This window comes from Brassica napus, chromosome C7, assembly GCF_020379485.1.
Source record: "Brassica napus cultivar Da-Ae chromosome C7, Da-Ae, whole genome shotgun sequence".
NCBI classification, from domain to species: Eukaryota; Viridiplantae; Streptophyta; class Magnoliopsida; order Brassicales; family Brassicaceae; genus Brassica; species Brassica napus.
The window spans coordinates 45,522,999-45,595,087 of NC_063450.1; the positions used below are offsets into that span (position 1 = coordinate 45,522,999).

At 32.9% G+C, this 72,089-nt stretch overlaps 8 protein-coding genes and 2 pseudogenes across 9 annotated transcripts in view; 4 read left to right on the top strand and 6 right to left on the bottom strand.

Moving 5' to 3' along the window:
- The first annotated feature begins 11,108 nt into the window (after positions 1-11,108).
- LOC106425661 lies at positions 11,109-15,999 on the top strand (annotated as a pseudogene).
- Positions 16,000-16,122: 123 nt separating this feature from the next.
- Positions 16,123-18,273, bottom strand: LOC106425658 (serine/threonine-protein kinase SRK2D). Its single transcript, XM_013866373.3, has 8 exons — positions 17,993-18,273; positions 17,561-17,737; positions 17,400-17,453; positions 17,217-17,309; positions 17,042-17,134; positions 16,867-16,971; positions 16,691-16,789; positions 16,123-16,615 (listed from the first exon to the last, which is right to left on the bottom strand). The coding sequence occupies exons 1-8, from the start codon at positions 18,164-18,166 to the stop codon at positions 16,325-16,327; spliced, it is 1,086 nt and encodes a 361-aa protein (XP_013721827.1). The 5' UTR covers positions 18,167-18,273; the 3' UTR covers positions 16,123-16,324.
- Positions 18,274-18,311: 38 nt separating this feature from the next.
- LOC106425660 lies at positions 18,312-20,022 on the top strand (annotated as a pseudogene).
- Positions 20,023-22,028: 2,006 nt separating this feature from the next.
- Positions 22,029-23,622, bottom strand: LOC106425627 (extensin-like). Its single transcript, XM_013866348.3, has one exon. It carries the CDS (start codon positions 23,280-23,282, stop codon positions 22,233-22,235), a length of 1,050 nt encoding a protein of 349 aa, XP_013721802.1. The 5' UTR covers positions 23,283-23,622; the 3' UTR covers positions 22,029-22,232.
- Positions 23,623-23,762: 140 nt separating this feature from the next.
- On the bottom strand, positions 23,763-25,608 carry LOC106425647 (nodulation protein H). The gene is made up of 5 exons (XM_013866366.3): positions 25,436-25,608; positions 25,008-25,225; positions 24,455-24,908; positions 24,226-24,381; positions 23,763-24,153 (listed from the first exon to the last, which is right to left on the bottom strand). The coding sequence occupies exons 1-5, from the start codon at positions 25,463-25,465 to the stop codon at positions 23,986-23,988; spliced, it is 1,026 nt and encodes a 341-aa protein (XP_013721820.1). The 5' UTR covers positions 25,466-25,608; the 3' UTR covers positions 23,763-23,985.
- Positions 25,609-25,681: 73 nt separating this feature from the next.
- On the top strand, positions 25,682-27,956 carry LOC106404469 (protein POLLENLESS 3-like). The gene is made up of 2 exons (XM_048763839.1): positions 25,682-26,494; positions 26,932-27,956. The coding sequence occupies exons 1-2, from the start codon at positions 26,466-26,468 to the stop codon at positions 27,272-27,274; spliced, it is 372 nt and encodes a 123-aa protein (XP_048619796.1). The 5' UTR covers positions 25,682-26,465; the 3' UTR covers positions 27,275-27,956.
- An 82-nt stretch (positions 27,957-28,038) lies between these two features.
- Positions 28,039-29,168, bottom strand: LOC125590338 (tubulin beta-3 chain-like). Its single transcript, XM_048763840.1, has one exon. It carries the CDS (start codon positions 29,129-29,131, stop codon positions 28,730-28,732), a length of 402 nt encoding a protein of 133 aa, XP_048619797.1. The 5' UTR covers positions 29,132-29,168; the 3' UTR covers positions 28,039-28,729.
- A 27,587-nt stretch (positions 29,169-56,755) lies between these two features.
- LOC106425640 (cyclin-dependent kinase inhibitor 2) lies at positions 56,756-58,141 on the top strand. Of its 2 annotated transcripts, none has more exons than XM_013866359.3 (4): positions 56,756-57,296; positions 57,379-57,446; positions 57,585-57,758; positions 57,833-58,141. In XM_013866359.3, the coding sequence occupies exons 1-4, from the start codon at positions 56,955-56,957 to the stop codon at positions 57,855-57,857; spliced, it is 609 nt and encodes a 202-aa protein (XP_013721813.1). In that variant the 5' UTR covers positions 56,756-56,954; the 3' UTR covers positions 57,858-58,141. The 2 variants fall into 2 exon arrangements, with proteins under 2 accessions (XP_013721813.1, XP_013721812.1); XM_013866358.3 differs by having other exon boundaries at positions 56,758-57,296; positions 57,852-58,141.
- Positions 58,142-63,786: 5,645 nt separating this feature from the next.
- On the bottom strand, positions 63,787-66,316 carry LOC106425653 (UDP-glycosyltransferase 72E1-like). Its single transcript, XM_013866369.3, has one exon. The coding sequence runs from the start codon at positions 65,415-65,417 to the stop codon at positions 63,945-63,947; it is 1,473 nt and encodes a 490-aa protein (XP_013721823.1). The 5' UTR covers positions 65,418-66,316; the 3' UTR covers positions 63,787-63,944.
- A 2,174-nt stretch (positions 66,317-68,490) lies between these two features.
- LOC106425662 (UDP-glycosyltransferase 72E1) overlaps positions 68,491-72,089 on the bottom strand; it is a 7,163-nt gene continuing 3,564 nt past the window's right edge. Inside the window, exon 2 of the mRNA XM_048763841.1 lies at positions 68,491-72,089. This exon is cut by the window's right edge and continues 171 nt beyond it. Within this exon, the coding sequence (XP_048619798.1) occupies positions 68,714-70,174 (1,461 nt within the window). The 5' untranslated portion in view covers positions 70,175-72,089 and the 3' untranslated portion in view covers positions 68,491-68,713.

Sequence of the window (72,089 nt, forward strand, 5' to 3'; positions counted from 1 at the left end):
TATAAACTATTTGAGAAAGTTAGACAATATTAGGTGAGATGATTTTATATACTAGCATTGTATGTTTTTTTTTTTTTTGAGACATTGTATTTGTATGTTTTATGTTTAGTATTTTGTTTAAGAGAGTGCTTTTTATTTGTGCTTTAAATATGAAAAAAAATCTTCGATTGAATATAGTTTCACATTTTCTATTTTAAAAATGTGTTAAATAATATTTTATTAATATATTTTCAAATATATCTAGCTATATTTACTAAGTGTTCCAAAAAAAGAAAGATATTTTTTTTTGTCAACAAAGAAAGATATATTTACCCAAAAAGGTTATGGATCTCGGTATATACACTTATAAATCTACAATGTGACTCAAGAGAATTTACATAGATATTTTCTATTAATGTGATGGTATTCTTCATTTTCAAAATCCTAATCTATTTACCATTTTTATTACTCTCAGTTTTTTGTTTAGTAGTAGCGTCATGTTTTAAAATTACGACACCAAACAACCAGGACGAAAAAACTCCATAAATCTGAACGGAACTAATCAGAAAAAATAAATTTGAACTGAATCGAGCCCAACATGATTATTTAAATGGATCTTGTTTAACGGTATTTCAAATTTTGAGTATCAATTGAACCGAATCCTAAAGCAAACAGATATCTGAAAAGAACTCAAAATATTTTTTAAGCATATTATATGAAAATATAAACCCGAATAAATATCCAAAATACTCAAATTTTTTAATGCAAACTATAAAATACCGATTACATAAATAATTAATTCAACTACTCAGTTAGCTGTATATTTGCTATTTGATCAAATATTGAAGTTATTATGCTTAAAATTTGCATTCTAAGTTTGATTATGAGTAAAATTTGCTTTTGAAGTTTAAACAATGTTGTTTTATTTTGAAATTCAAATAATATTTCATGCGCTTATAGAGTTGTTAGTGCTTTTTTGTTAACGAGTTGTTAGTTACTTTTATGTTTATCTCCTTTGACAACCATTTTTAAATCAAACCACAAAATCTTGACTAGTGTAAATTATTTATAGTTCAAAATTTTGCGAGCTAATGTGTTTACTTTTGAATCACAAATAAGCATCTAAGTAATCAAAATCTGAATTAGAACCAAATCCAAATTTAAAATGGGTTCAAATGGGTTTATGATGTGTTTTTATATTCAAACGGATTTTAAAAAAATTGAATCAAAAACTTTAAAATATATAAATGAAGCAAAATTTTATATTTCTGAAAACCAAAATTCAATTTAACTTAAACCAAAATCTAATTAAACCCGAACCAACCTCAACCATCGAATCGAAAAAAACACTTTTTCCATCTTAAAACAGAGCACATAAATACCTGAACGCCCATGTTTACTAACAACCATAAATATTTTTATCAGATATCAGATTAAAAAATATTATCATTTAAAAAAAACACAAAATACATGTATTCTATTGTAAGAAACATATTTTTAATAATACAATTATTTTTCTCAAAAATAAATAAAATATCACCATATTGCAGTTTAAATAACATGATAACATTTTATATATCTAATTAAGTTGACAAATATTTTTCTGATGGTTATCTAACTTAAATAAGTTCCGTATAATGATTTAACAACCCAAATTACCTCAATATGATTTAATAACCTAAATTACCTCAATATATATATCATTTAAAACTATATTTTGAAAGATTGACTGCAAGTGCGTAAATGTGGAACTACAACACGTTTCTTTTAAAGCAACCTTCTGTTAAGAGAATCCAACGATCCAAGTACAAGTTCTTTCCAAATCAAACTCTCAAAAGACATTTACCGCAAAGAGTAAAAGAAGTAAAAGGCAATCATTCTTTGCGGAAAAGCATAAATGACCACCCAATTTTGGAAATTGTCTAAAAAGCTTGAATGCACTAACAAGAAAAGGAGAGGGAAACAAAGAATTGAAAGAGACAACACAAGAAAGTAATTATCTATAAACAGTAACATGTCCCAGAAGAAGACTTTTTATGAGGAAGTGGCAAATTAAAAGGAAGAGAAGTTAAACCGCTGATCAGTTGTGAGATCAACGGTTTGAAGCATCCTCTTGGTCAAGTTCATCTCTAAGAAGCTGCACCAGTCAAGCCACGCAGCTTCTCATGTGAGACTCTCGAGCCTTAAGGAATCAACATTGCACAAGGTGGAAAATGTCAAAACTTTTGAGTTATTTACTAAGGATTTTAGAGGTCACAAATTTAAACTGCGTTGGAAACAATCCACTTTTCAGAAAGAGTTAAATTACATTGCACGGATCTCGCCATAACTTTTTAATTATTAAGAAATAGAAATTTATTTAAACAAAAAAAGAAGAAGAAGAAATTCTTAGCCTTCATAAAATTTTTAAAAGATTGTTCAAGCAAGGTCCTATTCTGTAGTCATTGACAGAGCCAGATGAGCAAGGAAAAAGTCATTTGCCACATACCTTTTTTTTACAAAGAAGTCATTTGCCACGTACTCAAAAACGGTGCAAGTTGTAGGAAAACAAGATAGACAAATCACTTTCAACAATAATTTTCAGATGTTTACCATTCATATTTTTCTTGCTTTTTTTTGGTAGCATAAATTACTTTCTGTTTTCTTTTGATAATTTGGAAATACGTTGAAATCGAATGTTTTAAATTCATTAGATCTGAGTACTTTTACCATCTAAAACATTTGATGATAGTCAAATAGAGTGATGAAATAGTTTCACATTCGAGAAAATTTAATTCTTGACTTGAGCTAACATAACAAATCCTAACAAATCCTCAACAAAATAAAATCCTCTCACATATTTTAAAACTACAAAATAAATAGTGGAAATAAGAGAAGAGAAGACAAATGAGATCCATGTAACAGCACAATCTTCTTTACAATGTTTTTATGGTCGAAATCTTCATTACAATGTTCTTTCTTATGCAGACTTGATTCTCTTTGAGCTAAGAGGAGATACTTATACAAATCAAGAATATACCTCCACCCTATTTGAGATCCGGTAACACGAAGCATGACTCGTGCAGTTGATCGTGGAGGGTAGACAAGAACCGTGTCGTCGCTGGCTCGCGCAGCCTAACCAATTTCGCTGCAGAATTGGTCACCGGCAACCAACACACCAAGTTTCATGGACAAACGTGAAGTAATTTCCAACCAGACATTTGATCCATAGTTACAGAGTCCACAACGTTATGTACGTCTGAGTATGCAAAATAAAACACGACTCCATCGTACGTCCTCCAATGCAATCCGGTGCATGTGAGGGATGCGGTCATGGGGTATATATCAGACAACTCATCGGCTCTTTGGGTAACCAAATAAACATAGCAGAATACTAAAAGCATTTCCATCCGTTGATAAACTCAAATATATTATTTTATTTTAATATAAAATACGTTTGAAAATTTTGCTATGAGTTTTTTTTTTTAAGTTCTTCTGATAAGAATCCATTTCCATTCTAATTTCTTATTAAAATTTCCAATAAAAATGTTTTAGTGAATGATCATGTATTTTTGAAGGCTCAAACTCATTCGCTTATTGCTACAAGCTATACCATTTGGTTCAAGCTTCAAGTTTCAACTTGAGAAATGAAATATTAGAAAATTAAACGACAGTTTTAATTAATTACATCAAAATATAAAAAAGATGGAACAAAATGTATTTATTAAGTACTTCCTCTGTTTTTTTAATATAAGTCGTTTTAGAGAAATTATTATGTTTCAAATTATACGATGTTTTCGATTTTCTATGTAAAATTTATCAACACTTAATGTTATATGACCAAGGATAATATACTTTTTATTTTGTTATTGGTTGATTTGTGGTTAGGAAAATAATTAATGATATTTTTTTTAGAAAATATAAAAAATTAATGATTTCTTAATCTATGTGCTCAATTCTAAAACGACTTATATTAAAAAAACGGAGGGAGTATCAACCACAGAGAGAAAACCTTAAATCAATCAGTCTAATAACCAAACAAATTTCTTTCAATTGGTAACTTTGGGTGCAAATAGTTGCTTAATTAGATTTAGAAGAACGAACTTCAATGTAGTTACCAATTAATTACCAACCACACTGGACTCTGCTGAAATCATATCATTTAATTATTTTTGTACATGTTTATATATTTCACTAAATTCAATCTTCTTCAAAAGAAATTCACATGTTATACAATTTTCTGTTGTACTATCTATTTATTTATTTAACCCTTTCATTACTCAGGAGTCAACACCTTTTGTAACCAGGGGATTAGAAAAAAGACTATATCTAACTTCAAATAAAATTTGCAATTTGCTACAGATTATATTACAGTTACCCATTTTTATTTCGTACGGTTTTAAGGCCCTTTTATCAATTAAAAGGCCTAGTTAGATTCTTTAGTAGTTTTGCACTTTTGCTCCACGTGCTTGAATTAATGATTTCTAAGAGCATGATTATCCGGGGTCTTTAGTGGGTTTTTTAGTGCGTGGGTCCCCACAAAACTCTTAAAGATCGGTTACAAAAACTACTAATTAAGAACCGATCTTAATGAGTTTCTTACACTGTTCGCGGGCCCCACTAACACATGGCGGCCCGCGATTGGGTTGCTTCTTAATTTTTTTTTTTTTTTTTTAAACTAAGAAATCCATCGTGGGTTTCTAAGGAATAATCATGCTAAGGTTGTGATAGTTTCAACACCTCCCCCGACCTTATCCTCTCCACAGCCTCTCGTTTACTTTTTAGATCTGAGTTCAAACTCCGGCGACTGGACGGCGCTCACGCGTTCCGACACCGGAAATCTTCGTCTTCTCTTTTTTTTTTTTAGTTATGTCTTTGCTTCTCTTTGGTCTCAGCTATTCTGTCGTCTTGCTTTCGGCACTGACATGGTGTGTATCTCCGGTTAATCACCTGCTCGTGTGGAGCGACGATTCCGGCGGTTACCTGCTTCACCTGGAGTCAAGGTACGGTGGTGTGGGCTGTTTCTTCAGGCGGAGTCGGCTTTGAAGGGCCAGCCTTTGACTGCTTCGATGGGTGGTGTGAAAACGAAGCTCCTCTGTTTATTCTGTGATGTTCTGATGGTGTAGATCTGTAGCCTACCCTTGGTGTAGGCATGTGAAACGTGGAAAAATGTCATTCCTCTGTCTTTGATGAGGTACGGTTTTTTGAAACAGTGGAGCATGGTCCTTTTCAAGCCTTGTTCCCAATTGAGGCAGTCATAATTTTCTAGTTTTGGTCTCTAAGGATGGTCTCGGTGTTGGTACCAGAACTTGGTTCCGGTGTTTTCTTTTTTTCTTATGTATGTTTATCGGATGTTAGCGTTTAGTGATCTGTTAGTTGGAGCGCGTCTCAGTCTCGGTGGTTGGAATTTGACAGTTCTGTTGCAGTCTTCTTTTCTTGGTATCGATTGGCGGGCCGAGGGCAGCAACGATATATTCAGATTACTGTCTTCTGCTATTTAGGAGGATGTTGCAATGAATCGTCTTATGTTCTATGAATTGTCTTATGTTCTTGAGTAGATCGGTCTAAGTTTATGTGTCTTATTTGTGGTTTATAGTTTCCTGTCCTGCTTGGTATGTTCGTAAGCTACCCCGATGTGGGTTTTAGTCGCCTTTCCTTGGGCTCTTGTGTTTGGGATGTCCTATTATCCGCCAGTTGATGTATCCAATGTTGTATTCTTCCGTTGAATGAAAATATTATCAGATGGGAAAAAAAAGTTTGTGATAGTTTTGGGCTTCGGATTGCATTCGTAAAATCGCGTATTGGGGGGGGGGGGAATTTGACATGAGCTAAGATACCGACGTGGTTCCACGTCGGCTGCGAGGGAAAAGTTACAATTAAACGTTATCGTAGCTAACATCATACAAATATAAAGTTGTTGATAACGAAAAGGTTTGTTCGATGATGTTTGCATTAACAACTATATTGAACCAACTAAACGACTATTTAATTACTCAAATTTGAGATCGTTTGGGTGACCAGACCAGAGTAAAATAACCAATGTAACTGTAACATACTGATTTCTAATATATGAAAATGCTTAAGAAAATTGATTTGACTACCTATGTCACCAAAGTGCGTTTACCTTTTCCGGCACACATCCGTTTAGAACTCCAAAGTTAAACATGTTTGAGTTGGAGTAGTGAAAGGATGAGTGACCTATCGGGAAGTGATTCGTGCGAGTGATGCCAAAGTACAGAGAAATGTCATGTGGTGATTGAAAGGTCAGTAAACAAGACTTTCGAACCTCCGAAAAATTAACGCACTGTCCATCGGACGGGATGGGCCCACGGGCTGAGAGAACGGGCATGGGTGGTCCATTAGCCGTGGGCGGTTGAGGCGTTACAAGTGATATCAGAGCCATGTTAGCCATCTCGGTTCTGATCCTAGAGTCGTCTTGAGACATGTCGTTGTGCGCAACGGAAGCATTGCGCTCTGTGAGTAGGGGTCATTTCTAACGTTTCGATTTCTGGTTTATGGAAAAACATAAGAAAATTGATTTGGCTACCTATGTCACCAAAGTGCGCTTACTTTTTCCGGCACACATCTGTTTAGAAATTCAGAGTTAACCATGCTTGAGTTGGAGTAGTGAAAGAATGGATGACCTACATATCGGGAAGTAATTCGGGATATCGTGTGAGTGAGGCCAAAGTACGGGGAGAAGTCAGGTGGTGATTGCAGGGCCAGTAAACAAGACCTTCGAACCTCCAAAAAATTAACACACCGTCCGTTAGACGGGATGGGGTCCACATGCTGAGAAAGTGGACGTGGATAGGCCCATTAGTCGTGGGCGGTCGGGGAGTTACACTAGCAAATCTCACGATAAAAAGATCTTGCAGTCTTAGCTAAAGAGTCAAAAATTTCATTTTACGCTTTCGGGATATGTGATATCTTGAAGTCCGGAAAACATATCAGCAGCGTCTTTATCGCTTTCAATTTTGTGGCAAAACTTATCTGAACGTGAGATCCTCCATCATCACGATCAGATCCTTGCTATCCGTCCCGAAGCTCTGACATGACGTTGTTGAAGCATACTTCTCATTGCCCATCGCAGTGCTTCAACTTCTGAACGTAAAGCAGTTTTCACCGCCTTAAGTTCTGTGTCCCCATAAGTTGAATCTTTCTCAAGCTATCCATCCAAACTCAACCACAACCACTTGTGGAAGTCCATGAACCATCCACCGTGTTTATATTATCCAAGCTTATGACTTGGGATTTCTCATATTATGTTCTTGTGGAATGGGGGTTACCATTTCATTTGCATTGAACCATGCTTGACATATACTTTCCGCATATCAAACTAGTTCTAAAGGATCCGTGTCTATCCCTAGAAATAGTTTATCGTTTCGAGCCTTTCAAATATACCAAATTATTCAGGGATAAAATTTTTTGTCTACTTTTAGTTTGACGATGCTATTCTTTCTCTAGAAAAGATAGTCCATATTGACATAAATGCTTGATAGCGGAATGATGTTAGGGTTTGATGGTGTTGTTGATAGGAACCATGCTTCTAGAGTTGAAGGACATTCAAATATGACATGAGTAACAGTTTCTTCTGATTTACCATACTTTAGGCAATAATTATCGCATTTGGCGTGTCAGGTTTTTCGTTACCGCCATCTAACCTGTTAAATGTTTCCATTTAAAAAGTGTTAAAAGAATCATTGGTTCACTATGCATTTTCATACGATTTGTTATTGAAAACTTGGTGAAGTTATTTTTTTGTATACATAACAAAAATATATTCTGTTTTAAGTAAAAAGAAATTGAAAATATTTAGGTGTAGATTTCAGAATTGATATGAAAGCAGAAATTTCATGGATATTTCTGTTTATTTATGTGGTTAGTTAATTTCTCAACATATATTAGATATATACTTAAAACAAAACTCATAGTTTTATCATGTAATAACCAAAAAAAAAAAAAAACAGTGCAATGTTATTCTTAGGTACAAGATAAGAATCATAGACTTAGAGAATAAAGATTGGTAAAAATTTCATTAAGTATTTTAAACAAATGTTTTGTACTTCAAGATGATTTTGTTAAATAATTAAATTTAATTTTGAAAAGAAAATAAATGATTAAATAGCATACAAGTGACATTTGAATTCGTGTAAGTTTCACCAAATTTCTTTTTCGAAAACTTTTTTTACCCTCTTTTCTTTTTATTATTATCTTATTTTATCATAGAAAATCAAATTAAGCGAGTGACTGATTACAAAGTAAATCATTGAGATTTGCTAACTCTGTATCTTTATCGTAATTTAATAATCACCAAGCTAATTTAATAATCAATAATCACAAAAATGATGATGAATTTATTGTTCCTCAAAATTAATTCTCTCTCCGTTTTAAAAAGTTAAATATTTTAGAAAAAAAAATGTTTCAAAAAGATATATTTTTTATATTTTTAATGCAATTTTTGTCAACTAATAATAAAAAAAATTGTGAACTTTAAGAACATTAATTGAATTTCTTGAAGTTTTATTAATTTAGAAATATAGAAAATATAAAACTATAAAAAACTATGTATTGATAACTAAGTTTTATTATGTTTTATCCATGTTAGAAAACGCGGCCAAGGTGGCCAATTAAACGGCGGTGCAACGCTCGGTGGAGACCCACCGTGGCGATTCTATGATACTCGGCGAAAAAATCGGATTCATCGAAATAACTCTTTTGGTTGTTGAAAATTGATTGTTACGTGATATCCCCTATATATTAATTGAGAAACATTTGAAAAATTAAAACCTTAATTTTGTATTAATTAAAAAAAAAACCTAAATCCTAGGTGGCACTCTAAATGCCTTCTAAATTCAATTTCAAAGAATTCTAGAGCATCTAATATAAAGTATAGTTTAATCTAATGGTGTCACATTATTCCATAATTATATAACACTAGAGAACATTATATTAACCTAAAATATATGAAGTGTGTATTCTTTCCTTAAATAAAAGTTACGGAATTACCTAATATGATTTACATATATACGAGAATTAATGATTATGAATAATAAATAGAAGACTAAAAACATTAAAATGACATGTATCAATTCGATGGTTGATTTGAAAGCTTTCAAAACCATATAGAAGATAAAAGTCAAAATAATTCAACTCTGAAAATAATACTATTCATTTTTTTCAAGAATGTGTTCGCTGGAAAAAATAAGGTTTTTATGTCATAATTTGTTTAATGTCCACTAGAGAACATTATATTAACCTAAAATATAATAAGTATGTATTCTTTCCTTAAATAAAAACTACAGAATTACCTAATATGATTTACATATATATGACAATTAATGATTATGAATAATAAAGATTTGATAACAATTTTTGCATCCTTCTTCATTTTTGTTTAATTTTATATTATTAAAAAATAAACAATCAGATTAACCATATAATAAAAAATAGATTTTTTCTTATATGTTATATTTTGAATTTTTTAAAATGACTTTAAATTACAAAAATGAAGAAACCTTATATGTTTTTTTTTAAAAAAACGGCTTTAAAATTTAAAAATGAGGACACCTTATATGTTAGATTTTTTCTTATATGTTATATTTTGAATTTTTTTAAACAACTTTAAATTACAAAAATGTGAGTTTTCCTTAAGTATACGACTAAAAACATTAAAATGACATGTATCGGTTCGATGGTTGATTTGAAAGCTTTCAAAACCATATGTAAGTTAAAAGTCAAAATAATTCAACTGTGAAAACAATACTATTCACTTTTTCAAAATTGTGTTCGAGGAAAATATAAGGTTTTTATGTCATAATTTGTTTAATGTCCACTAGAGAACATTATATTAACCTAAAATATAAGAAGTGTGTATTCGTTCCCTAAATAAAAGCTAAGAAATTACCTAATATGATTTACATATATATGGCAATTAATGATTATGAATAATAAAGATTTGATAACAATTTTTGCATCCTTCTTCATTTTGTTTAATTTTATATTATTAAAAAAATAAACAATCACATTAACCATATAATAAAAAATTAGATTTTTTCTTATATATGTTATATTTTGAATTTTTTAAAATGACTTTAAATTACAAAAATGAGGAAACCTTTTATGTTATTTTTTTTAAAAAGACTTTAAAATACAAAAATGAGGACTCCTTAAATGTTAGATTTTTTTTATATGTTAGATTTTTTCTTAGATGTTATATTTTGAATTTTTTAAAACGACTTTAAATTACAAAAACGTAAGTTTTCCTTAAGTGTACGACTAAAAATATTAAAATGACATGTATCAATTCGATGGTTGATTTAAAAGCTTTCAAAACCATATGGAAGATAAAAATCAAAATAATTCAACTGTGAAAACAATATTGTTCACTTTTTTCAAGAATGTGTTTGATGGAAAAAATAAGGTTTTTATGTCATAATTTGTTTAATGTCCAATCTGATCAATCCATGATGTATTAATTATAGTTTTGTTCCATTATTTTTAATAAAAATTGATCTGTTCCATCAATAACAACAAAAAATATTTTATATATATAAATAAAATGATCACATATATAAAAAAAACTATTGATAATATATACAAATAAACTCAACCTGCGCAAGACGTAGGTCTTAACCTAGTATATGTGTATTTGATGGATAAATAATAAGAAAACGGAAAAAAATCAATAGATTACGTTAGAAAATTTGTGCGGCGGTCATTGACATATCGCAGGAGAAGGTGAAGCCCTAAAAGGAGGGAGATAAAGTAATTACGACTTTGGCATTAATGAAAAAAAATAAAAAAGGACAAAACTGAACTATTCTGCGATCGAACCCGATCCGGGAATTCCACTACACTACAGATAATCTTTGACATTTCACCCGTATATATCTTTATAACATATATATTTATCTGAAAACTAAAAAAGTAGTTAAAATTAACCTTCGATTAATTCCCTTATAATCCCTGAATTTATGTTAACTAGGACGGTCACGCCTAGCGCAATTTCGAACATAGTGTTTTATTAATAAGCCTGAAAATTTTAAAACATGTATTATTCTGAAACGGAGGCAGTATCAATTAAATTGATTTTTTTTTGAAACTAGTAACACATGGACCTCATTACATTCCTCTCTCTTTTTCAATTTTTTTTTGTCAAATAATACTTCTATTCATTATATTAAAATTCAAATTACAAAGATAACCGAGCTAGGCTTGCTCTTGCCAATGAGTCCGCCTGAGAGTTTTCTAAACGAGGAATAAAAGAGTAGGATAATGAATAGAAGAGAGTGACAAGGTTCCTTATATCACTAAGGATACCTGCAATCTCGTTCAAGTCCCGCCTAGAGATGAGGACCTGTGAGTCCGAGTAAATGTGGAGGCTTGAATTTGCAAGTCCTTGGCCTGCTTAAGGGCATCTCGCATAGCCAAGGCTTCTGCAATGAGCGCTGATCCAACATGAGACCTGTTTGAGGATCCTCGACAAAGAACAACTCCTTCTTCATTCTTGATTAACCAGCCCATTCCTCCTGCTTTATTGCTTTCCAGCCAAGCTCCATCGATCCAACAAGAGAAAGAGGAAAGTCTTACCTGGCTTACTGGGGGAAACTTCCTTTAACGCTTCTTTTTTCCTAAATTTGCATCCTCCCAAGCTCGCGCTTCTACAACTGCCTTTGAGATGATATCCTAATCTTCTCCTCAAAGACCAACTTATTTCTTGCAGTCCAGAGATTCCACAATAGCCAAGGAACTAGCGGAGAAGAGATTATTCCTAGCGGGGGAAGGACTGCTTTATGCACATGTGAAGAGACCCAAACTCTGAAATCTATCAAAAGAGAGGATTCTTCTATGGAGCTAGTAAGGAGAGCTTTAGACCAGAACTGTACTGCAAAAGAGCAGGAGGAAAATAAATGTTGAATGGATTTCAACCCTCCACATCTTTTGCAGTTAAGTTCTGTCTGTATACCCCTAATTGCGAGCATGGATCCTACCGGGATCGCATTGTTCAACACTTTCCACAAAAAATGTTGAATCTTTGGTGGTACCTGTAACTTCCAGACCGACTTCATCCAATCAAACTGATCAGGTTGGACCCCCTGTTCTTTCTTGAAGATTGCTTTGTAACCTGACTTTGCTGAATAGTCCTGATGGATCAGGTAGCCAGATTTGTCGATCGCTTGGATTTATACAAAGAAACTAATAAAGAAATAGTTTCCTCCTCTTAATTTGATAAGCAACGTTTGTTGTCTGTATTCAATTTTTTTTTCCAGCTAAATTCATTAAAGAAATTTCATTTTCTTTCATTTTGATCATTAAGTAGTCATCAAGTAACGCCGATTTCTCTGTATTATCCTCGTATTTAGTGATCACAACAACTTCTAGATCCAAACATCTCTTTTTTACCTAGAAAGAAAGATAGTCGCCGGACCCATACTAATCAAAGTCTACAACTTTTGTCTGATATATATAGTTAATAATCAATTCGAAAACAACTTGTTATGTTAACATAAGACTTCCACATTTCCATATAAATAGACTCCTCATTCATAAACCTCTAGAGCTAAAGCTAATCTCCTCCTATCGCGTTTAATCTAATCTCAACAAAATGGTTACTGAGCTTATGGCAGGGGCTGCTCTGGACTTACTCTCCAAGTCGTCCACGAAGCCATTAAAAAAGCAATAGATAGATCTTTAAGCACAAGATATATCTTGTACCGTCTTGAGGCTACAATCTCGAGGATCACTACATTTGTGGCTCAAGTCGATAAGCTCAGTGAAGAAGTTGAAGATTCTTCGAGGAAAATCATTGAAGATCTTAAGAATCTCCTTAACAACGCTGCTTCTCTTCTTAACGCTTATGCAGAGCTCAGACGCAGAAATTTAATCAAGAAGTCTATATGTTTATTGTATATGAATATTATCAATTTATATGACATGAAAATACATGAAAAAGTCTTCTGGCTTATATGAAGTCGCCTTAGTTCTTAATTTAAATAGTTTAAAGAAATATCTTCTTTCTCTTTTTATTTGAGATTACGTGTACACATGGATACCATTAGAAACTTAGAGCATCTTTATCGCAGTCTCTAGCGTGAGTTTTTAGGATAATTTCTAATTAAAAAAAAAGAAAAATTGCTAAAAATCGAAGAAACGTATATTGATTAGGAGAATGAAGGAACGTCTCTTGAGAGACAGGTGGCGACCTCTCACCTCTCTCAGCGGCTCTCTTCACGCTCACATTCGAGCTTCTCGGCGGCCGCGGAAGGGAGGAATCAGTGACGGCGAACGACGAAGAGAGGGCGGGGGTAGAGACGGTGAGGAATCGAGGGGAGGGGAGATCGGATTGGGATTCTGGGTGTGGGTTTTGTGGGGTTATTGAGAGGGAATAAGAGGAGATGAGGAAGGTTTTGCAGGGACGAACATTGGAATGGTGGACAGTGCTTACGTTGTTGGAAGAAACGAGATTCTCGGTTGGATCAATGACCGTCTTCATCTCAATCACTCTCCCATCGAAGATGTATGTGTTAAAAACTTGATTCTTTCTCTGTTTCTGCATGTGGGGTTTCAAGGGGAGATTGATCAAAAAAAGGACGTGACTTTGGCTTTGTTTTGATGTTGTCGGTGGTGGGTTATGAAGATCGTTTTTTCTTTTTTTGAGAAAATGTGCAAGTCTTGATCTTGGTTGCTTGTTAAGATTCAGTTACATTGGCTTTACAGAAACAAAGTGTTACTTGCAGCAGTTTATGTTGTGTAATAAGATAGATTTGTTGTGAGCTTTGATACTTTTATGCCTTTTGATATTGAAAAAGGATTCAAGGGTCATTAAAGATGTTGTCTTTATTTGTTTGATTTCAACTGATACTCTTGTAATTGGTCTTTTTTGCTAAATGAACACGTTAGCTTCTAACTTCAGGTTAAAAGTTTTATAATTTGCTTAAGAATAGGAAGCATAGAGTTGGTAAATATGAAGTGGGAAGAACAATTGGGTAAGGAACTTTTGCTTAAGTCAAGTTTGCAAGAAACTATGAAACTGGTGAACATGTCGCTCTCAAGATTCTTGATAAAGACAAAGTCCTCAAGCATAAGACGTCTGAACAAAAGAGAGATAGCAAATATGAAGTTGATAAAGCATCCAAATGTTGTTCAATTATATGAGGTAGCAAACATTGCTTCTTTCATTAAGTGAGAATTATACACTAGTACTAGTTTTACACGCACTGATTCTGCAGGTGATGGCAAGCAAGACAAAAAAAATCTGATTGTGAAGATAAAAGACGGGAGGATGAAAGAAGACAAGGCTCGAAGTTATTTCCAACACCTTGTACAAGGCTCGAAACACAACACTAATGTATCATACTCCATAATATGATAATAGAAGACGAACGAGATAAATACACTTAATTTGATGTGTCAAAGTTCTAACAAAGAAAATACAACAAAAGTTCACATCTCGATCTCACGTATTCTACAGATATCCTTACAAATATCACTAATATGATGGGTGTTCGAACAAGAATTCGTGATAAACAAATGCATCAACAGCTGAAAGATGATTTGATTGAACATATTTGGCAAAAAATTGGACGTGATGAAGACAACAACTGATCTCCCATGCTTCTTACAAATAATTCTCGTTTATTATAATAATATTTGTTTTCATGTTTTTATTTAAAAGTCATGGTTTAAAATGTTATCTTTTATTATTTTTATGTAATTAAAATTTATTAATTTTAATAAAAAATGTTTAATATTATTTTATTTTTAAGAAACACAAAATAAGAGACTTGCAATGGAGGCATAAAAAGATTAAGTTTCTTAACCAAGTCTCTTAATCAACTTTATTCATTAAATACTATTAAAAAAAAATAAGAAACCCATTATGTGGTTGTGGGATAAAGATGCCCTTATATATTGATATCTTGATTTACATGTAAAATGAATTATTGGAGATCGTACTGGCTATATTTGATCAGGGATGGTTAATTGGATTTTTTGGGGTTATATTTCATGGTTTGTCACTCACAACCAATTTAATTACTACAACTATAGTCTATAGGTCTCATCTCACTTTGCGTTTAGAAAATTAAATTTCAGTTTTTCGGATAATATAGTTTTATTTTCAACAAAAGTATAGTTTTAAATAAGAAATTTCCAAAAAACAAAGTAAATGTGGTTAACTATCTTTTATATATGTTTCAGCACTACCCTTCCCGTTTATCCAAATTATAGTTGGCTCATTCCCTAATCGATCCCAACATCTAATGTAAATGTGTTGGTGATCTGTAGGTACAGGAGAAGCATCAAAGAGTTGGAAGCTTCACTGAGATGCATGATAAATGTGGATGTTCAAGTCAACCAATGGGCTGATATCAAAAAGCTCATGGCCAAGATGTCTGAAATGACATAAACTCAGACAAAATCACGTGCCAACCAACGGATTGTTTCAAGAGAAAACATAGCATATCACGAAGTAGTAATCAACATATATTCAAAGCAAGAGACCCATCTTCAGAGGAACGAGCTGAATGTCTGAGTGATGAATCTAAACAGAAAATTGATATCCACATACGATGGAGTTCAAGAAAACGGACAAAGATCGTGATATACGGTTCACTATCAAGTGATGATTCTTGAACAATGGTCATGATATACGGTAAATAAAATAATATGATAACATCTGGTTCTATGAAATAGGATTAGTTCAAATGTGTAGATTCTAAATGGGATCTTATACTCAAACTATTTGTAGAATTCCCTTTTTTTCCCATAAATCTGATGTCATACAATGTGTAAATGTGCCAATAGTTATTAAAATAAAGAGAATATATTGCAAATTATATATATATACATACATATATATATGTAAAACCAAAGTTTTTTTTGTCAACAAAATCCAATAAAAAATTCTGACACGGTTTGATTACAACTCTATAAGCTTTGATATTTATTATATAAAGCCTAAAAAAATATTATATCTCATCTTCCTACGGATTGCAACTGTTTCAAGATCAAGCATAGCACATCATTGGTATCACAAAGTAGTAACCAAAATATACTCCAAGATACACACACCGATCTTCAGAGAAAGATGAAGAAAGCTCCAAAGTGATGGAACCAAACCATAGATTTGTCTTCATGTGATGTGTCTGGTAACACATAAAATGAATGCTCAAAGGGATCATATATTATAAAAATATATTACACATATATATATGTATGTGAATCCAAAGTCTGTAGAGAAATAAAAGACAAACAAACGATCCAAAAATAAAAGGATGGTGGTAGAGGAGCTTAAGACAAGACAAAGACTCCAATAGTGTCTGAACAGTACGGCGGACAAAACAGACTTTGCCCTCTCAAACTCTCAAAGAGCATAAACTATCTCTCCGCTACTGTCAACATCAATCTCAGATTCGGAATCAAAGTCATCCATGTCATCGTCTAGGTCAAGATTATCAGCCATGAAGTCATCAAGGCAACGGTTTCTAACGGTTGGAATGGTAGCCTCCGAGATGATCTGCATGATAGTGTCAAGGCTCTGCATCGGCTGCTCCGGCTCTTGGAACTGACTACTCATTCTGTTCTCGTCCATCAGATCGCCTGGGAGATTCTTCAAGAACCATTCATGGGATTTGATCTCTGGGATGCTGATTCTCTGCCACACAGATGGATCTCTCTCTCATCAGGAAGATTTTTAAAGAAGAGAGAGAGAGTGTAAGAAAGAACTTACCGTTGCTGGATCGGCTACGAAGATCCTTGAGATTAGCTGGCGACATCCTGGTGAGAGGTTTAAGTCCTCAGGGATTGAGTATGTGACACTAAGGATTCTCTGCGTTTTAAAAGCAAACAAGAACAATCAAAGTTTGAAACAAGAGAGTTGGTTTATGATGAAAGAAGGTTTTTTACTTGTATAGTCTTTCGATAGTCTCTTGGCTCAGCTGGATCCTCAAATGGATATGCTCCAACCAACATAACGTATAAGGTCACACCACATGACCACACATCTGCCATCTGTTAAAAATCCAATTCAGAGGACAAGTCAAAGAATGTATACGACATTAACAATCATGGAGGCTTATACCTTGCCATCATATTCCTGACGAAGAAGAATCTCTGGTGCGATGTACGCAGGAGTACCAACAGTTGACTTTGGTTGCGAGTGAAGAACAGAAGACTGTAGAGAACGAAAAATGCAAAGTTACAATGAAAAACACATAAGCGATAACATATACTATATAGTATTAGTACATATATACCTTGGAGTAACCAAAATCACAAATTTTCAAACGAGGGGCAGGACTTCCATCCAACAATGTATTCTCCAGCTTCAGGTCTCGATGACATATTTGCTTCACAGCGGCGAAAAATCAACACAAAAAGAGTAAAAAAAAAATCATTGAAACAAAAAAAAAGGTTCAAAAGTTGGCAAGAAGGGGTACCATGGCATGACAGTAATTAACACCAGAGATAAGCTGCTGAAAGAAGAACCGAGCCTGTTGTTAAACATTTAAAACACAAATCAGTAGTAGTAGATAAAAATCGAAATCATCGATACAGATGATTAAGTAGTTAAAAGAGTACACTAGTAGTAGAGAGCGACCTCATCTTCACTGAAGCGGCCAGCGTTACAGATGCGGTCATAAAGCTCACCACCAGAAGCATACTCCATCACAATAGCCAGATGGCTAGGCGTCAAAATGACCTCCTTAAACCTGACGATATTAGGATGCCTCAAGGACCTGTGGTTGATGATCTCCCTCTGCACATTCTCATCAATCTGGAAAAAGAAAAGAAAAAAGATCACCACTTTATCAAAAGCATTTATTGGAAGCAAAAAAAAAAAACGGTTGAGAGAATAAAAAAGTTAGCACCTTTAAAAAGCATTTAATTGACAAATCTAAAAGAGGGAAGCTACTAAATCTAGAAACTTAACATCCCCTCATCACTACCAGTACCACTACCCTCTCTCTCTCAATCAATCAATCTAGGAGGAGAGTGAAGTGAATCAACATCGAATTGAAAAGGAGCGTACTTTGTCACCTCTCTCGATGTACTTAACAGCGACGAGCTCCTTTGTAACTCTATCGGTCATGAGACGAGCTACCCCGAAGTTGCCAGACCCAATATCTCTCACGAAGTCGTACCGATCGCTCTCGTGTATGATCGGCAAATCAATCGGCATCACCGCCGCCGCCGTCGGATCCATTGGAGGAGGAATCTGAGAAGGAAGGAAGCTTCGGGTTGGAGAAAAATATCTTCTTTCTTGGAAGGTAAAATGATATTTTTGGGGGAGACAACGAATGGGATTAGACAAAAGGGTTTTAATTATTGGTCCCTATCAAAATAGATAACAGATAGAGATATATTAAAACGACAGAAGCCGCCGCGTTTTGATGATTTTTTCTTTGTTGTCTGCATTTCAAATAGATTTTGTTTTTCTAAGTTTATCTTTAATTTCTTATATAAGAAAATACATTATGAATTCACTAAAATACAAACCCATTTGCAAATATGTTACTCAACTTGATAATAAAAATATATATAATAATTTTCTTGAATTACTACACCATCCATAAACTTTCTTAAAAAATAAATTAAGCTTACAAATAGTGTTTGATAAACCGACCAAACTGGTTGACATAATACATAAATTAAGATAAATGCAATTGAAGCCAAGACTAATTAGACCAAATGGCCATGGGCTAACTTATGAGGCTGAGATTATTATCATATTCAAATGGTTGTTTCGTCCCATTCTCTCGACGCCGGAGCCATTGACCGAATTTTCAGCTAACTCCCATGGCTGAATCAAGTTTGAAGTATGCTTCCACCATTCTCTGCATCTCTCTTATATGTTGCTCATTCTCTTATCTGATCGTCTAATGGAATGTCTCTCGCTGGTTTCTTGGCAGCTCCTCCGTCGATCAAACTTACACTGAGATTGTTGTTGTTCGTCATGGAGAAACATATTGGAATGCAGAGAGAAAGATCCAGGTAATAATACCTATTCAACTAGAATAATGGTTGTAGTTAGGCCTCGAACTTGATACCTGATTCCCCTTCTCTCTTCATGAATTTTTTTCAGTAATGTTTAGTTGATTTTTGTATTAGTTCAGGATTAGTAATATAAATCCCTCTAGGATATTGATTGGTGACCTTTAGATGTTGTTGTTGTAGTAACAAAATGTACTTTTGGGTTGCAGGGTCATATAGACGTTGAGCTAAACGATGCAGGTAGACAACAAGCAGTGAGAGTATGTGTCTTTTACTTTTTTAACAGTTTTGTCTTTTTGATTATTCTTGTCGTAAAGTTTAAAGACTTTTATTTCCTTTCGATAAAAGGTTGCTGAGCGGTTATCAAAGGAGCCTAGGAGACTGCTCAGATCATTGCTGCTAAATGTGCAATCTTGAGGTGATTACTGATCCTGACTTGCGGGAAAGACATTTAGGAGATATGCAAGGTCTTGTGTATCAAGAAGCTTCCAAGATTCGCCCGATAGCTTACAAGGCCTTTTTATCTAACCGTACAGACGTTGATATTCCAGTAAGAATTATTATTATTCTCCCTTAGTTTCTTAATTCAACTACTAAGTTTTGCTCGTTTTATATGAATGAAAGGGTGGAGGAGAAAGTCTTGACAAACTATATGATAGATGTACATCTGCATTGCAAAGAATCGGCGACAAACATAAAGGTTTTATTTCTTTCTTTCTCACTAATCATATTAGTGGTCAATGGTCAGCACACATTGTTCTTCTAAGCATTGCTTTTTGTTCTTACATGTGGTGATGATGAAGGTGAGAGAGTGGTGGTAGTGACTCATGGAGGTGCCGTGCGAAGCTAGTCGGGGGCCTAAGGCCGAAAAAGTATTTCATTATTCAGTATTGAACATTTATTATATAAAACCTTGAAAAGTGTATTAAACTAAATTTAGCAAAAAAATAGAAGGTATACATTTGATTAAAAGCCGGGACAGAATAGCCTAGTGGTAACACTAGAGTGAACTGGATCCCAAGGCACCCGGGTTCGACTCCTCCGGGATTCCAGAGAGCAACCCAGTGAGCAAAAAAAAAAAAAAAAAAAAAAAAAAAAAATACATTTGATTAAAAACAAATAACAATTAGATTATTTATGATTATTTTGTATATAATTATCTAATGAAGTGTATGTTGATTTAGAAATTTTAAAGGCAAAGTTAATAATATTAAGATAATATTCTAGATACATAGAATTATGTGAATGTACAAGATTAATGATACAAATTTTAAAAAGAACGAGGACAAAAATGTGTAAAAGAAATAATTTTATGAATTTAGATTAAACACAAAACTTTCAGTGTCTTAATACCTGATTAGTTAACAACTAGCACAAACAAATTTATAGCAAACTATATTTCCGAATTTGAAACTAAAAAGAAATTTGTATACTAGATTAACCAATTGAAGCAGAGATTTCAAATATGGGGGGCCCTAAGATATGATGGGGCCCAAGAGCATGATTAATCTCGGTTTCTTAGTCGGGGTTATTAACTCATGATTTGACATTTTTTTGTTTTTTTTTTCACTTTTCGGCTAAAAAACAGTTCTTATATCTCTTATTTAAGAGACGGTTATTAACTTTTATTAGATTAAATCTAAAAAAAAGTTAAGAACCGAAGCTAAGAACTCCAGTCTATTCTGGTTAATCATGGTCTAAGGCGGTGGCCTTTTTCATTACATGGTGAGCACGGCTCTGGGTGTGATACGATCTCTCTATGAAAGAGCTCGTCCAAAAGCACGAAAAGTAGACAAGATTCTCAATACATCAGTTAGTGTGTTCCGTTTATTCGACGGAGACAAATGGAGAATCCATGTTTGGGGAGATATGACTCATTTGGACCAAACCGGTTTCTTAAAATCCGGTTTTGGTGGTGACAGAACCTCTGGTTAAGATTCAGTGACTCTTTCATTGGATTCCGTTATGTAATTGAGAGGACTGATGAAATGAATTGTTATAAAACTTCAACGGTTGGAGATTAAATAGTTTTGTAAGAATTTGTATGTGACATTGAATGCTGAAAACAAAGAACTATATTTCCGACAAAAATGATTTTGTTGAAAATTCATCATGTCAGGAAGGTTTTTTCAACGTATTCCCAAGGAATTTGTTCAACAAAAATTGTATGTTTTCTTGTACTGCGAACACGTAGTTTCAAATCAACAAACAAACAAAAAAAAAACTGAACACTGAAAAAGATGAAAGTATTTATCGACTATCTTTTCTGAATCATTTGATAAGTAGGTGTGGCCAAAAGAAAGTCATATTAAGAAAAAAAAATCAGCAACAGAACGTCGTGTGACCTGTGTTTTTTTACAAAAATAAAAGAGATCTTAAGATTCTTTTGACAAAAGAGGAATTAGGTTGAAATTTGTTAAAACCTGTTAAACACAAACAATGTTGTGAAAAACTAAATATAATAGAGTAAATATCTCCAGTCATATAAAGGGATACTTTTCAGAATATACTAGGATATAACTAAAACTATAAGAAATTTAGCTCAAGTTAAAAGCTTAGCAGTTCAGTTAACAACAAATAATAACTGATTCTATCGTTTGTATTTAGTTTTTAATTAAGATAGATTATGTTTTTCTTCAACTAATTGATATGCATACCGAGAAGAATAAAATATTATATTTTGCAACAATAAAATTGGACATTATCGCAATCTAAAAAATCTTTACAAAAAAAAAAAAATCAAAGATTTGAACCACGAAATGAAAATTAGATATCCATTAATATGTGGCAGATCATAAGATTATAAAACAAACAAAAAATTGGAGGAGGCAACAGAAAGAAGGTGATTAGCCATGTAAGAAGAAAACGTCTATGTAAACTGAATTATACTATTAGAATCACGAAAAAAAAGGAAAAGAAACATCCATTTCGTGTGCTAAATGGTTCTCCTTCTTTCCTATAAGATGGCACTCGTTGGAATGAAGACTTTGATATATATTCCTAACGATCTCCCAAGTCAAAACAAATTATTTCTCTTGAGAGGATTTGATCTCACGAAGTTGAATGAAATGAAATTTATTGGTTTTTAACATGTCAGTTGCGGATACAAAAGAAAAAGAAGAAAAGAGAAAGAAAGCCATATATATTCATTAATTAAAACGTATAACGAAAGAGGCGTCCATAGGATATAGACGACAACACTATTGCATGACTAAACGAACCAAAACAAGAACAAAACCATTAAAGAAAAAAAAACTAATCAAAATGAAAAAAAAAAATTAGTACATGATGTGACAAGTGAAACGAACTAGAGAAACAAAGTAGGGATCGGTGAAATATCCCCAAATGGCATCTTCGCATTCATTTTTCATGTTGACGACAAGATTGCAACAATAGTCACTGACTTGAAACATCCTCGTGTAGAAACTAAACGCCATCTGCCCACGACATTCTCCAACAGGTCCCATGTTTCTCACACAACTTCCAAAGTGTTCCAATGGACTCTGATGGTGATGATGTTCCGGAGGTGGATTTGATGGCTCGCTAGGAGAGGATGACTCATCACCACCGCTTGGTGGCGAAGGAGATGGAGACTTCTTGGGAGTTGGAGGCGGAAGAGATGGTGTTGGTGGCGGTGGAGATGGAGACTTCTTTGGAGTTGGAGTCGCAAGAGACGGTGTAGGCGGCTGTGGAGATATTTTGGGAGCTGGAAGAGGAGATAGTATAGGTGGCAGCGAAGACATTTTGGGTGTTGGCGGCGGTGGAGATGGAGACTTCATTGGAGTTGGAGCCGCAAGAGACGGTGTTGGTGGGGGTGAAGATATTTTGGGAGTTGGAAGAGGAGATGGTGTAGGTGGCAGCGAAGACATTTTGGGTGTTGAAAGCGAAGGTGCAGTTGTTGGTCTTGGCTGTGGAGATATTTTGGGAGTTGGAGTTGGAGGAGATGGTGTTGGCTGCGGTGGAGACATTTTGGGAGATGGTGTAGGCGGCGGTGGAGATATTTTGGGAGTTGGAGGAGGAGGATATGGTGTCGGTGGAGGAGGAGACGTTTTGGGAGCTGGAGGCGAAGCTGACGGTGTTGACGGAGAAATGGAAATGGAAATGGCTGGAGCAGATCCGTTGCTATGAGTACACTTCCAGACTTTGGAATCTCCATAGTTGAATTTATGGGAAGTGCTCGTTAACATTAAGTTTCTGTAGGTATTCGACGGATGTGGCCATCCTTTGATGGGGTTTGGCCAGAATCTCAGGTCTTTTCCTAAGGTTATGGTCGGAAAAATTACGAGGCAGAGGAAAGCTGCTGCCACGAGGAACATGGAGCTTTTCATGGTTTATGGTGGAAAAAAAAGAGAGGAAGATTTGTGAAGGAAGTGCATAAACAAATCTAAGGCACGACTATATACGCTTATATATACAGAAAACGGTTGGGTTAAAAGTATCTCAAACCTAGTGAAGAATATTTAAGTTATTCGCTATTATCACGATCTTAAAGTGATAAAAAATGATCAAAATATCTACCTCCAAATATTTGGAGAATGCTCACCCTCATCAAAAAGAATTTGGAATTTACTGTATTTTACTGGTGTGTAATGTGTAAACTAAAGTGTAATATTAAAATGTCTTTGATTAGATAATTGAAACTCTTGTGTATTTACAGTATTGATTTACGTCGAGAAAGGCTCAATATGAATAATATTAAGCCCACCATACAAGCATATTTCATGCATAAAACAAGATTCTTGATAGTCTTCTTGGGCCCATTTTCAAGGTCTATACCATCTATGAGGATAGAATCTAAAAAGACCAAATTGAGAATAAATTTTCACATTCAAACTTAATTGATCTCTAAAAGCAATCCATCTTCCAGTCCCTTCACAACTAACTGAGTAAACTAAAGGAAAAGATCAACAAGTAGTTGAGCAGGAAAAAAAAAGAGTAGAAAGTTTCATAACAAGAAGACTTTTTTTTTTTTGCATTTTGCAAAACCTTTAGTTAAATGTAGAAGAAAGAGTCATTAGATAACCAAAAACACTAGTAATCTGCTCTTAGAAACTTCTCGTACTCGGTCCCATTCAATGTCTTGTTTACATCTTCCCAATTCTTGATATGATCCGACAAATCTCCTCTGTGTATTTTCACCTGTCTGCTTGACAAATCCTTCACAGGAATGCTCAAAAACTCCTGAACTTGCTTCAACTTCTGCACCAAACACCAAAAGGAGTTAAACATCCACTACAAACTTTGCTTCCAACGTTATGATAAAACCTTTACCGTTGGATTTGTTATCAGATCTTCATACAAAACAACCATATGACGAGTGGTATTGAAATACTCCAAAGCCTTTGCCGCTAAACTCTCTGTTTCTTGTAAATCATGGATCAATGATGTCGAGTTAATAACAGGCTTGTACCTAGAAAGTGCATCTGCCTACAACAATCCCAAAATTAAAAAAACCAAAAACAAACGAAACATTATTAAATGCATATTAAAAACACAAAACCTCTTCAGGAGAATGAACATGAGACTTGTGAGTTCCATTCAACAGCTTAGCGTAACGGTCATAAGAGTTTGCCAACAGAGAAACCATTCTTCTCAGAGGATTCCTTCTGAACAAGAATATAGCCGAGACGCCTCTCCGGTTAAAGTAATCCACAATCTCCACATGGTTAGCCAACAAGCCTTGGTTAAGCATCCATTTGAACCCAATCGCAGCAGAGCATTCGTTCTTCGAAGCGCTCGTGAACCAATCGAGATTATAAACTCTATCGAGAGTCTCTCTATCGAGAGTCTCGACGATCGAAGACACGTTCTTTCTTCGATCCATAACCGAGAAGATCTCTCCGTTGGAACTCACGTTGTCGTGGCTGTTCAGCAACGTTTCGAACCAACCGCTTCCTGATCTCTGCATCGAGAGTATCGCAAAGAACCTCACTGGATTGTGCCCACATTCAGCTCTGTTTTTTTAAACGAAACACAGAAACAGAGCATAAGAAACAGAGTGTCGACACACAGACAAGAACAGAGAGAGAGAGAGAGACTAGAGAGTAGTTTACCGATTAAAAGTCTGTGGCTTTGGGTAATGAATCCGAGTGATAACGTGTGATGAGTGAGAATCAACAGGATTTGGAACAAGCTGGGAGCTTTGGAGACTAAACTGTTTTAAGCAAACAGAGCAAATGTAGAGACCACAGACCATTGCAAACACTAAGACTATCATTCTTAAGAACAGAGGTGACTTCTTTGGTTGCTTTATTACAATCGATGCACTGTCCTGTTGCATTAACATCAAATCAAATCTTTAGACTTGAGTGAATCTTCAATCTTGAGATCAAGAATATACATAATAAAAGGTAGAAACTTTGAATCTTCATGAAGAAAGAAACAGAGTTTGCAGGTAGATTAGAGTGATGAAGCATACATGCAGAGATGCCCAGAAGCTTATTAACAGAAAAGATCTACGAGAGAGAGAGAAAGAGAAGACCTTTCCGAATAAACAGATAAACTCCGCCATTGATGCTTCTAGAAGCCGAGGAATCAAAAGAGCAGAATGTTAGATAGAGAGAGGAGATATATGGATTCATGAATCCATCTTCTTGGTCCAGAGAATCTGAGGAGAAAGAAGAAGAAGTAGCCAAAAGAGTTTGGTATTTGAGCAAAGATTTTGTATAAAACTATAAAAGTTTCCCTCGTGGAAAGTCGAGCCACTGTCATTAAGACATAGGGACTGTCTTTTTCTCCTTCGCTAATTTATCTCAGATTTGTATTAACTAATTAGTTTTTTTGTTTAATTAAATGTTTAGTTTTTATTTCGCTTTCGCCACTAATTCAGTATTAGCAAAGCTTTCGGATTAGGATATTATATCATTAATCTATTAATATTTCCTTGTTTTTGGGTTGACTTGTTAAAATATTTCATGTTAAATTCTTGAGTTATGAGCATTTTTATAGGGAAATTTTCACTTTGATACCTCATAAATTAGGAAATTTAAAATATATATTATTACAAGTATTTCAATGTTGATTACCATATCAAAACATATTTCAAATGTTTTATTTTGAGTTATTTATAATAAATTTCTTAACATTTAAGATAACTATTGGGGAAATTTTACTTATACACTTTACATCATACCACTTTTCACTTATACCACCACTCAAAGGACATTTTCATAAATAACACATTCATTAATTGGTAAAAGACTAAACTAACCTTATCTTCACTTCAATCTATCGTCTCTTTCTTCTCCACCGTCGTGATCCTTCTTCTCTCTCCTTTCGGATTCACCGTCTCTCTCTCCGTCGGATCCACCGTCTCTCTCTCCGTCAGATCCGCCGTCTCTCTTTCCGAGATCCATCGTCTCTCTCCCTGTGGAGATCGTTCTTCTCTCTCCGTTGAGATATGTCGTCATCTCCGACGAGATCCATCGTCGTCTCCGTTGAGTTCCATCGTCACTCTCTCTCACGCATCTAGCGATAAGCAATTACGAGAATCACGATTCAAAACTTCAAAGATGTTGGCTCCTCTCCACGATTCACACTGGTATGTTTTTAATTTGTGTATTTGTTTTGTTCGATTCAAGTAATATTTTGGATTTGTTCTTTCTGTTATAAAAAAAAATCAACGAAGGTTGGTTTATAAAGGTCGATCTAAGAGAAAGAGTTTTGATAGTGAACATTGAGTTTTCAAAAAATTATAAACCTTTATAAATCTGGGTTCAAGTAATTTTAGGATTTTCGTTCCTCTGTTATTCAAAAAACAAATAAGGTTGATTTAGACTTGTCATTTGAATAGTTCTGGTTAGGAGAAATATTTTCGGATAGTGAACATTGTATTTTAAAAAATTATAACCTCATATAAATGTGGGTTTTAAGATATTGTTGATAGTACAACTCAATGCTTACAAGGTTTGGTTCTTGTTAGTTTGTGTTTGCCCTTGCGAGTCTTTTCCTTATATGCACTTATGTATCTATGAATAGGAGAGCTTTGTGTTTGGAGCCAGACAAAAACAAACAGTGCAACCTGGCCATCTGCTTGATGCGTATGGGTCGAATCCCAGAAGCTAAATCTCTGATTGATGCTGTGAGAGATTCTTCTGCAGAGATTGAGTTCGGAGATGAACCGTTCACGAAGTCTTACGACAGAGCCGTTGAGATGTTAGCAGAAGTGGAATCTAAAGATCCAGAAGATGGTCTTTCGGATAAGTTCTATGCGGGATGTTCATTTGCAAACGAAACAATGAAGGAAAACAAAGCTCCTCGGAATGCAAACAGGAACCACTCGCATGTTCCTCCTTCTCCAGCATCTGTTAGACAAACGTGAGAGAGGCTCTGTTGGTCCAAGGATGGATGAAACTGGCCCTTATCTTCCCACTGAGAAGGTTGATCAATTGCAAAGTTCTGATACAAGGGAAAGGAAGGTAGTCTTGCTGCAGCTTGGGTTCTAGCTAATCTATATTATCTTGCATGTTAGAAACCTCTTATAAGGGTTTATAAAACTATTTATAAGAACTTATAAATCATTTATAAGGTTTTGTAAATATATTTATAAAAGTTTATGAATCTGTATATAAGGGTTTATAAAAATATTATAAGAGTTTAATAATCTTCATACCACAATTTATAAGAGTTAATAAATCTTTTTCAAGAGTTTATAAATCTTTACAAACATTTAGTAGTAAAATATTCATAAAGCAAGTGTCTATAATTCTAATATAAATGTTTGTAAATTATTATAATAAATAAAAGATTATTTATAATGGTTTATAAAACAATTAATAAGACTTTATAAAATCAGTCTATAAAGTTTTTTAAATATATTATTAAAGTATAATTCATTTATAAGAGTTTATAAAATCAGTTTATAAGGCTTTATAAGGATTATAAATAATTAATAAATATTTATGAATAATTTATGAAGATTTAGAAATCATTTATAAACCTTTATCAATAGTTCATATATATTTCTCATGTGGTGGAAAACAGCAAGATGAGGCAGCAGAGGTTCGTGGGGATATTGAGTTTGCTGTATATCGTTGCGTTCTTAGCTAAGAATAAGAGCGAGTGTCTCCAAGAAAAATGGGGAGTGTTGGAGAAGTCTCCGGAGGCGGCTTTAGATGTGGATCAGACGATCTTTGTGGCTGTTTTGTGGTGAATTATAGAATATTTCTGGATGTTGAATCGTTCTTGAGTGTAGATTTGCTCATGAATCATGATTGAACCTTACCGAGTCTATATATATAATCTTTAGTTGATTGTAGATGATGTTAATGATGTACCTCTGTTTGCTAAGAAAATCTGAGAAATGATATAATTGTTTTATAAAGAAAAGGCAGAGAAACCATATCAAATTATATCATCATAATAAAATCCTTATAAGGCTTTATAAAGATAATAAATAATTTATAAATGTTTATAAATCATTTATGAAAATTTAGAAATCATTTATAAACCTTTATCAATAGTTTATATATATTCCTATAAATGATTTATAAACCTTTATAAAATCACTTATAAGAATATACCAAATATTTATAAGGTTTTATAAAATCATTTATAAATATTTAAAAAGGTAATTTCATTTATAAGGTCTTAAAAATCATTTATATGAATATATAGAAACTTTTTATAAGGGTCTATAAATCATTTATAAGAATGTTTAAAATTATTTATAAGGGTTTATAAAATCATTTATGAGGATTTGTAGAATTTCAAAAGGTAATTATGTTATGAAGTCTTATAAAATTTTATAGAGGCTTATAAATCTGTATATAAGAGTTTATAAAAATATTATAAGAGTTAATGTTGCAATGTCACAGACGCTGGACTTGACGTTGTTCGGGATCCATTCCACAAAGTAGGATGAGTTCTTGTTCTGGATGTTCATCATCTGCTCATCAACCTCCTTAGTGCTCAGCTTTCCACGGAACACAGTGGATGCAGTTAAGTATCGTCCGTGACGAGGGTCAGCAGCGCACATCATGTTCTTCGCATCCCACATCTGCTGGGTCAGCTCAGGGACACTGAAGGCACTGTATTGCTGTGATCCTCTCGATGTCAACAGAACAAAACCCACCATGAAGAAGTGGAGCCTTGGGAAAGGGATCAGGTTCACAGCGAGCTTCCTATGGTCGGAGTTGAGTTGACCAGGGAAACAAAGACAGCATGTAACACCACTCATTGTAGCCAAGATGAGATGGTTCAGATCACCAACTAGCAAATCACACAAAACAAACAAGTCAAGACCCAAATGTTACATTAAGGTTAATATATACAGAGTCTTTTACTCACAGGAGGGGTCAGAAAGCTTGAGGGTATGGAAGCAGATGTCGTAGAGAGCCTCATTGTCGAGAACAATACACTCGTCAGCGTTTTCAACGAGCTGATGCACAGAGAGCGTTGCATTATATGGCTCAACAACAGTGTCAGAGACCTTAGGAGAAGGAAACAAGAGTTATTTACTAAAAATTAAATTTGTTCCAAATATTTTTTTACACCTTTATAAATATAAATCTAGATTTCAAGATATTGTTAAAAGTACAACTCGACGATTTATAAATCTTTATAAAGAAGTATTTAAACAAGAGTTCAATTAATTTTAGGATTTGCTTCTTTCTGTTATCCAAAAAAACAAATAAGGCTTAACTTGTTATTTGAATAGTTCTGGTTAAGATTAAGATTTTCGGATAGTGAACACTACATTTTTACAGAACTATAATTCCTTATAAATCTGAATTTTAGGATATTGTTAAAAGTACAACTGGACTATTTATAAGTTTTTATAAAGAAGTTTTCAAACAAAAGTGGATCGCATATGTCTATAAAAAACATATAAATGTGTGAACTTGGGAAGTCTTTGAGGAATGCTAGGCAAAATGAGTACAAGGAACTCAAAAATGATTTATAAACATTTATAAAAGAACTAAATGCAACAAAAGAAGTAACAAAGAACTCTGCATTAGAAGCATATGCTATTACTTCTTCAGCCTCACTCCTTCGTCTCTTTGTTTCCTCTAATTCTTGTTCATCCAATTCCTTGTAGCCACCACCACGACCTCCCCTATATGGAGAAAATAAATGAATAAGCACAGGTCTTTCAAGAGAACAGTGAACAACAGCCTATCAGGCTGAAACATAACGTTTCTTAATGCAAAACTAATTTGGCCAAAACATTTCAAGTGAGAAAGCACATTTTGATGCATTAGGAGCTTTGTCATACTGAACATATTACCAAAGAAAGCATTCGGTCAAATTTCAGAAGATAATATTGTTTCCCCTTTTCCAGTTATCTACGAGGCCATGTTTAAAGATGAATAAGCTGACACGAAGACTACCATTATCGAACAAAAATCTTATAAATGTATCCTAAATTCACCGCAAAAGCATCTATAATACCAATCCTCAGCTCGAATACTGTTAAAGAACAATACAAATGAAAGTTGTCATTGACATTGAGTCATACCGCACACCACATTCATTCTGACCATGTTTATTGGTGTTGCAGACATTACATTTTAAACGCTTAGCCCAGTTGACATTGCCACACCTGATAATTAAAATGTTAGAGCAAAAGAAACGGATTGCTCCTGCTTTGAAAACCAAAGTATATGACTACTAAAGACTGGAACGGCGGAACCAAAGCATATATATACCCACAGCACAAGTACATAAAATGCATAATTACCCAATGAAAACATTCTATTAGCTAAACTAGTAGAAAAGTAGTATAAACTTCTGTATAACATAAAATATACACATATCGAGTTGCAGTTAGCCCTGAAACTACAAGATATTCACCAAATTAACAAACTTTTCCAAATTAACAAGGAATATCAATGGATAAACTGAAGCAAGAGACACATACTAAACTAAGAATTCATAAGCAACCCAAAGATAAAAGCATCTCACACTGAGACAACTACCAAACAAGCTTATATGTCTCATTTAGACTTACAAGTGGATAAAGGAGGGTTCTTTCAGCATTCTTCTGATTACTCTAAGCCGAAACCAAAAACGATATCCAAAAGCTTTAGTGATTGCTTTTACGGAATTTTGGTATAGATTGTAAAACTAAGTTGAATCGAGAAAGTAAGAAGGAGATTGAAACAGTGGAGCTTCCATGGAATTCATAAACACAATCGAAAAAACTTGATGGTGGTTAGTCGTCTTCATTCATAAGCACTATGTTCTTGATCGATAAATTTATAAAGTTTTATAAATTTGAGATTTGAAAACTTTATGAGAAAGACTTCGTCTTCCTTCTCAGAAATTGATCGATTTTGAGAAATCAAAGATTAAACTACAGAAAGAGACGAAAATCACCATATATTATTATCCTCTCACCTTTGTTACGCATTCGTCATGTTTTGTTCGTTTGAGCTTGTAGTCTTCGCCAAATCTCGTCGGACGTCAGCGTCTTCAAATCTCGCCGGAGTCGTCGAATCTCGCCGGAGAAATCATCATAATCGTAGAATCTCCTCGGAGTCGTGAATCTCGTCATTCAATTTGGGAACTGTTTGAATCCTGGGAGAAAGAAAATAGGTGTATGTTTGATTAAATAAGGGTATAATGGTACTTTAGCCATTAAAATTTTAATGGTAAAATTGAAAAGTGTAAAGTTGAAAAGTGGTATTAGGAAAGTGGTATTAGTGGCAATTCCCCATAACTATTTAACAAAATAATAACTTAACATTATGAGATATTATGGCGAAGTTATTTAAAGGAGATACTCTAATTTGGAAGTAGTAAATCATAAGTTGACTAAGCCCCTTAAACTAACAACTTTTAAAAATCTAATTTTTGTCTAATCATTTATCTAGTTTTTTTTTGGGTTAAATCTATAATGCACTACTTTGCACTATTTGTTCGATCATTTAAACACGACTTAAACTTCTGAAGCGGGAGTCAAGGAAAAAGACCGTTTAACGTGTTTTTTTTTTTTTAAGTTGTTAGTTTGTAAGTGATTATCAAGATCAATATTAAAACTAAAGTTGCAATACTTTAGTAAAATATAAATCCTATAACACAGCTAAGAGGAAAAATATTCAACCATTTTCGTGCATAAAATATTAAATTTATAGTATTAATATAGTACATATTCATAGAATACAAACGTATAACTGACAAAAGAAACATACTCCGTATACAAATATATTAAAGTTCGAGCTACCGATACCGTACGTTATAACTTATAACTGGTCGGCTGATAAAACTGAATCAAAAGTATTTATTCGGTCTTTACAAGATTTAATGTCATATCCCAAATCACATGAAACTATTCTTCACCGTAGTTTCTAAATTTCCAAATCTATAAAATAGTAGTATATTACTAATTTTTTGTTTGTTCGTAGAACAGAAAAGTGTAGCCGGGTTTGTTGCAGTTTGAGACGGTCCATTGATGGCCTTATTTGAGCAAATCCTATTTATTTTAGCCCGAGGATAGTGTGATCAGCAGCGGATCTAAGTTGAGTTAAAAATCAAAGGGGTCGCACTTGCATCACGAAATTTTCAAATTCTTTGTTTGTAAACTTAAGTTATTTGTCTCTATTAAAATCATGTTTTAAGGTTAAAAAAATCATGTTTTTAATGTTAAAAAACATGTTTTTAAATCTTATCTTATTATATAAAGTTTGGTTGTTCAAAGTTGCTAATTAACATGATCACGACACATGACAATTATATATTTAAAATTGTGACATGTATTAATTTATCTCATAATTAAAAATATAATACTAAGATATTAATAAAAACAAATTTTATTAAAAGATAATTATAAATATTATTTAATAATATTATTCCTTTTTTTAAATCAATGCATTTATTATATATTAACATGATTGTGACAGATGTCATTTATATATTTAAAATATGATATGTGTTAAACTATCTCATAATCAAAAATATATATACTAAAATAATAAAAATATTTTTCTTAAAAAATAATTATAAATATTATTTAATAGTCTCTTATTAGTATTATTGTTATTATTATTATTATTATTATTCTTATTTTGTATGTTAAAAAATTATCACCAAAAATACCTACAAATATTTCACATCCATATTTAGGTTTAAGCTTGCACATATTATTTTTTTACAAAACACAATAGTATTTACATGAAAAGTATTATCTGAGTATTTTCTTTTAATTTTTTGATACAACTCAAATTTTTATTATCCTTATTACATCTTATGATGCTAACATAACTTTAATTTTTTATGTTGTTGTCGTACATGAGTATTTGTGAATATGATGAATATGTGTTTGTATATATAGGACAAAATATATAAATAATCAAACATAATTTTTTCTATTAAAAATAAAATAGTTGTATAAAATCTAAAAGAAAAAAAATTATAAAATAATTAATTTCCTTTTTAAAAGTCTAAATAAAATAAATATGTAAAAGTAATCTTATTTTATTATAATTAACTAACTTTACCTTTTAAGAATTTTGTGTTAAACAAAATATAAACAACAATTAACTTCAAATATTTCACCTGATATGATTGTGACATGTGTCAACTAAAAAATTAGATTGTGAATGCGTCAATAAAAACTAACTTCAAATATTTCACCTGATATGATTGTGACATGTGTCAATTAAAAAAATTAGATTGTGAAAATAACTTCTTTTTTTTTTAAATTCTGACCAGAGAGAATTGTAGAATTTTATTTAATAGTATTTTTCACTTAAAAAAATTAATGATAAACATGATAGTAACAATTATTTAATTAACAAGAAAAAATGTAAAAATATTAGTGATATTGAAAAAACCGAATTTTGGAAATGACAACTTTTAAAAATAGTTAACATTAACTGGAAATAATTATTTGATAGAAATTTTATTTTTCTAAATCCTAGACAAAATATAATTGTAAAAGATTATGTAATATTAATTTCTTGTTCTAAAATCCTAAAAAAATGTAAAAGAATATTTGATAGTTGTTTTCCTTTTTATAAAAAAAAATCCTAAAGAAAAGAAATTTGTTTCATATTTTTAAATCCTAACCAAAAGAAAATTGTAAAACTTTATTTGATAATATTTTTAAGAGAGTACTTGATGATGAACATGATACTAAAAATTATTTAATTAACAAAAGAAGTGTAAGAATTGATACGAATTGTAAAAATAGTAACTTTAAAATTATTTATTAATAACTAAAAATAATTATTTGATAATTGTAATAGATTATATTACAATAATTTTCTTTTTCTAAAATCTTAAACAAAATTGTAAAAGAGTATTTAATTAATATTATTTTTTATTTTTTTAATTGTAAATAAAAAGGAGATTTATAAAATGAAATGTTTTCCTTTTTTAAAAACTCATAGAAAAATAAAATTTTATAGACTTATTTAATAAAACTTTTAATTAGTACATAAAAACGTGTATAATATTGTCATTGACTCGATTGGTGTATTTGACTTTCATTTCTTTTTAATTTTCATTCAATTTCTTATTTCGGGTTGTGTTCAGTTTAAACGTTTAGGTATAGTATTTTCTCTAATCCTAAGAACAAAGTTTATAACAATTTATCTATGCACCATGATTATAAAATACAAATATTAACTTGAACGTATGTGTTAAAACTAGTTTTAATTATAAAATAAATCTCAAACAAAATATGCAAAAAACAATCATAAAACTATAATAAAATGATTTATTATTTTATGGTTTTTATTAAATTAAAACATCAAACAAAACTCGTTACAACGCAACTGACTCTTATCTTGTTAGTGATATTTGTCTCTATCAAAAATCATGTTCTAGGTTTACATTTTTATATTTATGTATGATTTGCCTCCTATAAAAAGTTTACATCCTCCCCTAAGTGTGATGGCATTGGCATATATATACGTCGATGGTAAGTTCCACTATAAACAAAGACTGTGTTTGTCGAATACATCAAGGTTATGTTTTTGATCATTTTCCGGACATCAAATGCACGAATATTCCAAACCAATCAATCAGTTATATCTAGCTAGAAGTTGACCACACCTAGTTTCAGTAAAGAACAACTCACGATGCACAGGATCAATTGACTTTTGCAGACGATAGTATAATATTATTTGCATTTGAATGAAGTCATATAGACGAGATGCACATATACAGTGGCAGAGCCGGAAACAGTTTTCACCGGGGTCAATAATATTTTAATATAATATAAATATATATTATTAAAAATAATATTTTATTAATATTTTTACATTAAATTGTTATATGTACTTTAAAATATTACATTTATTTAAATTCTTTATATGTTTTATTAAAATTAATTTCTATTAGTGAATAAAATATTTTAATCACCTCTAGCCAAATATTATGATTATAATTTAATTAACTATTAAATAATGTATTTTATATAAGAATTAATCATTTTTACTTAGTGTATTGAAGATAAATTAGTTGGTAATTATTTTAATATATACATGTAGAGAATGTGTAAAAATATAAGACTTTATTTAAAATATAAGAAAAATAACTACAAAAGTTTAGATTTTCATCATGTACACAAAAAAATTTCTTAACTTTTCCAATTCAAACGAAATTTATATTTGTATACGAAATTTTAACATAATAATCATGTATAAGACATAGACACAAATACACAATTCTTTAGTTTAATTACAAGCTTATTTATGTTATGTATACCACTTATATGGATTATAAACGATCATATACATATACTTTCAGTCAGAGGAAGGTGGGCTTCGAATACATAGGGGTCAGGAGCAACTTTTGAGTGGGGTCAATTCTAACTACTACTAAAACACGCTGGTGATAATTAAAATTGACTGGGGTCAGCTGACCCCCTACCGTTTACATGCCTCCGCCCCTGCACATATATATAGCAAATGAATATATATCATTATCAGGGCAAAGCATGCTCGATGCAAATGAATATATAAATGAACTATACATAGAGATATCACGACTATTATAATTTGTCAGGGGATATACAGATATATTATCAATTCATCATTGTATCCTCTATATATTAAATTGAGATTTTAAAAAAAAAAATATCTTTATGTACTATTTTAAAGTGTCATATTAAAGTGTCATCACCAGAAATATTTATAAATTTAATTCAAAAATAATTTTAATTATTAAAATAGTTACAAGACATGTCATTCATAATTTGGTTAAAATAAAATAATTCTTATTAAACTAACAATAAATTAAAGGCAATTCTCCAAAGTAGCATTTTTTAAGTTTTTGTCACAAAAATAGTCCTCAAACAAGAAAAAGACCAAAATAGCCCTTTTTTATTTTGAAAATTTAAATATTTACTTTTTATTTTTTAAAATTTGAAACCCTATCCCCAAAACCCCACCCCTTAACTCTAAACCTTAAGTCTAGATTAGTTAATCTTAAGGTAAAAATATATTTTGACCCTTTAATAAAACTTATTTTAGTTATTTTCTTCATTGAATGCTATTTTTGTGGCAAAAACTTAAAACTGGATATCTTAGGGAATTTCTCGTAAATTAATTATCAAACTAAAATATCTAATTTTTTAAAAAATACAAAATTTCTGTAATCTGTAACGCAGGTTTACCTATATAATACTATATTATTATCAGGCCACTGCATGAAAACAAATATACAAATGAACTAACGTACTTATCATTCTTAAAATTCGGCATGCGATACAATTTTCATAATTCATCATGACCTACAGACAATAGTGATTCAGTTTGCAATGTTTTCCAGCATCGCTATGCATACGGGAAAAGAAGAAAATAAACTAAATCACAGTGTTTTGAGGAGATCTATTAGTTTTCTTGTTCTAATAAGAAGAGAAAAACTAATGTATTCGATTGTTATTTAATAGTATTTCTTAAGAAGCGAAAAGGATTTGGGTTGGTAACGCATGGTTCAAGTCTTTCATCGCTTAAGTGCGGTCCAACGTGGCTCTCACAGATGTAGGAATCAAATGGTACGAAGACTTGACTCAAGGTGCAGACAAACTATGTGCGTATTTGTTATGGGTCTTGGACCCTTGGTTGATTCTTTGCCATCAACTCATCAACATCAGATTACTTTGCCGGATCATGGTTTATTGTAGCCAGAGGAAATTCAATTTGCTCTAAACCTCTTTAGAATAGGAAACCAAAAATGGTTTTATACGCGTACCTTTTTCCAGTTCCTGAATGTTGTACCCTATGAGTTCAAATATCACTTTTGCTTACAGTAAGTACTTTCCTAATTAGTTCTATTGTTCTCTTTTAAAAAGGGAATGTTGTACCCTAGCTTTGATGAAATTTTGTTTAGTTTGGGCCAAAAAGCTGATGAGGTGAGCGGTGAGGCAAGCAAACCAGGATACAATGGTATCGAGTTGGTCTAGATTTTCATTGTTAACCGAGAAATTAGACTAAGGCCAATTAGCCCAATTTGTTCAAAAAAAAAAAAAAAAAAAGAGACTAAGGCCAATTATATAATCTAGGAAGGCCATTTTATTTTCTTGATTCGATCCAAGTTTAAATTGCTTATTTATATAATTAGCCCAGTGTTTTTTTTCTTTCTGGATGGCATTAAAAAGCCCGTTATTCTATCAGGTTATAGCAAGCTATTTCTTATTTTTGTAAAATTTAGGATAAAAAATCAGAAATTCCATTGCGGGATATATTAAAAAAATTAAAAATTAAGGCCATGTTCGGAATGGAATTGTTGCGATGGTATTCGGCGACCAAAATTTAAATGTTAAAAGAGATATGACATAGCCAGGGAAGATTAAAAAAAGGTATCACTGCAACTGTTTTTACGGATGTTACCGGTGTTCTTGCTATCCTGCAAAAAACAGTGACAAGTAAAATGGTTGTTACAACTATTTTGATGGTTACGACTACTGTTAATTGTGATTGTTGATCGCTAAATTATCGATTCCAAAAGGAACAGGCATAAGGTGAAGAGAAAAATAACTCTATTAATTAAATGGACCTTTGGAGAAGCTTTTTTTTTTTTTTTGAGCAACACCTTTGGAGAAGCTAGAACCTAAAATAATGAGAAGATGAAAACGTACTAGTCAGTAGTAACTGAGGGATAACTTACGTAAGGGTCCACGTGGTAACCTCCAAGAGACAGCGATGGACCATGAAGAAGATTACATGCACACACGTTAAGGTCAAGATCATTTCTTCTCCAAGTTCATTCAACTTTTCCCTTGACGAGTATAATTCAAATACTGAATGCTTTATTAACACGTAGATATGATACATTAACATCTAACTATTTTTCTGAGTTATCGAACATGAGAGATCCATTAGTCATGATGATCATAACATTACAAGTGGTACTAAAATCGAACTTAGACGATTGTAGAGTTCTGTGTATATTTACACTAACAAGGATAAATACTTATTACAATTTGGATAGAACATACTATCGTTCTTTTTTTGTCATCCTATATATTATCGTTCATATATGGTTTTAGTTAGAAATTGTTAACAGAAATTTGATTATCAAATTTCGGGCATACACTATTTGAGGCGGATTCCACAAAACCAGTTAACAAAATTGGAAAAAAAAAGTTGTTTTAACCAAATCAACTAAGTTTGTGTTATGAGCCGCATATGTTGAAAATTATAAAGGATGTGGGGCCCGTTGCACTATTTGCACAGTTAATTTCTCTTCTATATAAACGATCGTTTCGATCGTTTATAGACACACCATTTCCTTCTCCTTCTAATAACACATCCTCTCTTATTATCAGTGTTATCTTCTCATACGGGTATAAAATTTTGCCCTTATTTAAATTTCCTCGATACAATAAAATTCTAGTTTTTTTATAACACGTTATCAGCACGATCACTCTGCGATTCGGTAAAATTTATTTGTATCATTTATACCCTGTTATAATGGTCGGTATACCGCCTCTACTATTATTTATATCATGTTATAATGGCCGGAATACCGCCTATATTATTTACTATTAATTTAATTTATTTATTGGTCGGCCGAGCCGCCTTATATTGTGTTTGTTATTTATTGGTCGGCCGAGCCGCCTTATATTGTGTTTATTATTAATTGGTCGGCCGAGCCGCCGTATAATTTATTTACTACTCTGCATTGATCGGCTGAGCCGTCGCATGATTTGTTGTCATAACATAAATATTTCATTGCTATAATTTTTACTTTTATGAAATTTTATAGATTTGATTAACTGTTTAATACGATATTTTCAGACTGATTTTTAGTGCACTCGATTTAACCCCAACGGTCACAAAGAATTTTTTCAAAAATTTCCCCTTTCTCCAACGGTCATGAACAGTAATTTTCATCTATAAATACAACTCATTTTCACTCCATTTCATCATCCAAAACATTTCATCTTCTCTCAAAATTTCAAATCGCTCTCCTCCGATTTTTTTATTTCAAGAAAGATGATTCGCGCACTTTTGTTTTTATGTGCCATTTTTATTTGTGTTTCTATTTATGGTTTATCCGTTGGAGAATTTACTCCAAGAGAATTTAGGATGAATATCGGTTTACTTTTTTTACATCGCTTCTCTTTGTAATTGCATGTATGATTAATGTAAACGGTTTTTAAATTATGAAGTTCTAATAAAATTATTATTTTGTGTTTTAGAAATACAAATGGCAAACATCGAGAAACTCCAGTTCCCGGCTCTGAAAGTAACCGGCGAAAACTATGTCAGATGGGTCACAAATGTGAAACCCTATCTTGTAATAAAAAAGATAACCGAAGCGATAAAAGTCGGTAACAAATCGCCACCCGAGCATATAGCCGAAGCGATAATCTTCCTGAAGAAGCACTTAGATGAGAATCTAACTCACGACTATGGAGACGTTGAGGACCCAGCCGTACTATGGCAAGCCTTGAAAGACAGATTCGATAATCAAAAGGAAATCAATCTCCCTCACGCTCTTGAAGAGTGGAAAACCCTCAGGTTTCAGGATTTCCAAAGGGTTAGAGATTACAATTCCACTATCTTAAGGATAGTTGCACAATTAAAATATTGTGGTAACCCTGTCACCGAAGCAGAAATGCTTGACAAGACATACAATACTTTCCACAAAGAACACAACGTCTTATCCCGAATTTACAGAAAATGTGGGTACACCAAATTTTCTGAATTGATGGTAACACTCATGTTGGCTGAAAAGAACGATGAGTTACTAATCAAAAACCATAATTCCCGACCTACGGGAGCCAAGGCATTTCCCGAAGTGAATGCTACGGCGGTAGAATATTCGGGAAGGAGAAACCAGACCAACCGAGGTCGTGGTCGGCGTTTCAACAACAAACGTGGAAAGCCTTACTATCCTAAAAGTATTAGATCTAACAAATGGGTTAGATCTGAACAACCTCCTAAAGGAAAAGAAACCGAAGAGGATACCACAAAGAAAAGTGAGACTGTATGTTACAGATGTGGATGTAAAGGACATTGGTCCCGTACCTGTCGTACTCCCCCACATTTGTGCAAGTTATATCAAGAGTCCATAAAAGGAAAGGCTAAAGAGGTGAACCTCACGGAAAATGTTGAAGGGACCTCATACCTTGAATCCTCCGACTTCGCTAATGAGCTGGACTAGATTACTCCTGAAGAGAATCGAAATGCCTATGATAAGAGTATTGAATAGTTTTCAGTATTACCATGTATAATTATTATATTTCATGTTTTAAAAAAATAATGATGTTTTAACGTCATCTTATTGTATAATTATTATGTTTTCCTTATATGAATGAATTTTATGTTTTTCTTTTATTAATATTTATGACAGTTTCAGAAATGGATCAGAATGGTAATGAAGCAAAATCCAAGAAACGGATTCGTGAAATATGCATACCAGATAGTGGAACAACACACACTATTCTGAGACAAAAGAGATATTTCTCTGATATAAAACCGACAAAAATTGTCGTCAATACAATATCAGGTCCTGCAGACGTGATTGAAGGAACTGGTAAAGCAAATTTTACTTTACCGAATGGAACAAAATTTTCCATAAATAATGCTCTATATTCTCCAAGTTCTAAAAGGAATTTATTGAGTTTTAAAGATATATATCTTCACGGATATGATACTCAGTCTGCAACTGAGGATGGAAAGAAATACATGTATGTAACTTCTGAGAAATGTGGCAGAAAACACATATTGGAAAAGTTTCCAGAACTTCCTTCGGGGTTACATCATACTTATATCGATGAGATCGAATCAAATCTTTTAGTAAAACAGAACCCAGAAGAGTTCACATTATGGCATGATCGCCTTGGCCATCCAGGCACTACAATGATGCGTAAAATCATAGAAAGTTCACATGGTCATTCACTGAAAATCCAGGAGATTTCTCAAGGGAATAAAATGACATGTGTTGCATGTTCTCTAGGAAAATTGATCGTAAGACCATCGCCAACCAAAATCGATAAAGAATCACCAAAGTTCCTTGAAAGAATTCAAGGTGATATATGTGGACCGATACATCCACCATGTGGACCATTCCACTATTTTATGGTATTAATTGACGCATCCAGTAGATGGTCACACGTTTGTCTATTATCATCTCGAAACATGGCATTTGCGAGATTTCTAACTCAGATAATCAAACTGCGGACACAGTTCCCTGATTATAATATTAAAAAGGTTAGATTAGACAACGCTGGTGAATTCACATCCCAAGCATTCAATGATTATTGTATGGTAACGGGAATTGAAGTTGAACATTCTGTGGCTCATGTTCATACGCAAAATGGTTTGGCTGAATCGTTAATTAAGCGTCTGCAACTGATTGCAAGACCATTGATCATGAAATCAAAACTTCCAACCTCTGTATGGGGACATGCTATTTTGCATGCAGAAGCACTCATTCGAATCAGACCGAGTGCATACCACAAGTATTCCCCACTACAATTAGCGTTTGGTCGAGAACCAAATATTTCCCATTTAAGAATCTTTGGTTGTGCAGTATATGTGCCTGTAGCACCACCACAACGAACAAAGATGGGACCACAAAGAAGGTTGGGAATATATGTTGGTTGTGACTCTCCATCGATTATAAGATACCTAGAACCACAGACTGGTGACGTCTTTACAGCACGTTTTGCTGATTGTCATTTTGACGAAAATGTATTCCCAGTTCTAGGGGGAGAAAACAAAAATGTTGGAAGTGATATAAAATGGAGTGTACCATCATTGTTATATCTTGATCCTCCCACTAAAGAGTCAGAACTAGAAGTTCGACGAATTATGCATTTACAGAGTATAGCTAACCAGCTACCTGATGCATTTGTAGATACCAAGACGGTAACTAAATCTCATATACCAGCTGCAAATGCTCCTGCTCGTATCAAAATGCCAAATGAACAAGAAAAGGAGGATGACACACGAGAGCCAAAAACACGCCTGAAGCGTGGTAGACCTGTTGGTTCTAAGGATAAGAATCCTAGGAAACAGAAGAAAGCTGAAATATATGATGCACCCAAAATAGCAGAAAATATTTTGGAGGAAATAAATGATAAGGATTCTGATGAATCAGAGCATCATGAATCAGAGCATCATGAATCGAAAGATAATCATGAGATTTCTATTAATTACATCCATAATAAAAGGATATGGAATAGAAATGAACAAAATGACCTTGATGATGCTTTCTCATATATTGTGTCAAGTGAAATAAATGAAGAAATCGATGATCCAGAACCAAAATCTGTCTATGAATGTCAAAAGAGACATGATTGGGAACAATGGAAAAATGCAATACAAGCTGAACTTGATTCGCTTAATAAACGAAAAGTATTTGGATCTATTGTGCTCACACCTGCAGATGTGAGACCAGTTGGGTACAAATGGGTTTTCGTTCGAAAGCGAAATGAGAAAAATGAGATTACGAGATACAAAGCTCGTCTAGTGGCTCAAGGTTTTTCTCAAAGACCTGGAATCGATTATGAAGAAACGTATTCTCCAGTTATGGATGCCATTACATTTAGATTCCTGATGAGTCTAGCAGCTGATAAAAATCTAGAGATGCGTCTCATGGATGTTGTTACAGCTTATCTATACGGATCATTAGATACTGATATCTACATGAAAATCCCTGATGGATTTAAAATGCCAGAAGCATTAAGTTCCAAACCTAAAGAGTTATGTGCAATAAAATTGCAAAGATCATTATATGGGTTAAAACAATCTGGACGTATGTGGTACAATCGTCTCAGTGAACATTTAACAAAAGAAGGATATGTGAATGATCCTATATGTCCATGTGTTTTCATCAAGAAAACAATATCCGGATTTGTAATAATCGCGGTATATGTTGATGATCTTAACATTATCGGAACTCAAAAGGAAATACAAAAGGCATCAGACTATCTCAAAGGAGAATTTGAGATGAAAGATCTAGGACAGACACAGTACTGTCTTGGCCTACAAATAGAACATTCACAAAATGGTATATTTGTGCATCAATCCACATACACTAAAAGAGTGTTGAAACGATTTAACATGGATAAATCAACTCCTCTTAGCACCCCGATGGTCGTTAGGTCACTTAATATTGAAAGTGATCCATTTCGACCACCTGAGGAGAAAGAAGAGATACTTGGTCCGGAAGTACCATATCTAAGTGCAATTGGAGCGCTGATGTACCTTGCAAATTGTACACGGCCTGATATATCATTTGCTGTGAATCTTTTGGCAAGATTCAGCTCATCTCCAACCCGAAGACATTGGAATGGGATCAAACATGTTTTTCGTTACCTCCAAGGGACCATTGATTTAGGCTTATTTTATCCTAAAAGTTCAAAAGGTCAAATGGTTGGTTTTGCAGATGCAGGATATCTTTCAGATCCACACAAAGCCCGATCGCAAACAGGATACGTTTTTACGATCGGAGGCACTGCTATATCTTGGCGTTCCCAGAAACAAACGCTCGTGGCTACTTCTTCAAATCATGCTGAGATCATTGCACTCCATGAAGCAAGTAGAGAATGTGTATGGCTGAGATCAATGAGCCGACACATCTGTTCAAGCAGCGGGATTGGCGAAAATACGGAGCCAACTATTTTATATGAAGATAATGCAGCATGTGTTGCTCAAACAAAGGACGGATATATCAAAAGCGATAGAACGAAGCATATACATCCGAAGTTCTTCTCATACACTCAAGAGCTCGTGAAGAAGAAAGAGATTGAAGTAAGATATATCCAATCATGCGACAATGCAGCTGATCTCTTCACAAAATCACTTCCGACTTCGATATTCAGAAAACATGTTCGTAACATTGGAATGCATCATCAGAAGGATTTATGACTGCTCATTCGAGGGGGAGCTTACGTAGTTGTACTCTTTTTACCTTACTATGGTTTTTCCCATTGGGTTTTCCTAGAAAGGTTTTTTAACGAGGCAACGAAGACGTTAAGCGAGAGTGGATAGTGACACCGGTCCCCAAGGGGGAGTGTTATGAGCCGCATATGTTGAAAATTATAAAGGATGTGGGGCCCGTTGCACTATTTGCACAGTTAATTTCTCTTCTATATAAACGATCGTTTCGATCGTTTATAGACACACCATTTCCTTCTGTTTTTTAAAGATAGATGTTTTGGTATTTTCACACATATTAAGAAAACACATTAATCATGCATTGTTTTTTTAAATTATCAAATTCCAATACTTTTTAACCAATAGTCTTTCAATAAATCCAATTAATTTTAATGAAATTTGCAATTTTTGTACAGAAAACATAAAAAATCTATTTTTGTGAAACAAAAGTTTTTTTCTAAAACCTCTATCTTAATGAACGGAGGGAATATAGCCTTCCAGCATACTATCGTTCATATATGGTTTTAGTTAGAAATTGTTAACAAAAATTTGATTATCAAATTTCGGGCATACACTATTTGAAGCGGATTCCACCATGATAGCTATATATATAGCCTTACAGCATATTATCATTGGACAAAAAGTTCAATAAACAAAAGAAATATCGTACCATCAAGTTTTACAAAAATAATCTCCAAAAGAAAAGATATATATAACTGTTCACTGGAAGAAAATAATAATAATCGCACCAAGAAGTTTTTATAAGATTAGAGGCTGAATAATTCTTTATTAAACATGCAGAGAGTATTTATACATGATACAAGCAGGGTATTAACTATTACTACTAGCGATTGACCCGCACGCTCGTGCGGGTGTTAATATTTTGAAAGGATCCGACAAAGCCGACCCAAAAATATATATCCGAATTGATTTTAATTTCAAAATCCAAAAAACCTGATACCCGAAGGAAACAACTCGTACTTGAATGGGCACCCGAATGTAAATGCCGATTGATTATGTAAATAAAATAAATAAATAAACTCTTTGTTACCATTTTGAATTCTTGTCACAAATAGAACAATTAAATTCAAACATGCCGAATTATTATGGATAATATGTAAATAAATCATGTCAAAATATTATAGTAAAACTAATTAATAAGGTTCTTGAGTGAGAAAATGAATGTAAAAGATATGATGAAACACTCGTAAGTTATGTTTTGTTTTTTTTATAGTAAATGATGTTGAATTTCTTAGAAAAGACAATAAATGAAATACATAGTTAGAATTTATTAAAACTGAATGAAAATTTGTAAAATAAAACACTATAGGCAATATTATTTTGTTCTTCATTTTTAATAGAATAGATAAAATTATGTTAATAAAAAAACATTTACCATACTACATATTTGTTTTAAATGACATGCCTACACATAACATTCTTATTGTTTATATGGTGTAATGTGTTGTAGTTGTATTCAGTATTTTTAAAACACTGTATTGATTAAACCAATTGAAATCCAAACAGTCATATTCAGATTATAATATATAAACAATAATAATGTTATGAATTATTTAATATACATTCTTTTTATCACAAATAGAATATCCTTTTTTAGATAAGCTAAACATTCAAGTCTTGAAAACAGAATATGCAAATTATGTTGGTAAGATTGCTAACGTTTTAGTTATAATGATTGCTTTAAAATAGGAAATGATTTTTTAAAATTAATATTATAGGAATATACGAAATATTTTTTAATTAAATAAGAACTTTTTTTTTTCGAATGTTATTGATTTTAGGAATATACGAAATTATTAGTTTTGATTTTGTTTAGCAAAGATATCTTTTGAAACTAACTAACCAAATGTAGTATTTTAAATATATTTTGCATTTTATACAAACATCTTTGATGTATAATCTTAGGGTGTGACTGGTAACAATCATAAAAACAATAGGAACGGATAGGAAAAAAATGAGTAGGAATAAAATTTTATGAATGAAGAAGAATGATGATTCCTTATTAAAATTAATAAGGAATATATTTGTTCTATAATTCTTTATAAACAAAGGAATGAAGGGGAATGAAAAGGAAACTCTATTCCTCATGAATGGTAAAAAATTTAACAAATATAGGGTTCCCACTACAAGAAATATGTACATTCTTAGCTCACGGAAAACGCTATGGTAGGTCTTTCATAGCGTTTTCTCATATGCCATGTCATCGGCAGCCATAATAGGTACCCACTCTACGATAGCATTTGTAAAATGCTGCGAAATATGCAAATATGATAGCAATACTTGAATGTTGTTATTAACTTTAATTATAGCACTATTTTTTTGTTACAAATTGATTGTGATTCATATATTCGTGCTATAATAGATCTTTTGTACAATAAACCACAAATAATTATAATTAAAAATAAATAATTAAAAATTAAACTGAAAATTACTTTATAATTAAAAATAAAATAAGTTTTATTTATAAATTTAAATTGGTTTACAAATAAATTCTGGTTTACTGAACTAAACCAGATATTAAAAAATAAAGTTAAACCACTACAATTTCACTAACTCTACACTAAACAAAATCTAAACCGTATTAAAACAAAACCTAAAAAATTTAACCCTAATTAAACTGCTGCTTCTTCTTCTTACGCCTCCACATGCCGTCGCGTCTTCTTCCTCGGCTCGGACCTGCTCCCCGACGTCACCGTCCTCTCCACACCAGAGCTCGGACCTGCTCGCTGTTGTCGTCTCCACCAGATCTTCCTCTCCTCCATCTTATTTTGCCATCTCGCCGGCGTCACGTCTTCTTCCCCTCCCTCCTTTGTAGAGGTGGAGAATCCATGTCCGTCTATGCCTCCTCCGCCGTGAAGCTCAACCCGTGAATCTTTCCACACCAGAGCTTTTCTTCCTCTGCTTGCGAATGACTGAGGGGCTGGTCACACCAGAGCTCCTCGTTGGCGTTGTCGTTGTCATTGTTGAGAGATGATTGAGAGAGAAACAATGGAGAAGAAGGATGTGAGAGATTGTTAAAGATTGAGACATGAAAAATTGATTGTCGAAGAGACAAAGTTCTGGAGAGAAGAAGATTGGAAGAAAAGAAAAAAAATGAGTCGAGAGAGAAAAAGATACACACAAAAATTGAATCTGAACCATTGATTATAATTAATCAATGGTCAAAAATGGCGATCATCACATCACTATCTTAACCAATAGAAAATTAGGAGTATTTTTTTTTCTTTTATGTCTTCGACAAGAGTGCATTATTTATTATGTTTAGTTTATTTAAGCTTTAATAGTATATAGAAGGTATGGTGAGTTTGTTTTATGTAAGGTATATGATCAAGACAATGTTTGAGAAGTATGGTTTATGTTTCAAAATAGAGTTTAACTATAGAATGAAGATTTAAGGTTTGTGTTTTGAAAGTTATAGAATAGGATTTAAAAGATGAAATTTGATTTTAATTTTAAGATTTGAGGTTATAGTATAAAAAGATTAGAAATTTAAAGTTTGTGTTTGGATTTTAGAACTTTTTTAAAAACATGTTTAGGTGTTTGTATTGTTTGTAATTTATATGTTAAGATTTGGTGTTTAAGTTGAAAAATATTAGTTTTACAGTGTATATTTCAATTTTTGGTACAGTACATAGGGTTTAAAGTGTATTTGGGGTTTGTGGAATAGGTTTGGAGTTTAGATATAGGGTTTGGAATTTAAATTTTTAATTTAGGGGCTATAAATGTTAAAATGAATTAAATATAAATGTTAAGATTTAGTCATAAAATTAAAGAAAAATTACAAATTGTGTTTAAATATAAAAAAGAGCTTATGATTTGGTATGTAGTTTAATTTTAGAGTTATATTGTTTGAAATATAATTTTAGAAAATAGCTTTTCTTAGCGTTAGAAAAATGCTATTATATGAAAAAATGCTATTATATGTCTTTGAAAGTATTATGGAATCCGCTTAAATAATTTTTTGGCGCTTAAGTATAATATTTTGCTAAGTATTGGCGGAATGAGTGATTTATATTCCCGCTCACTTAATCTTGAAAATTGTATTAATTAAGTGTTATTTTAGGTTTCACTCTATCATAGCGTTTATCGAATGCTATTATATAGTACAGAAATTTCAAACGCACCTACGATAGCAGTTCAGTAAAACGTGCTATAATAATGTGCTATCAATGTGAACTTTTTTTGTAGTGTCCTCCTCGTTCCCATGGTCACCATTCACGACCTTATATTTATGTGTCTTTCTCTTGGTCTTGTTTTCATATATGATCGGGAAAGTTTTTTTGAAGGTCCAACTTAATACCAATAATGTTTCGTACATATTTTGAAGAAAACTGGAAAAAAAAATACACAATTGTAACCAAAACGTGTAACTGATTTAATGGTATACATGAAAAAAAATACTTAGATGAAAATGTTGTTTGATAATCACATGCTTTATACAATTGGTGTATAATAATAGTCTATTGATTTTGCATAAATCATATTTAATTCAGCAGACCAACATAAACCGATGTATATTTGGTATTGAAACACGTCATTTTAGGTGAAGTCTTTAATTGAATTAAATAATGGGATTAAAAGCCAGTGGTATAAACTTGTAATTATTAGGAAAAATTTAAGGTTAATTAAATGATGTACTTCAGTTTTAATATATTAGATGTACTAATTACAGAGAGGTCCTCAAAATATATACTTATAACTAACAGTTTTATGATAAATGCTTTAATATCTTTGAGTTTAGTTTTGCATTCTTGTTTGGACTCTAAGAGCATCTTTAACGCTGAGTTCTAATGACAATATTTAACAATGCATTAAATGCAAAATATAAGAAAAAGAATGAAAAAAATATTGAAAATTTCTAAAACCACACATTTTAAGAATCGGTATATATTTCATGCCAACTGTTATTTTATTATTGGTTCATATTTTCTATTTAAATATATGATTTAACTTTTTTACAAAATAATAATACTTTACTTGTTAGATACCTTTTATAATATCCCAACCGATGGACATGCTCTAAGTTTCAATGGTTCATATTCGGTTTTAGTTTGGCTCCTGAGAATTCTTAATTATGTCGGCTTATGTCTCCAGGGTTTGTTTGTTTCATCAGCTGGCTGGTGCGTGCGCGCGCGCGTGGGGGGTTAGATTAACTCTTCACTTCATTGTAACCAAACATTGAACTTATTGTGGTTAATATAATCTTCTAGCGTGAAAAAGTATATATAGTTTTTAAATAGGTAAACACTTAAGGTAATGATACATGTGATGATTTCACAAACATGATGCTTCTTAATTTGTATGATCAGTTGATATATTTTACAAGCATAAAAGTTTAGTTTGTTTCTATCACAGAAGAAAAGGTTGGAGCAGAAGAAAACCACGTGAACAATGGATCTTTTCATACCTCCATCGGTTAGATGCACAGTCGAAGAAGAAAAATGACATCACTTTCTTTCACTTTTTTTTAAAAAAATACAAAAACTTTCATGAGTCTCCAAAGAGAGTTTTGTAGAGTGCATGATTGCAGTCTCGGGAATTAGAAATTCAGAGGAAGAAAAAGAAAAAGTTCGACTTTAAAAGTGATCTGCTTTCTTTTCCCACTATAATTGAGCTTGGTGAATAATAATTTAAAGTACCTGAAAAATATCACTTTATTTCCTTTCTTTCATTTCTTAGAAGAAAAACGAAACTTTTTTCTTTGATTAATGATTGTATAAAGTTGCCGTCAGCATTCTTTGGCATATGAAGTTATAAACTGTATTTAAAAAAAATAAAAAATATATCTCTCTTGTTACTGCTTTCTTCCACACCAGTTACATAATTACGCCGTTAACTATATGTGTGGCTAAGTATATAACTTTCAGCAATTTATAACGGGGGCACGTATTATGCCCACTTTTCAATATCTAAATTATAACCGCAAAGCTTCATGTTCATTATCGACGAATTTTCCCAGTAACGGGGGCACGTATTATGCCCACTTTTCAATATCTAAATTATAACCGCAAAGCTTCATGTTCATTATCGACGAATTTTCCCAGTTCCATGTAGGAGCGGACGCAGGTGAGACAGACGTGTGGCACGTGCTTTACTCTCATTTTTTTTTCTAGGTAATTTTTTAATATAACTTTTTATTATAAAAAGTTACAAAACGGTATGATTTGTGATCATAAAGTTCAACAAAAAGAAAAGAAACGAACGTCTGACAGAGAAAAAAAAGTAACGAACAACACAACAATGAAAGGAGAAAACGCGACTTAATTAATGAAGTTTCTAACTCTGGTGAGAAAAATCATAAATATAAATATTTAATCACTTATCTAAGGACACATCTTAAGTGTATTGTATTTGACCGAATGACTTCTTTTTCTGAAAAAATATTGATCCAACCATGATTAACCGCAGTCCATTAAGTGGAGTTCCTAGATTCGGCTAAGAGGCGGTTTTTAACTTTTCTTAGATTTTAACTAGGAAAAGCTAAGAACCGTCTCTTAAATAAGAGATATAAGAATCGTTTCTTAGCCGAAATATGTATAAAAAAATAAAAAAATATCAAATTTTGAGTTAAGAATCCTGGAAGAGACCGGAGTTAATCATGTTCTAAAATTGTTTTTAACATACTACATTGTAATAAATAGCTATATTACTTGTTGTTTTGCAAATAGCCAATCAATTAAGTGTAACTTGTGCTTAATATATTTAGATAATTTTCTTAAGATGGGTCTCCCATATATACAATTTATCCGTAAAGTTCAAACATTCCACTCAATTTCACATTCTACAAATAAGGGGAAAGAAATGTCCACTAGAAGGCGAGCTTCTTTAACTTTTTGTGAAGTCGACTATAAATACGTTATACATACTTACTTCATTTCTACAAGAATAATGTAACTTAGTTCTGATTATTCCTCCAATTAGTTAGTAGTTCATCGATCCCTTTGGCTTTGATCTCTTATATATGGCTCGATCATGTTTAATGTTCAAATGAAAATGTTAAGTCCCATAAGAACTCTCTGTCGAATTTCCTCTTTTTTTGAAAGACTATGTCTAATTCATAAAATTAGGACAAACGTCACGACAAGAATAGAAACGTCAAAACAAAACAAAACAAAAACTCATAAAAGGACAAATATTGGATGGCATATGTGAATTTGGCTTGATAAATTTAATTAAGGTTTAGTTCGGAATAATTAGCCTTGTTGTGGTCCACAACCTCCACTAACAGTGGTTGTGATCTGTGAATCATGTGACAGCTTCACACCTACATATTCCTCACAAATAAGTTATAAATTAGGTTAATCTCGTAAGAAACGGACAAAACTATCAAATGTCATATAATTAAGGTTTGACTCTTCTATACGTACATCTTATATATCTAAACTATTAAAACTGAATTACAAATAAATCTTAATCCTAAATTTTTCTCAATAATTACTATCCAATGCCATTGACCTTATAAATAGCAATTTTCATAAAAATTATTACGAAATTACCTAATATTTAGCTACCTAATAATTTTAGAAGATATGCAATCCTTCATTTAATTTAAATCAAAATCAAAAATTCAATTTTTCAATCCATAAAAAACTATAAAATAGATTAAATTATCTAAACTATTAAAACTGAAGTTCAAATAAATCTTAACCCTAAGTTTTTCTCAATAATTACTATCCAATGCCATTGACCTTATAAATAGCAATTTCCATAAAAATTATTACGAAATTGCCTAATATTTAGCTACCTAATAATTTTAGAAGATATGTAATCCTTCATTTAATTTAAATCAAAATCAAAAATTTAATTTTTCAATCCATAAAAAACTATAAAATAGATTAAATTATCAGATTAATTTATTGGTTTATTGAAAATTAAATTAATCAAAATCGTTTAATTTTTTAGAATAATAAAAATAACTCAGTTATATTTAATTAATTAGTCTATTCTAATTTAATTAGTACAATAATGTATGTATTTAATTTTAAACGTTTACAAAAACCAATACTCGTGCGGGACGCACGGGTCAAGATCTAGTTATATATTAAAACAGAAGTTACAACATTGATTCATGTGTAATTTTTTTTAAAATTGACTTAATGGACATATTCATAGAAAGTCGTGTTACATTCAATCTTTAATCTTATCATTTAAATTTTGGGACTGCCAAATTTTTTTATTGGGCTATCAATAATTGGATTTAAACAATAGATGATCCATTGGATTTATAGATAATATAATTTAATGTTGTAATACTATACCTCTATATGTTAATTATTTAAATATTGGTCGATGTTAAATTTTAAAATTATGAAGATTTTTTTTAAATAACAGAAATCATATTATCTAACAATGATTAATCTTTACTACCTTAAACCAATGAAAACAAATTTTAAACCATATAGTTCATTTTAAAAATTAAACAAAAACTAAATGTTTAATTATTTACTCGATAATATAAATCTGTGAAGCGAAAAGTTTAATTTTTTAAAAACTTTCTAAATTTGTGAAATGTTACAGTATTTTTGAATATGACAATAAAACAATATTTTATTAATCTTTATATATATAGTTACGATTTTAATAATGAAATAATAATCCTAATATATATATATATAGAAAAAGATACAAATACATGTGAAAGTTTGAAATAATCTATTCAATGAAAAAAATATACTGTAAACTTATTATGTTTTAAAAATTGATAGACACATATATATTATAATATATACCAATTTAGAATTAAAAACAAAATTTTTATATAAAAATAAATGAAAACAAAAACCCGCGCGGTTGCGCGGATCAAGATCTAGTTCAAATTAAAAGCCGAACTACACCTAAACAGTAATGAAAACGAAATTAACAAACAAAACAATGTTTTCTAAATAAAATATGAAGTTAAAAATTCTCTTGTCTCAGTTTTTTTTCACTCAAGTCACCGTTAAGCAGGGACGTATCTAGATTTATACTCCCCTTGTTTCATAATAGATGATATTTTGAATAATTATTGATGTTTCAAAATACATGATGTTTGATATTTTTTAATTAGTTTAAAGTTCATTGAAAACTGTGTGACCAATGATGTTTTATAGTATTTTTGATGATTGGTTGGATTAGATTTATTTAATATTTTTAGTGTTGCTTTTTAGGAAAATGTGTATATCTTAATTTTTGTGCTTTCATCTAAAACATAAACTATTTTAAAACAGATGTAGTATTTTACAGGGTGAAATAATAACAAATTTCAGTTTTATCTGATATTTTTTCTTTTTCTTTTTATCTTATAAACCATCAAAAATGAAAAATTAGTGGATGCGTAGACACCAATTGTCTACTATTTAAACTGAAATTTTTTTCTTTTTTTTTTTATCTTATAAACCATCAAAAATGAAAAATTAGTGGATGCATAGACACCAATAGTCTACTATTTGCGTTCGCCCCTGCCGTTAACCATATACCAAACTAAATTAGGAACTTTAGCCATCTAATACGTGAAGAAAATATGGAGAGATCGATGGCAAAGTAGCTTCGCCATTAGGTCTGCATGAACGTTTAACAAACTTTTTTAAAACTACACCAGGCTCGGTTAAATAATTTTGTTGTAGTTTTTTTATGTTAGATTAGGTTGTATATTCATTGTAAATGGTTATAAAGATGTCAATATCTATTTTTGTGCTGAAAGAAGATAAAATACAGACGGTTTCTCATTTAAAATATGATTTTTAACGTTAAAACCCCTCAACTATGTTTGTTTTGAGTAAAAATCTCCAAACTAAGTATTTAACGTAAAAACCCACAAACTAACTTTATTTAATGAAGTAAACCCTAACAGGTCATAATTATCAATACTACAGGTAAATCTTTAGTTTAGGGGTTTCTACATTAAGTAAACATAGTTGAGGGGTTTTACCATTAAAAAAAAAATTAATTTTATAATACTATCTAAAAATTAGTAACTTAAATTTTCAAAATTAGCATTTTTTTTTGTAAATATATGAGTTTGATGTGCTTTAACATCAACATTATATATGTAAAAATTAAAAATGTAAAAACCGAAAAAATTTAACAATAATTATATAAAGAATTTAGACGCAGTAAGACTTTCTTCCCTAACTTCTAGATCAGACATATTCCAAGAGCACAAAATACTGCGGCGGACAAGCTTGCAAGTGGTGGGAAGAGTTCTCCTTCAGCTATGTTATATGTCGATTCAATACTTTCGGTTTGGCTTTCTGAATCGTGCGGTCCAGTTACTTAGTTTTCGCTTATGTTGTCAAAAAAAGTTACTAATTTTTAAATAATATTATAAAATTTTGATTTTTTGTAAAAAAAAATTTTAATGGTAAAACCCCTCAACTATGTTTACTTAATGTAGAAACCCCTAAATTAAAGATTTACCGGTAGAAATGGTAGTTATGACCTGTTAGGGTTTAATTCATTAAATAACGTTAGTTTGAGGGTTTTTTCATTAAATACTTAGTTTGGGGGTTTTTACCTAAAACAAACTTAGTTGAGGGGTTTTAACGTAAAAATTTAAAATATTCACAACAAATTCTGAAAGATCTTTATGTTTATTTATCGTGCTGTAATTGATCTTAATTTTTTACATAAGAACTTTAATTTCAATAGTTGAGAAACTATTGGGAAAATACCTACAGATAACAATGGTCTTAGTCAATAGCGAACTAACATTTATACGTAATTACAAATTATGAACATGAAAAGGCTTTATTAATTATGAATTTTCGTGCCCCCACTATACATAATTACTACATATCACTAAAGATCCCATGTGCCCTTGTCTGCATTCACTTAGTCTTTTTCGTTTTATTGGATATCTTTCCCCTCTAGAAAAAAGTAATATGTAGATGTGTCGCAAATTCATTCACTTTTCATGATCGACAGTCTTTGTCTTGATAAATGGTTCTACATGACTAAAAAGTAATTGTTTAATATAAAAATTATCACAATTGTCACTATTTAAAGTTACCCATCGTAACGACTATATGTTTACCACGAATTTTAGTAGTTAAGGTTTTATTAAATTATTAGTATTACAAGTCTTACTTTTTATAAATAAAACGTTTTCAAACTAAACGTTATAATAATTATATGTTGACAGAAATTGTGATACTTATAATAATTAAAATAACATTTGCCACACAATATAATATACTCTTCGCTTATGAAAGAGAAAAATTTCAAAAAACAAAAAAAAAATTGTTTTTAAAAATACATATATAATATAAATATTCTATTAGCTAATAATAATGAATTGTTAATTTAGTTATATATATATATATATATTTTATGATAAGTTTAAATTTTTGAAAATATCGAATCATAAAAATGATGTATTAATAGTTCAAATTTAATATGAATAGACATACAAATACATACTAAAAAAAATAGAAGAAGTATATACTAACAGTAGTGGATATTAAGTAATGATTGAGTAGGCTTGTGGGCATATTATTAAATTGAATGGTATGATGAACATTCAGACAGTGTATCGTGTGAATTCAAGAATTGATGTATAGGACGACGAATTTTTTCGAATCACAATAAGACGAAAGATGATGGATATTAGTTTGGTATTTCGTATATATTTTTATTTATCAAAAGCCAAAATAAGATATTATTATTCAATAATAAAGCAATTTAAGTGCCGGGTTGGCGGGTTCTGACTTCCTATTTAAACATTGACCCACTACATATTAATCGATCATCCGTATTTATGTATGAGTAATGTCAAATATAATTTTTACCGTCAAATATACTAATTTCTAAGCATGTGAATATGTTTGTATGCGTAACTGTTACATACCGTCATGCATGGCCCTAGATTTATAAAGATACGGATGTCAACCCCCTTTAAAGTTAAATATTACGACTATATAGTAAAACTAAAAAACTCTAATGTTATAAATATAAAAATTCAAAATAAAGACGAATTTCTTTTCTTTTTTCTTGTTAACTAAGAATTTTTCGTTATAGGAAAATGAAATAATTATATTCAAAAAAGAAAGAAAGATTTAGCAAAAAAAGAAAAAAGAAAGAAAGAAATATTTGTGATCGTCCAGGATGGTTGGCTGGTATTTTCGTTATTTCACTGTAGACCAAAGGCTGTTGTTATGTCTTTCTGACATAAACTCGCAATTATTACGACCAACGATAAACAAATCACGATCTTATCTTAAAACCACGAGAAGCATTCTCATTCTCTCCTTCCGTCCTTGATTCCATTGGAAAAGTAAAACAAGTAGTACTATTTACTAAAATAAACAAAACATAAAAATCAATATTCGAAACTCGAACTCTATGCACCGATTCCCTGACGTTTGAGGCCGTTAAGTGTAAGAACGTAGTCTATGAATGACACGTATCAGCGAGCCATAAGATTTTGATCTGAATATAACGGCGCCGTCAGATTTCCCGTTACGTATTGGAGTCTCTCATTGGTTCCTCCCCACCCCCCCCCCCCCCACAATATCATTCGCTTCTCGCTTCTTCTTCACACGAGGCTTTTCCCAGTGAAAATGACAAGAACAGATCGTGGCCGTTCATAGTCATCACAAGTAGTAAATAAACTAGTACTATAACACAAGAAACCATATGGTACAAGAAGAGCTAGAGAGAGAGAGCACACGCATGCATTACTAGAAAGAGGTCTCTAGAAGAAGGTGACGTAGGAGATCGATGGCGGCGGGAGATGTAAGTGTGAGAGGTAGGAGAAGAGAGCGAGATGTGTCCGAAGAAAATGGAGTGGTTACACCGCCACCGACGGTGAAACGAAGGAAACTGGAGGAGGAAGTAAATATAGAATCTAGGATTATCTTTTCTCCGTGTGTACAAGCAACGAGTTGTGGTGGAATCTTGGCGAGAAACTCGGCTGGTGCGTCGGAGACAAGCGTCGTTTTTGTTCGAAGGAGAGACTCTTCCGTCGACGAAAAGTGTCAGATTCCTAGCTTGGTTTCTTGCTGTTCAAGTAATAGATCAGAAGAGAAAACGAAACGGAGGATAGAGTTTGTAGATCTTGAGGTAAGAGCATTGTCGTCTTCTTTCTCTCTGATAATATTTTTATTTTCAAGAATATACGTTTTGAGTTTCCTTCCATCTTCAGGAAGATAACGGTGGTGATCTTGATCAAACTGTAACATCGTGGACTTATGATAACTTCAACAACACTATGTATGCTACATTTTGAAGTTTTCTCATAAATATATTTTACATGACTTATCGGTTGATCCGGTCAGCTAGCAGAAACGTATCTGCTGTACATATATAAACTTTCTCATATATATAAATGTGTCTTTGATCTCCATATAGGAGAGACACGCAACACGAGGATTCGACGGCTATGGAGGTACAAGAGGTCGAGTGTCGCCGCCGGTTAAAGATGAAAAAGAGCCCTGAGACGGTGAAGGAAGCCGAGCTGGAAGATTTTTTTCAGGCGGCGGAGAAGGATCTCCGGAATAATAAAATGTTGGAATGTTCTTGGAAGTAGGATTTTTTATTCTATTCTCCATCAATATTTACTTATAAATTAAACAATAAAGATTTAATAAACTATATAGCGATTTTGACAATTTACAGGTATAATTTCGATTTTGAGAAAGATGAGCCACTTGGTGGACGATACGAGTGGGTAAAGTTGAATCCATGAAGAAGAAGAAGAAGAAGAAGAAGAAGAAGAAGAAGAGGATAAATCGCTCACCAAGTACTTATTTCTCTTCAATTATGACAATCATAATAATATATCTTGTAAAATGTAATATATTAATCTTTCTTACCCAAACAATGTAATATATTAATCTTTTAGCAAAAAACAATGTAAATATCTCTCAAATAATCAGTAACATGTAATCGAGAAACTCCTACTTTCACTTGTATGCGTAGTAGTTAATTAGATCCTTGTTGTTTCTCGGTTAATCAATATGTACATTATTGTCAGTAGAGAGTGCACTGCAGCAAAAAGGCAAAAAGGGAAACTGGCTGTCGTGGGAAAGGAATATTACTGTTTATTCATCAGGCTTTTCCAGTTTAGTAATTTACCTAGTTTATTCTCACTTTGATTTACGTGCACGCTAATGATTCAGCTACGAACTTGTGCTTCACATGCAAAATTATTTATTTGTTTCCATAATCCATTTTTAAAATTTTAAAATTTGAAAACAGCTTAAAAAAAAAAAAAAAAAAATAGTGAGTAAGTTTATATAAGCAAGCGTCAAAGAGAGAGAGAAAACGCGTGTGAGAGAAGGCCGGCGTCCGGCTGCGCGTCCGAGTGCGTGCCGACGCCGGTGGCTCTTTTCCTTGTCGATCCAGTCTAGGCCCTCTCTGTGTGCTTCGATCCGGCGTTCCTTCCGATATATTTTCGAATCTGGGCTAGGGTTTGTTCCGGGAAAAGTGCTGTTGATGGAGAACTTCAATCGGCGGCAACTCCTCCTGCTCTGGATTCGTAGTGAGGAAGTAGGACGGCGGTTAGTCGCTACAGTTTTCGTTTGAGGTCATGTTTTGCTTCGGGAGGCGGAGGCTACGATAGCTCCGTCGTCGCCGTTTAAGCTTCCGCGAGGGTGGAGGCTTCCTCAGCTCTGCGTCGTCGGCAAAGTCTTCGGGAGGTGGAGGCTTACTCAGCCCTGCGTCGCCGTCTCGTGCTCCGAGGGGTGAAGGATTTCTTTACCCTACCTTGTCGGCTCTTGGTTTTTATCTAGATTTGGTTTAGGATTTTTCTTTTCATGTTTTTTCTTGAGTTTGTCGGTTGAGATCCGAGGACGATCTCTCGTGGTTGGAAGAGAGAGGTGTCTAGTGCAAGTTGGTGATGTTCCGTGCGGCGGTGATTTTCTCTGGTGTTTGCTCGAACGATGGCGGTTGTGATCTCGCTACGACGATTGATCTATCCGATAAAGATAACACACGAGTAACTCACGGCGGCGGTCAAGGGGGTGTGGGATCATGGATTAGGCCGGTCACAGTGAGGCATGTTCCTGTAATGGCCGGTGAGACGCGTCCTCTCCGACGTAGGTGCTCCCGGTGGTGGCGACGATTCGGGTTTGGGCTTTGAGCTAGGGCGAATCGCTAGTTGTCGGGAATGGGTTGTTGGGTATTGGGCTTGGGCCTAATTTGTCTGGTTTCTTTTTCTGGGCTCTGGATTTGGGCCTTCAGGTGTATGTAAGGTTTCGATGGGCTTCGGCCTTTATTCAATAAAAAAACTACTTAGACGGAAAAAAAAAAATCAGCTTAAAAATAGCCAGTTTTCGGTTTTTCCTCTCCTATTTTTCAACTAAATTGCCATTTTAGTTACATTATTTCATCTGTGTTAGTGTATCCATCTTACGTGGATTTTAACAGAAATAATTGGTGTTTATTTTTGAGAAAGAACGATTGGTGTTCATTTCCTGGTCAATCACAAATATCTTTTCATACCAAACTCTGCCATTATCATACAACACTCTTTGTTATCCTAAACCGACAATGACTAGTCTATAAATAACTTTTCCCTCTTTTTATCTCCTTCCCAATTCTCTTTTTTCGTCATTATTATCTTTTCTTTTTTGTAGCTGATCGCCATTATTATCTTTCTTACTTTAAAAGTATCAGAGCTTAAGATTCAACCGATTCCAATGAATAAAAATTAGAGGTTATGATTAAAAATGTGTAAATGTCGTACTTGTTCTGATCGTTTAGAGAAACTGACACAACACGAAGATGCGGGAGTGTACACAGGAGGTAAAGAGAGGTGGGATCAAATAAAAGAAAAGGTTGTTTATCTTTTCTTTGTTTCTTTTCTTTTTTTTTTTGCTACAACGCCATAGTTTTTTTTTCTTTGTTTCTTTTCTATATTCGTGTGAATAAGAGCCAAAGAGAGGTAAAATCGTTAGTGACTTAATTCGTTTTAATAAGATGGGGCCTTACGACCAAATAGAGTTCCCTTTTTTCGTGAATCCAACGTAAAACTAGAAATTTATGTTTACCCAATTCATATGTGAAAACATTCCCAATACAAGAAGACTTACATTCTAAAAGCGTTTAATGAAAATGAAATAGCTCATCAAACATGATTACGTGCAGAAAGGTAAAGAAAAAAAACTTGATTTAGAACAACAATAGCAAAAGATTTTCATTGATATAAAAGATGTAGGAGAGTTATATTAGAGTCAACTCTGTTTTTTTGAAATGCTAAGAGCATGATTATTGGGAGGTTCTTATAGTGAGGTTCTTAATCGAATTTAACTCGTCACTTATTTAAGAGTCGGTTCTTAGTTTTTTAGTTAAAAATTAAGAGACGTGTTCTTTCTTATATTTCGATAGGAAACCCACCCTAAGAACCTCCCAATAATCATGCTTTAACGGGCTTGAGTTTTTGATGTTTTAGTATTCCCCTACAAACTTGGTGTTGGATAAAAAACAAGATGCCAAATTTGAATGCAGATGAATATGGTTTTGAAAAAAAATATGACTAGTCGAAGATCAATGTGAAGTATGCAGATAATTCTAGTTAGTTTAGTGTAATAATAGATTCAGGTTTTTAACCTATATATCTCACAATGATCAGAGGTTTTGCCTTCTCAACTCAACTAAACTATCGCATGGCTAGTAAAATTTACTTCTCACAACTAAACACTGCACGTTAATAACTAGCTGTTCTCTTTGGCCCACTAAACACATTGTGTTGTGTACAACTGTACATTCATCAAACCAGGAACTTGCAGTCACAAATCTCATCATTATCAAACCCAAAATAGCATATTTCAATCAAGTTTCCAGATAACTTATTTTAACCTACGAATCCAAGCCAGTCACTAATTCAACCCAACACCCGACAATTTTCCATCCTCTGTCTCAAAAGAAAGAAACTAATAAATTATGTGAAATATGTAGTATAGCTGGTTATGTGTGGTTTGTACAATTGCTTATGTTAAACCAAGATCATCACTACTATAAATATTAAATAGTGAAGTCGTTGGCAGGATTAAAATCTCAAGCGACCATTAGTAGCCAGATCATTACGAAGAAGTTTGTTCCGGAGTTAGCAGAGAAATACAATTTGTTGGATCAAGACATTGCCAGAGAAGCTATGGTCTTGTGATTCACAACAATGCTCTGCATTCAACATTTTAGCGCAACCTTCTGACCAATACTATGTCAACGCTACTCGTACTCAGAAGTCAGAACCACAACAATCCTAAACAGAAAAAAAAAGTACAAGTCTCACATTGTGGATATATGAGAAACACTGTTGACGGTTTTTATAAAATTCATGGTTATCCACCGGATTTTAATATATAAGTACAAGAATGCTGCAGGCAAGTCTTCGACTCAAGATAAGCCTCCTTCTTTGGTGTTTTTTACCAAGCCAGTGGTTGCTAGTCTCTCTTTGGACAATACTAAATCATCATCTGGTTGTAAGAAGAGTATTGGACCAGTCAGTGTTGTTGACTTGATTGGAGGAATGACTAAGATTTAAATTCAAGATGTGATTTCTTAGTGCAGCACACAACTGCAAATTCCCTCAACTTCATAATGAGGTGGCTAAAGACATTATGGGGTAGAAGTTTAAAAAGTTTAAAATGGTAGAAGTATTTTATTTGAACCAACACCAATATACCATATACGGTCACATCTGAGCTACTGTGTTATTTGTTTCTTCTTAATCTCAGTTCCAATCAATTTAAAGTTTCCTTACGTAATCAGATTTAAAAATCAAAGATTCCTTAATTACATATTCAAACATATATATAACTAGAGAGAGAGAGAGATTAATATAGTTGGTTGAGAAAAAATGTAAGACGTTGCTTAAGAAAAAGAAAGTATAAGACAAAATTGAGCTACTCTCTTTTTGTTTCACTAGATCAGTTGTGTCAGCCAGATCTTGATTACAATACAATAACCTAAGAGCATGTCCATAGGAGGTTTTAACCCAAGTTCACACGAGTTCCAAGAAAAAATAATAATATAATAAGCTGTCTTTTGTGAACCTATATCCTGTAGCCTCTTCCGTAAGAGGCGGCATCACTACTGTTTCGCAGGTCCCACGACATATGGCAGTGCGATTAGTCCGCTTATTTTTTATTTTTTAAGTCAAACGAAAAAGATAAAAAAAAAAAATCAATAAAACTATCTTGGAAATCGAGTCCCCCCCAAATTCACTGATGGGAATGCTCTAAGAGCATCATTATCATTATCACAGCAACCATGGAAGGTTGCTTAAATTCTTTTTTTTTCTTTTTGAATAAAAAAAAAGAATTTAAAAGTGCACCAATCGCGGACCATCACGTGTTATTGGGGCCCGCGAACAGTACAAGCAACAAAGAAAACTAGGTGCTTATTTTGCATGCAGAAAGGATGTTGCTTGTGTTTTTGGTAGGGCCCCAGGCCATAAGCAACCTTTTTTTTTAGAGGGATAAAGATGCTCTAAGGCAATTAGGAATGAGTGTTCGAATGGAAAGGTGGGACAAAAGCAGATCTCCCGCACAAGCAGTTTTCCCACACTTAAGTTATCATTCACTTTTTTATGTTTTTAAAAACAGTTCAATCGGGAGATCTGCATGCAATTCAATATTGTTGTCTTTTTGTGGAAGAAACAGGAGATCTGCATATGGTGTTGATATGCTTCTTTTTTTTTTGCCAATAAATAATTTTGTTACAAACACTTAACTTAAAATATATTTATCTGATTTTATAAATAATGTATGATGGTTAGCTTAAACTATATATCTCACATTAATACTATTTTTGTCATTTTAAAATTATAAACATGATGTGCAATCACCGACAAAACACTACATTTTCTAAACAAGAAGATATAAATCTTCCTACATAAACGTCGGTACGGATAAGTAATTAATAATTTTTTTTTTTTTTAAATAGTTAATATATAGGTAAATGATTGAAATTTTGTAAATCTATTGAGAGAAAACAATTTTAAATGGACTTTTAATCGAGAACGAGTATTTATTGAATTGTACGATCAACTAATTTTTATGACCAATTACCGTTTTGAAGATTCTACACCCACTAGTAGAAAGTTTCGCAGTGATAAGTTCAACCAAGAGTTTAATATTAGTGTAACCTTCCGGTTCTCTAAGAAAAACTCTAGAATGAAAATAGAAGAAGTACAAGTATCTTATGAAAAATTCTACAGGCATTCCGATCGATTCTACAACATTTGAGATATTTGTTTTGATATTTTGGTGTAGTTTTTATTGTTTAAATATATAATTTATAGTTTTGAACTGCTTTTGCCATTCATAATTTATAATAAATTACTTTATTCGCTTGATATGCATTTTTCCTGCATGTTCCGCTTGATCTGCACTTGTCCCGCTTGATCTGCATGATCTGCAACGCTTGAACTGGTTTTACCATTCATACCCCGGATAACTCATTAAGAATACATTATATAACAAATGCTATCGTCATGACAATGATTTTGTAATCATCATATTAATATACAAAAGTTCTTTTAAACAAACGTACAAATGACGTCAAGTACTAATCATAAATATTTTTGTGTGATATTCCAAGACTTAAAGATTAAACACCGGTTATTTATTTGTACGATGTAGATACATAGTAACTGATAGCAAGTGACGGTGACAAGATAAAACATGATAGCATCAAGCTTGTGACGACCTGGAAACACACTTAAACGACAGACTTAAGCTTAACATTTTGAAACAGTAAATGTTCTTAGGCCCCACGCGCCATTCCACTGGCGCGGCCCAAAAGGCGCTGGCATTGCTGTGCAACTCCAAACAGAGATTTGTGCGCCGATCCACCGTCACAACTCACCGCCTCAGCTGCCGTGACTTTCAGCTTCTTCACCTTCTCTCTCATCTTACAACCTTTCTCTCCTACCATAACCATTCTCACCAACGCCTCGATCTCTACCCTTGAAGTCATCTCTTCAGACGGCAGTTTCTTAGACCGGACGGCGATTCCAAGCTCTTCATTAAGCAGCGTTGCATTCAGCTTCTGGTCCGCAAAAAGCGGCCAAGCAATCATTGGAACACCATTAACAACGCTCTCTAGAATTGAGTTCCAACCACAATGAGTCAAGAACCCACCAACAGCCCTGTGGGCTAGGATCTCAGCCTGCGGAGCCCATGAAGGGACTACAATACCTCTCTCGTGTGTTCGGCTAACGAACTCTTCTGGTAGATAATCTGGCGTGCTATCTTGTATTCCACTATTGTTAACCGAGAAATATGCGCTGCAAGGTAAACCGTCCACTGGTGGTCGGACCACCCAAACGAACCGTTGCTGACTCAGCTCAAGCCCCCAAGCCAGTTCAGTTAGTTGTTTAGCTGAGAGAGAGCCGCCACTTCCAAATGAGATGTAAAGCACTGACTCGTCCGGTTGTTTGTTTAACCAATCCAAAACAGGATGATTGGTTTTAGATGGATCAACCGGTCTGCATATAGGACCAATTGGATAAACCGGAACACGAGCAATCCGACCAAGGAGCTTTGGGTCTTGAAGTGATCTTAAGGTTTTGGGCTCCATATCGTCCCATGTATTCACAATTAACCCATCAGCCGTTGGGTACAACAAACCAAGAGGAACACATTCCTGGTAAATCGGGTCCGTCCGGTCACGAAACGGTTCAAGAGTGTCCTCAAACCGAACCGGTTCACATCCCGGTAGAGCTAAGGGTTTCTTTTTTATTATGTGCTCTTCTTCCACGTCTTTGTCCAGTGTTGGGAAGTACATAGCCACCGCGAGGAAACGTGCGTTTGAAGCGATGAAGACATAAGTCAACATGTTGAACTCTTCACCGAGCCGTAATGCGTACAGGCCAAGCACGTCTACGATAAGAGCCGTTGGTTTGTGCTTCATCTCAGCGATCTTTTCTCGGAGGATGGGAACAGTCTCACGCATCATGATCAACAGCTTGATCCCGAAAAAGGCTGACGGGTCAACCATGCCAGAGATGTCCGGAGACGGGAGGCCGACAACGTCAAAAAGGTTGGCAACGCAGCCAGGTGAGTTGAGAAACTGGGATTGAACGGAGGCTGCGTCGGCTTCAAGGACGAAGATGGTGATGTGGAAGCCGTGGGATCCAGCTAAGCGTTTTGCGAGTTCGATCACCGGGATGACGTGGCCCATTCCTGGGCTGGCGAACATGGCGGCGTGTGGTTTTGTAGTCTGCATAGCTATCATCGACGATTTGATGAACGTTTGGATTTCCTGCCTTGTTGTGTGCGTTTAATATATAGAAAACCAAATGTCTTTTTATAAACGTGAAACGTTTCAAGAATATGTTAAACGTCTATCTACCACTTTAATTGTCTTATACTACAAAACGAGCTAGAGTTGTCATGAATTAAATTCAACACTCATAAATTAGTAATCACAGCCAATCATATCATAATTCCTTTTTTTTTATGGTAATCATATCATAATTTTTGGTGGTTTCAATCTACCTTGTGCAACCTTTTCTAGAAACTGAAATATATATCCACTTGTAATAACTCATGTATATTACCAGTCAGTAGAAGACGAGAACATAAAATACGAGACATTAAAGGGATCAACATTTAAATAAATAAAAACACATTGAAAATTGCGTATCTTTTCCGGTGGAAAATGCATTATGCATAATAAATTAATAACTAATTGATAAAATATTTCTTGGGGTTAAGTATTAGTATAGTATTATAACACACACGTCATTGCTTAAAATGATTGAAGAATATATGTTCAGAAAACATCATGAATATATGTTCAAGAAAACATCATGAATATACGTCCACACTGATTCGAATAAGAGAGCAATCGGTAACGCTCCCACATGCATATGCGAGAATATCGGATGTAGAGGGAATGTCACTTCAGAACTAATGTGTTTATTTGTTTCGTCTTAACCTCGGTTCCAATTATATTGAAGTTTCCTTAGTTATTTTTCCCAACAAGTTTCCTTGATTAACCAGAAAAAATAAAAATAAATTTCACAGAAAACATTAATATTAGGTAGAGGTGGACACAAATGGAATATACAGATTTTGAGACATTTATGATCTAATTAATGAATCATTCGATTCATTTTTGTCCATCTATACTATTCTCTCCGTTTCATGTTAAGTGTCGTTGTTGAAAATTTTTTTTGTTATAAAATAAGTGTTGTTTTCGATTTTTCATGTAAATTTATTAATTTTATTCAACAATTAATTTTTTTATTGGTTGAAATATGGTTAGGTGTATAGGTAATTGTGTTTTTATATAGAAAATATACAAAATTAATAGTTTTTTAATATGTATGCACAAACTAAAAACGACACTTAATATGAAACAAATGGAGTATTGAAACATAATTCCTATTAGGATTCTATCATTGAATTTGAAATTATTTACAATGTCATGTCATTTGACATTTAATTTTAACATAAATATTACTTATTTAAACTAACAATAGAATATTCCTTATATTTATGGTAATTAATACTTTTCATATTTTGTGAATGATAATAATTTTATACAAATTATACCCTATTTAATTTAAATATCATTTTTCCTTTTATTATTTTATCTAACGATCAATATACATGAAAATTAAAAGAAAATTATTTACTATGTCGTTTGTACATAATAATGATATGCCAATTTTTGGTATTCAGCAATATTTTAAAACTTATCATAATATTAAGTTTTAAATCTAAAATAAATAAAAAATACAAATTTATCATAGTTTATTAGTAACGAAAAAGAAACTAATACTCTCATATCAATTTTTTTTTTTCTATTGCCATTTGAAATAATACAAATTTCATTAAAGTATAAAGAATCACAAGTTTTCTTCATTAATATATAATATTAAAAAGTATGAATTATTTAATAAAAAATTTCAAAAATAATATTATATTTTTTGGAGTTTTCAGTGGATCATTCGATATCAGATCTTACGGGTTTTTGGATTTTACCAATTTTCTAAGATTTTTAATTAAAATTATTTTATTAAATTTAGATCAAATTACGCAGAAATCACCGGATCTGTCGGTTTACTCACGGGTCTGAATTGGATATGAAAATACTGCTTGAAAATCAAATAGTATCACAAAAAAAAAAATTTGGAACACGATTAGAACAAATTTAAAAATACGGATCAAAATCTACTTCTTAATGATAGGTAAAAAAGTAGTGTTAAAAAAGAGGTAAAGTAAATATAGTTGCATGAAAAAGTAGTATAAGACAAAACCTAGCTACTCCCTTTTAAAGTTAGAAAGTGACGTTTACATTAGCGTAATATAATACAAATATCTAATATTAGCTGATTAAAAATCTTAGTATAACTAAGAGTATTTGGAGTCTCTCATAAAATTTCTTATATTTAAAATAAGTCAAACAATTGAAAAAAATAAAAGAGATGATAGAAAATTCTTATGTATTTGTGAAAGATTCTATACATGTCACTAAACTACTAGTCTAAAATTTTAAAATACAAATAAAATAATTATAGCATATATATTAATATTTTCAGTTTCTTGAGAGACCCATATAATCGCTACAATTGCAGATGCTCTAGTGCAGTAACCACCTCATAATGATATTGGACGTCATCATATTTTCAACATGCTCTTTTTTTTAAGAATCACTGTTTCCTGATTTAACGATGTAACCATCAATTCAAAACGGAGACTTTTCTTTTGTTTTGGTTTGTAAATGGACTAGTTACTTTGGAATAGAATAATATAAAATAATCAATTTCATAATCATTTTATTATATTAATTTAAATTGAATAGAAAAATCATTTATTCAGTTCTATAAAAAATAAACAAAAAATAAAATAAAATATTTAATTGCAATTTTGATAAAATAATAAATTGAATGAGTATATATGGCTGCAACTGGAATATGGTTTCATGGAATAATACAACGTGAAATGATTAGTTCTATCAATTCTAAACCTTTTTTTACCATTTAATAGAATGAAATGATCGTTATATCAATTTCACAAAAACTAAACAAAATAGAAAATAAAAACATTCATAACAATTTTGATAAAAGTAACTAGAAGTATCCATTTCATTTTTCTACTACATTTCATTCTTTTTTTTTAGATTTATCACTTACATCATTCCATTTTTACTATAGTTTCTTCATTTGATTTCATTCATTTTTATGCTAATTATTCTTTTCTAATTTTATCATTTACAGCCTTGAATTTTTACACACACGTTTGCGTTAAAAAAAACAAATCTTTAGAGAAAGGTAAACCGTAGTTACAATACTTAACTATACAAATTAAACACGTTATTTATTTGTATTATTACTTCAAGCGAAGTTCTGCTCAACAAGAAACAAAGGTAGCATTCGGTGAGACACGAAAAGATAGACATTAATGACTGCATGCAAGTGGCGCTGCTAGCATTCGGCAAGACACGAAAAATAAAACACAATATTCCAGAAACAGTAAAACGAGACGTAGTTCAAACGTAAATGTTCATAACGATACGCACTTCTAGGCACCACGAGCCATTATGTCACGCTCCAAAAGACGGTCGCATTCCTTTGCCACTCTCGATAGCGATTCATACGACGATCCACTATCACAGCTCAACGACATCTCCGCCGTATCCTTTAACTTCTTCACCTTCTCTCTCATCTCGCAACCTTCCTCCTCCACCATAATTCTTCTCACCAACGACTCGATCTCCACCCTCAAAACCACTTCCTCCGACGGCAGTTTTCTAGACCGGATTGCTACTCCTAGCTCCTCGTTGAGCAACGTCGCATTCATTTTCTGCTCAGCAAAAAGCGGCCAAGCAATCATTGGGACGCCGCTAACAACACTTTCAAGAATTGAGTTCCAGCCACAGTGAGTTAGAAACCCACCAACGGCTTGGTGGGCTAGGATCTCGGCTTGTGGTGCCCACGAAGAGACCACAAGGCCTCTCTCGTGAGTCCGGCTAGTAAACTCTTTTGGTAGATATTGTGGCGTACCGTCTTGTACTTCGCTACTATTAGCAGAGATATACTCGCTGCAAGATGAACCATCTACCGGGGGATGAACCACCCAAACGAACCTTTGCTGACTCGACTCGAGCCCCCAAGCCAGTTCCGTTAGCTGTGTAGCCGAGAGAGAGCCGCCGCTTCCAAATGAGATGTAAAGCACCGACTCGTCCGGTTGCTTGTTTAACCAATCCAAAACCGGATGGTTGGTTTTTGATGGATCAACCGGTCTGCATAAAGGACCTATTGGATAAAGCGGTACACGAGCAATTCGACCCAAGAGGTTTGGGTCTCGAAGAGATTTCAAAGTTTTGGGCTCCATATCATCCCATGTATTCACAATAATACCATCAGCCGTTGGGAAAACTAAACCAAAAGGAACAAATACTTGATATATCTGGTCGGTTCGGTCAAGGAGTGTTTCAAGAGTATCCTCAAACCGAACCGGTTCACATCCAGGTATAGCCAAGGGTTTCTTCTTGATTATGTGTTCGTCTTCAACGTCTTTCTCAAGCGTTGGGAAGTACAAAGCCACTGCAAGAAAACGTGCATTTGTAGTCATGAATACATAAGTCAACATGTTGAACTCTTCACCAAGCCGTAATGCGTCCAAGCCAAACAAGTCTACGATCAGAGCCGTTGGTTTGTGCTGCATCTCCTCGATCTTTGATCGAAGGGTTGGTATGGTCTTACGCATCATGGTCAAGAGCTTGATCGCGAAAAAGGCTGATGGGTCCACTAAACCGGAGATATCCGGAGACGGGAGACCGATGATGTCAATAAGGGTTACATCGCAGCCAGGTGAGTTGAGAAATTGGGATTGGGCGGAGGCTGCGTCGGCTTCAAGGACAAAGATGGTGACTTGGAATCCGTGGGTTCCGGCTAAGCGTTTCCCAAGCTCGATCACGGGAATGATGTGGCCCATTCCAGGGCTAGCGAACATGGCCGCATGTGGTCTTGTAATCTGCATAGCCTCTCTCGACGATCGTTTTCTTTTATGTTTGTTGTTGCGTGGGTTATAGTTGCAAGTGAGTTTAATTTATAGAACCAAAAATCTTCTTCAAACTTTTGTATATATATAGTATAATATACAATCTAATCGACCATATTAATTGTCATATACAAACAAACAAAATTAAATGTATATAATTTTTAGGTGTAAGTTGTAACTGTATCCAGTGCAAGCTTATGTTGGAGCCGAGGACAAACAGCCCAAAGACCCACCTAAAATCAGGCAAATTTAGTAGTAATATAAAGGCTCAGATATTTTTCTCTTTTCTGATAACAAAAGCCTAATTGTTTTTGTTTTGCACTTTCAATAAAAACACAATAGCCTAATTTTTTATATTTACAAAATACAAACAAATTAATAAATTTAAGATAAGTTGTTATATATTTTTTTGATAAAATGATGGTAACAAAATTAAAATTAATTAATTATTGGAGCCCAACTTTCTTTTGTTGTTGCCCAAGGGATCTTTTTATTTTATTTTATCAGTTACTATAATTTTAATTTGGAAGGATGGATTAATTAAGCTTTAACTCTTTTTTCTTGTTTGATACTTCTCGGGATCCAGCGATATTATTTCAGCACTGAAAACTGTCCCCCATTCTCAATAAATGGTAGTTATTGTTACCATTTGACTTATATTATGGTGGAGAAATATTCAAACATTTGATTTATTCAAGCAAAATTATCAACGGTTATCGTCATGCAAGTTGAACACTGGGCTAGTGAATGATGATGTATTTGGATAGAATTATGACCCAAATCGTCATGCAAGTTGAACACATATTTAGACTACTGAGCGCCGGTCTCCGAACATATACGTATCAGCGACATTAAAAATAGCCATGCACGTTCGTTCGAGTTACGTAATACTAGTATTTATCAAACTATGCATTTGAGGATGTCAAAATTTGTTTTTTCCTCAAAAAAATTGTTTTTTTCCAAGATAAAACCAAAGTTATATCTCACGTAAATAATTTTACGTAACTATGATAAATTTTTGCGCAGTGTGCAACTACGAATTCAGCCCTTCAAATCGAAGATATGGAACTGGTACTAAACAGCGGGGATTATATACGTTTTGTAATGTTAACATAGTCTTTTTTTTCTTTTTGGTTTGGCAAGTATATATATAGTCTCGTGTATAATTCTTAAAACGGACTATCACTCTATAGTTCACTTAGCCTAATTAAGTTTATAATCCAATATTCATAGATTGTAATCCGGTGGATTGAATCCAGTGGTTTATGAGGCTTACAAATTTACAATTCATTAACTCTTATTAGCTATGCTTTTTGGTTTATCTTTTTGTACGGCAGATCGTTTATGGTTTATCTAGATGATTTTTTGTTGGACCCACCCTTTTTATTAAAAACTTAATCGGGACATGATACGAAGTGTCTTACGGTCAATCTGGCTAAACTGTCTGCTACACAGTTTCACTCACAAGAAATTTGATGAATGAAAGTACAATCAAAAGATGTGGAGATTGTTCCAATATTCGAAATGATACCATAAAGACCCAAGAAATTTAAACTAGTAGTGGTTGTTTTGATCAGTTATTGACAATCTGATCCAAGAATCCAACGTTTGAACCCCTTCACTTCAACATTCTATTTAGTTATCTACGAGAAAGAATTACTTCTACGAAAAAAGGGTCCATAACCTTTATTCAAGCAGTTTAGAGCATGATTATTCAGGGTTCTTATTGAGTTTCTTAGTGCGTGGACTCCCACAAAACCCTTAAGGATTAGTTACAAAAATTACTAATTAAGAACCGATTTTAATGAGTTTCTTACACTGTTCACGAGCCCCACTAACTCGTGGCGACTTGCGATTGATTTACTTTTTATTTTTTATTTTTTTTAAAAAAAAA

Bases quoted from the DNA above. Each gene is read 5' to 3' on its own strand.
- LOC106425658 (XM_013866373.3), bottom strand. From the start codon at position 18,166: ATGGATCCGACGGCGGCGGCGGTGATGCCGATTGATTTGCCGATCATA. The intron at 16,972-17,041 runs GTATAAGCCTCC...GATTTTTAACAG, and splicing joins GTCAGGAATATGATGGCAAG to ATGGCAGATGTGTGGTCATG. The intron at 16,616-16,690 runs GTAAGTTCTTTC...TCTGTGTGGCAG, and splicing joins TCGTAGCCGATCCAGCAACG to AGAATCAGCATCCCAGAGAT.
- LOC106425627 (XM_013866348.3), bottom strand. From the start codon at position 23,282: ATGAAAAGCTCCATGTTCCTCGTGGCAGCAGCTTTCCTCTGCCTCGTA.
- LOC106425647 (XM_013866366.3), bottom strand. From the start codon at position 25,465: ATGGCGGAGTTTATCTGTTTATTCGGAAAG. The intron at 25,226-25,435 runs GTCTTCTCTTTC...TTAATGCAACAG, and splicing joins TTATCTGTTTATTCGGAAAG to GACAGTGCATCGATTGTAAT. The intron at 24,154-24,225 runs GTAAAGGTTTTA...TGTTTGGTGCAG, and splicing joins ATCTGATAACAAATCCAACG to AAGTTGAAGCAAGTTCAGGA.
- LOC106404469 (XM_048763839.1), top strand. From the start codon at position 26,466: ATGTTGGCTCCTCTCCACGATTCACACTG. The intron at 26,495-26,931 runs GTATGTTTTTAA...ATCTATGAATAG, and splicing joins CCTCTCCACGATTCACACTG to GAGAGCTTTGTGTTTGGAGC.
- LOC125590338 (XM_048763840.1), bottom strand. From the start codon at position 29,131: ATGAGTGGTGTTACATGCTGTCTTTGTTTCCCTGGTCAACTCAACTCC.
- LOC106425640 (XM_013866358.3), top strand. From the start codon at position 56,955: ATGGCGGCGGGAGATGTAAGTGTGAGAGGTAGGAGAAGAGAGCGAGAT. The intron at 57,297-57,378 runs GTAAGAGCATTG...TTCCATCTTCAG, and splicing joins TAGAGTTTGTAGATCTTGAG to GAAGATAACGGTGGTGATCT. The intron at 57,759-57,851 runs GTAGGATTTTTT...GACAATTTACAG, and splicing joins ATGTTGGAATGTTCTTGGAA to GTATAATTTCGATTTTGAGA.
- LOC106425653 (XM_013866369.3), bottom strand. From the start codon at position 65,417: ATGATAGCTATGCAGACTACAAAACCACACGCCGCCATGTTCGCCAGC.